Source organism: Lottia gigantea (assembly GCF_000327385.1).
Source record: "Lottia gigantea unplaced genomic scaffold LOTGIsca_71, whole genome shotgun sequence".
Lineage (NCBI taxonomy): Eukaryota > Metazoa > Mollusca > Gastropoda > Lottiidae > Lottia > Lottia gigantea.
The window spans coordinates 348,891-420,979 of NW_008710397.1; the positions used below are offsets into that span (position 1 = coordinate 348,891).

The following is a 72,089-nucleotide window of genomic DNA, read 5'->3' on the forward strand; positions in this document are numbered from 1 at the left end:
ATTTATTTTATCTGAATGAAAATCAGGCTTTTCCAAGAATTCCAACATAGATGAGATTTCAGTTTTCATGAACTTACCACGAATATTGTAGGTTTGCTTTCATGGCAAGATAATGTACGCCCACTGCAGTACTTAAGAAATGATAAGTTTTCAATAGTAAACACTGATTGCATCAAATTTCATGACAGATCGCAGCATTTAAAAAGCATTTAAAAATTATTTCAAACTTACCAAATTAGCATACCAATTCTTCACAAAATTGTCCAGACTGAAGTTATCTAGAAACAACCCTAAAAATGTAATTAAAAAAAGGAATCAAAATTGTTAAATATTTGTTGTCCTGTTGCCTTTTCAGGCCATTTTTGAAAAGTGTTTTAGCTGGGTCAAGAGAAATAACTCAAAACCCATTCACTAATATATTCTTACTGGATACACTTCATTCATTCCATCAAAACACCAAGTTTTAACGCAATTTGATCAAAACTGTAGTTTAGTTCACATGGCTATTTCGGTGTTTCAAGTCAAGGGCAATAACTCAAAACCCATTCACTAATATATTCTTACTGGATACACTTCATTCATTCCATCAAAACACCAAGTTTTAACGCAATTTGATCAAAACTGTAGTTTAGTTCACATGGCTATTTCGGTGTTTCAAGTCAAGGGCAATAACTCAAAACCCATTCACTAATATATTCTTACTGGATACACTTCATTCATTCCATCAAAACACCAAGTTTTAACACAATTAATCAAAACTGTAGTTTAGTTCACGTGACATATATGGCTATTTCAAGTCAAGGGCAATAACTCAAAAGCAATTGAAAAACCCCGAAAATTTGTCTTATGCAAGCATAACCATTATTTATTTCTTTCTTGTGGTATAATAAGGGACAAGTGTGCATGGGTGATGACCTACCAGAAGCCATTATTGTTCTCTAAAATATCCTAAACCAGACATCTTTGTTATTTATAAGTTGCTGAAATACTCTCCAACCCAAAACCCTTACTCTCCAACCAATGTTACTTCTGATTTTGAATCTTCTGTCATTTCTGCAACTTCTAAAAAAAACAAAACAAGAAATTTAGATGCATTTTACTAGTCCCTTTAAAAATAGTTTGAAATTTAAACATTTGAAATAGAACCTTTTCAAAATCAATTTTTTCTTAGTAGTAATTGTTTCAGGTTGTGTTTCTGATAGAAAAAAAGTTTGGACATATGAAAATTTTCTGCACTTTGTCAGATGCAAAAGACAAATTACTAAGAAAATGTGTACATAGTTCCTTCATTCTAAATGTGGATTACATGACACGCGTAAACTATAGTAAATTTTCATATGGAATTAAAGGGACAGATGCACCATTTTGGAGGTTGATTTTAATCTTGAATATATGTAAATAGTCCTCAAAAGTACTAGAAATGTATGAAAATCTCATAATTCCTTCAAAAATATCACAAACTCTTATGTTTTTTTATATTGACAGTGTCTTAAGAAAAGACGACTAGTATTTTTAACTTTCAAATGTGGATAATTCTGGACACACATGGATTTGAAGGCTCAAATTTCGACAGTGAGCTGGCTGTGAACACTATTACTTACTAGCTTAGCCAAAAAATCAAAATTTCTAAGGTATGATTGGTTAAAAAAATGGCACATCTGTCCCTTTAAAAGGAATAATTAAGACTTCACTTCAAACAAATGACAAAGACAAAGAACTGTTATTTATAGAATGAAAAATTCCAAAATCAATCACTCAGTTCAAAGAAGAAAAATAAATACATTATTGAAAATTTTGCCACAAAAAAAAGGTTTTGTATAAAACATTACTTAAAAAGTATTTGACTTATTGCTTCCTGTTTCCTTATAAGGATTGTAAAAATGTATTCTAGACTTTTTATGTAAATCAGAGACACTGATATCATCAATTTGCTACATTCCAATTTTCAATCAGGCGTCTGTGTTTCTTGCATCCCATAAAAGTGAGTGTGATATGACATTACTGTGTTAAAGTGAAATGAGAATATTACTAATGAAAATCATGGAACTAAGTTTAAGAAGTAACTAATAATATACCAAGGTGTTGATTAGCTTAGTAAAGTCAAGATATTTTTTTAATCATAAGAAGAATCAGTGTTATATTGGACGTCAAAGCACTTTAAATATTTAACTTTTCAGAAGTCTTTTGATGTCAGATTAACTTTAATTGGAAAAAAAAATCAATGACGACAAATATCACACTTATTGTCTAAATTATTTATTAATTCTGTCTGATAACGCTTTTACAATTCAATTGAAAAACAACCTTGACATATACCTTGAAAGGTAATGAATTATTAAAGGAGCATTCTGCCTTTTTCACTTCCTTTTTTACTTCCTACTTTTTTGTAACTTGTAGGCTACTGAAGACAGGACATGTAGACGACATGTTTCTGGTAAGTTTTAACTTGAGATATGCAAGCGTTAAGTCACACGCAGCTACAAAGGTCTTGACTGGTTACGTAAGTATTTTGTCTCCCGGACTCTATTTATGAGAAATGAATTCTGATTGGACCACCAATTTTTAATAACAATCAGCAGCGATTTCACAAATGTACCTCCGAAAGTGAAGAGTTGCAGGTCCGCAGTTTGAAGTACTCTGTCCACGCAAAAATGTTTTTTTTATTTAATAGAGCAATTCTAAAATTTGATGTTTAAAATGGTTTCTCTTGTTGCCAAGGCAATGTAAAGAAATTATACAAAGGACATACATAATATTATAATATCTCACATGATAAGCCCAGTTGTACACATTGAAATATAATGCTAGAAAGTAGAACTGTCTACAATTATCAAAACTTTTTGTGCAGCCAGATATTCAAAGTTTTACTAATGGGGCTGAGCTCCACCAAACTGCAGAAAAAAGATTGCTTTGAATACTTCCATAATTTTAAGTCATTAACCAAAAATAGACAAGATAATGCAATAAAGATGCTCAATTTAGTCATAATTCAGATATGTTGGCAATTATCTTAAGCCTTGCGAATATTGACAAACACATGAAAACGTGTTGGTTTTACTATGTCATGGGCCGTTAAAAAGTTTCCTTTAATCACAAAAGTGTTTTAACACATTTGATGTCATTAGAGTTTTTGTTTTTTTAAATTTATATTGATAACTATGTTTTGCATTGTACTTTGTTTTTAATGTAATTTAATGCAAGATCCAATTTAATCAAAATTAGATTACATTTTCGTTATGTTTTTATTTTTCCTCTGTCCCTATTGTAATCTAAAAAGATTTATTCCAAGGTTGCATACTGTTGATATTCATTTCAACCAATCACAGCTAGTCATGCAGAAACTGTGTCAAAATATCGACCATGAGCTGTGGGATATTGAAACCCAAAGAAGATCAATAAGACCAATGAGATTTGCCGATACACGCTTGTAAATGTGATTTGATTGGCGGGGAAGCGCACCAAGTTTGTCTGCAATAAATAGCTTGGCAAGTTAACAGTACATGACTTTGATATAAATTTTGGTAGATTACAAAGGAAACTGACAAAATAATAACGAAGCGAAATTGTAAATTCTAAATAGAGATTGTATTAGATCAGATCATTTTCTAATACAACAATCAGTATAAATGATGTACTGTAAAAGTGTTCTATTTCATTTTGTCAAGCTAAATGTTAGTGAGAACTATATATATATATAAAGATAGCTTGTAAAATATAAAATAAATGTAAAATAAGGAGCTTCATAATGCATCTGGAAATCCTCAGCTGTTTCAGTAATGAATGGTGAATTCTGTTGTGTCTTCTTGGGTCCTACTGTTTACTTCTGATGTTTAGCAGTGGTTTGTCAAATGACAGTAATATTGCTAAATATAGTCCTTAAAATTCAATACTAACTCTTACATAATTATGTATATAATGCTATATTATGGCTATCTACAATAACTTATTTTCCATATCTTGTCAATGTTTTGTTTTTATGTAATTTGTTTACAACAAACACTTGTAGTCCTGAATGACCAGCCTCTAATGTTAGATCTACAAGAATCATGTGATCATGTGACTATATTGCCATTCATTACTGTGATATGTTGCAAAGTGCTAGCAAAACTTCATCTGTAGGCTGTTTATCGTTTGTAGTAAAAACTTTGATCATATCAATATCAAATATGTCTCTATTTATTCTGGATGACCTTCAGTAGGCCCTTGACCATTGGTCAAGCTTTGATCAACTACATGTAACTTATTGAAAAGATTCTTGAATCAAGCAGTTCTACTTATAATTATCACAATGTGTTAATCATTTTGTGATATTTACTGGTTTTATCGCCTGACTGAAGATTCACAATACATGAAACAATAAATCATTCCTATGGACTATTATTAAAGATATCAATATATACTTGTTTAATATCTGGTCTTGACTATTACTGAGAGCTTGATGCATTATATGCATTGCTAAATCTGATCTGACAACAACCAAGCAATCAATCTTGTGTTCGCTTATCACTACTGGTACAGTCTTAATCTCACTGTCAGGATTCAGCCAGATGTAGATTTATTTAGCATTGACAACTAGGAACCCCAATGACGTTACTGTAGGTTAAGACTAAATTTCCTCCAATCAATGTCAAGATAACAATAGTTTCAACCCGTTCCTTCGTTCTCAATGCAAATACGAAAACTTTGTATCACATGAAAGGTATATATATATATATGAAAAAGCCTGAATCCGTATTTCATACATGAAGGCTATGTATGAACCAACGACTACAATTCGACTACCAATCAACAAGAAATACCTTGATCAGAACGAGTTTGGAAGAATGAAGGAGATCGAGTAACTTACGCCACATCACCGAGTCTCACCGCCATGTCATTTGATCCGACCTCATAAAGTATCAACAACCAAACCAACAACACAGAATCATCCAATTTGAACCAATCCAACTACCAACTACTACGACTACCAACAACTACCTAGTTTGCGATATCAGCATCCACTAGAAGCGAATGTTAACTTGTCATCAACCAACAACTACCTAGTTTGTGATATCAGTATCCACTGGAAGCGAACGTTAACTTGTCATCTACCAAACAACCAACCAATATTTTTCACCTTAATGGTGACCTTTTCTGCCAGATCCTGATGGGCCAGCTGTAAATTGGTATATGGATAATCTGAGAAAGATCAATGCCAAAAGGTTTGAAATTCAAATATAAACATTACTTTTACTAATAAATAGCATCTTCAAAGAATTTTTCCATTTGATAGTAAAATCTATTATAATTACATAGTGAAGTTATTTAAAATTTCACATTTAACAATTCAATAACTCTTATCAAAAAAACTCTTTTTTTTTACCAGCTGTTCTGTGATTTTTGTATTTGCCCTAGAGCTTGCATGTATGTTACACATAATTTGAAATTGAAATGAAGTTCAGAGATGAGTAATCAGCTGAAGTAAGGTGATTGTCTTGTCAAGTAAATTGAAAGGATGACAGTCAAGAAATTGTAAAAAACGCTGAAACATGAATGCAAATATGTTACACAGAATTTTTTTCGAAAAAAAGTTTTTTTTAATCAGACGTTAGGCTACATGGTAAAAGCTACTTTCTTTTCATGTGATTTTTGCATTTATATGCCAAATACTCTAGATAACTAAAACAGATGAAAAGAATTGCCAACTGTAGCTGAATTCTGACCAAGTTTAAATACTTTACTACATCAAGTTACTAGTCAATAGATACAGCACCATAGTCAGGAATGAATTGATGCTCGGGCTCTGATTTTGTACGTGGAAAATTTGAGGAATTAAAGGCCCAGAGAACTCATTTCTGACAATTTTAAAGTGTCAAAAATATATCAAAATCTTTTTGCTTTTGTATAAAGACACTGTAAATAAATCAATCTCTCTGCTGAATTGAACAAGGTTTTGCTGGGGCTTAATTCTCACTTGCTGGGGGACAGCCACTCGGACCCCACTCAAAACAATGGTTCTGAATAGATAGGCAGTTTTAGCCAATCTAAAGGAAGCAAAAACTGCTTGCTCTAAGTCAAATAGAGTGCAGCTGGCTTTAGGGTCTTAGTTGGTTTTTTTTTAGGGTCTTGAACAGATCAGGAAAAAACAGTCTGCTGTGACAAAAAGATTTTTCTTTCAAATCACTTTAACTCTATCCACTGCCATACAGATAACTGGCATTTCATTCTAGCCAGTTCTTGTAGCCTACCAAAATAAATCAATTTATCACATGGTACGATCAGACTCAACAATTTGTCTAATCCACAGTATAAAGTTTAATGCCCATCATATTAATCAAATTTGGCCTTGGAACTGATCACAAAGCTGATAATGATTGGTAGTACAATCCATGTTAAGTTAGTTTAACACTGTCACATTAGATAACTTAGTTTTCAATTACAAGACATTCTGATTCTCCTTAACATTTATTTAACTTAAAGATGGGTTTCCGTATTTTTTAGTGTGAAATTAAGCAAACTATTTGATTAATTGGGGTTTAAACCAATCATAAATGTCCATGTATGTACAGTCTGGATAAGCATAAAAAGACTTTTTGACCTTTCTTGATTGGTCACTCAATGGAATTCTGCTGGTAATTCTCTTCTAATTTAGCTAATTATGAATTAATTATGGTCATGTGAGACGAACTGGTATTTTTCCAAGTCATTAGAACACCTCTACTTTCTATTCATATAAGTATTATCGTTTTCATTTTCGGGAACACATCTTTAAAGGGATTGTATATTTTGTATGTGTATCATGGATACATTCAATTTGTAGGGCTTACCATTTCAATTTTCAATCAAATGTCTGTGGTTCCTGCAATTCCACTAAAACTAAGTGTTTGATGATGTCACTAATCACAAAGGGCCTTATGTGATAAAGAATATTTTGCGATTAGTGACGTCATCAAATACTTAGTTTTAGTGGAATTGCAGGAATTACTGTTACACATACAAAGATAAAACCACTACAATCTCTTTAATCAACAGAAGTTATTATTGCAATGAACATAACAATATATAACAAAAAACCATAACCTCTCTTATTTGCCCACCTTTTTCAAGAACCATTTCATTTTGTCAACAGTTTTCAAAAAGGATTTACAATTTTTTTTCAAAAAGCCACAAAACTTTAAAAAGACAGACAAGTAAAAATGCTTTTAAGTTTTTAACTACATATAATATAGAATACTCAATATGGCATGTCAACAATATTATCAAAGAGTAGAGACACTGTATAATTTAAGGCTTCCTTCAATCTGTATCCTAAATCAATTTCTCATTAATGGCACACTCTTGGTGTTTTCTATGTTGATAAAAATAATAAAAAGATGATATAAATGTCTATTTGGGAACTCCAAAGTGTTTTGGCTAAAAGGAAAAAATTAAAAACAAACAAGATTGGTTACCTTGTATTATTTTAAGAAGAAATGAAATGAATGTAGTTTGACGTCCTCCTTTTCTGAACCTTATTTGGTTCATGAAGATGGGCAATGCCATGCAGTGTGTAATGAGGGAAATTTTCTTAAGCAAAAGTCTTGTGTTTGTGGATTTCCAACTGTCGTGGACACAGCCTCGGTTTATTGTCCCTTCCGGAAAACTAGACACTTTTACCTGTATCACTGACAGGGGGAAACTGGGTTGAAAAATCTGAAGGCATCATCACCCATGCGAGGATTAAACCCTGGACCTTCAGGTAAGAGAGCAAGTGTCTAACTTACTGAGCCGCAGCAGCTCCCTATTCTCAGAAGAGGGAATATGAATTAGGTTGAAGGGAATAATTGAATGCAAAATGCGATGGGGAAATTATATTTTTTTTGTAGTTCGATATTTTTTTTCCTCAAATTTATGAAGAATACATACCAAAATCTAGAGAAATGTGTATCTTAATGTATCAACTAAAAAAAATCTGAATTAGGTGACTAAAAATCTACGTAAAATCTATGTTGCACAGTTTTTTTTTTCTACATAAAAGTTTGGAACAGGGAATGGAAAAGGAGTATCAACAATAAGAATGGTTAACAGGTCTGATAAAAAATGTATTCTAAGAAATATAGGCCTATGTGATGTAAAAAAAAAAAAAACTCTCTTTAATTCCATTATAGACAAATCATGTATTTAAAAAAAAAAACAATTTATAAAAAGTTTAAAAAAAAATGAGCACCAATAGACATTATATAAGCCGAGTTACAAGGTGCTTCTACACTACTGCCAGACAAAATTGTCCCATTGGACCAGTTTTTTTAACACAATTACTTATCCAGACTAACTTAATTGATACTGCTTACATTAAAAACGTCTGTCTTGCTACATTTTATTGATATAAAACTCTTTTATGCCTTCACCAAGGAATTATCAAGCACGAAAGAAAAGAAATAAAATAAGATAATACTTATGGTCTTATATCTTGAGTAACCTAAGAGTGGCAAGGGAAATCTTCAGTTGGCTGTGATCAATTTATTTCAATAGTTCTTTTGGAGGGTACCAAAGTACTGAATACTGCATGCAACAGGCTGGGCACCTTAAAGATTCCAGGCCACATATTCGCGAAATGATCTTAGTGCTGGGATGTCCTAGAAGCAGTTAGAAGTTAAGACCCCACATTTATATGTGTGTATCTCGATTCAAAGGATACAACAAATCCGGGATCCTAAAACGAGAATGATTCTGTTAAGTGAACACATTGATGTCTGTGCAAGGGGAATATCCCCAAATTTTATGGTATTTCCATTTTACAAAATGTCTAGCCAAGACAACCTACAAATGGGAATCAAGAAGAAATATTTTATTGAGAAACTAAAGCCTAAATTAAAGGGATTAGTTTGATCTTTATGTATATTTTGTTTATTTTTCTTTTTCCATTAGTGTAAATCCATCATATTAATATTATATCTCCTAAAGGCAATATCATGACGTCATATCGTTGTTTATTGTATTGTTAGTATACCTTGGAAATATGAAATTGAAACATGTTGGCAGTAAAAATTAACTATCTTTATCTCGTTATTGATCTCATCTAACTATATTCTTCTTTTGTCAGACTTTTTGGATTTTTATGTATATATATAATTGCCCAGTACAGTAAATTAATAGTTCATCTTTAAGTGTAAGATGTTTTCTGAACCTTTTATGTGTATCTGTGGTACTTTTAGTATTGTTTAGTACCAGTTCGATATTCAGTCAGAGTCTGTTGATCTTACAAAGTGTTTTGTGAGATAACTATCTCAAAGGTTCCTAAGAATAATTAGCAGCTTTTTGTCATATATTGTTAAACATTTCTATAATTACTGGTCCAATACACTGACAGAAAATTGGCATGATGCAAATAATATCTCTTCACAATTCCTGTAAGGTCATTATCAACAATCAAACCAACAACACAGAATCATCCAATTCAACCAATCCAATTACTACGACTACCAACAACTACCTAGTTTGTGATATCAGTATCCACTGGAAGCGAACGTTAACTTGTCATCTACCAACAACTACCTATTTTGTGATATCAGTATCCACTGGAAGAGAATGTTAACTTGTCATCAACCAACAACTAACTAGTCTGATATCAGCATCTGCAGGAAGCGAACGTTGACTTGTCATCAACCAACAACTACCTAGTTTGTGATATCAGCATCCGCTGGAAGAGAACGTTAACTTGTCATCAACCAACAACTAACTAGTCTGATATCAGCATCTGCAGGAAGCGAACGTTAACCTGTCATCTACCAACAACTACCTAGTTTGTGATATCAGCATCCACTGGAAGAGAACGTTAACTTGTCATCAACCAATAACTAACTAGTCTGATATCAGCATTCACTGGAATAGAACGTTAACCTGTCATCAACCAACAACTACCTAGTCTGATATCAGCATCTGCAGGAAGCGAACATTAACCTGTCATCTACCAAAAACTACCTAGTTTGTGATATCAGCATCCACTAGAACAAACGTTAACTTGTCATCTACCAACAACTACCTGGTCTACGATATCAGCTTCTCTTGGAATCGAACGTTAACTTGTCATCTACCAACAACTACCTGGTCTATATCAGCTTCCGAACGTTAACTTGTCATCTACCAACAACTACCTGGTCTACGATATCAGCTTCTCTTGGAATCGAACGTTAACTTGTCATCTACCAACAACTACCTGGTCTATATCAGCTTACGAACGTTAACTTGTCATCTACCAACAACTACCTGGTCTACGATATCAGCTTCTCTTGGAATCGAACGTTAACTTGTCATCTACCAACAACTACCTAGTTTGTGATATCAGTATTCACTAGAACGAACGTTAACTTGTCAACAACTACCTAGTTTGTGATACCAGTATTCACTAGAACGAACGTTAACTTGTCAACAACTACCTAGTTTGTGATACCAGTATTCACTAGAAACGAACGTTAACTTGTCATCTACCAACAACCACATAGTTTGTGATATCAGTATTCACTAGAAACGAACGTTAACTTGTCATCTACCAACAACTACCTAGTTTGTGATATCAGCATCCACTAGAACGAACATTAACTTGTCATCTACCAACAACTACCTAGTTTGTGATATCAGTATTCACTAGAACGAACGTTAACTTGTCAACAACTACCTAGTTTGTGATACCAGTATTCACTAGAAACGAACGTTAACTTGTCATCTACCAACAACCACATAGTTTGTGATATCAGTATTCACTAGAAACGAACGTTAACTTGTCATCTACCAACAACTACCTAGTTTGTGATATCAGTATTCACTAGAACGAACGTTAACTTGTCATCTACCAACAACTACCTAGTTTGTGATATCAGTATTCACTAGAACGAACATTAACTTGTCATCTACCAACAACTACCTAGTTTGTGATATCAGTATTCACTAGAACGAACGTTAACTTGTCAACAACTACCTAGTTTGTGATACCAGTATTCACTAGAAACGAACGTTAACTTGTCATCTACCAACAACCACATAGTTTGTGATATCAGTATTCACTAGAAACGAACGTTAACTTGTCATCTACCAACAACTACCTAGTTTGAAATATCAGCATCCGTTAGAAACGAACGTTAACTTGAAGCTTTAAGGTCATCAATATGGAGAATGGCCTATTTATAGAGAAAAACAATTGTTTTCTGTGATAATTTAATCTAGTTTGTATTTTATATTCTCACATCAAAGGGAAGTCACAAACAAAATGATTAATGTTGCTTTTAGCTTCAGGTAAATATATGATAAAAACAATATTTCTAGATCACAAGTAATTATCATTATAAAGTAAATATACACATCATTACAAACTTCAATGAAAAGTAATTGGGGTTTTTGTTCAGTAATTACTACTATATATAGTGATATCATTGCATTTATCATAGACTTGTCAGGTATCAATTCAATTGCAAAGCCTGATAGCTAAATGTCTATTATAGAATTCTAAATAGAAAATTGCCTTGTAATAAGCTATTAACCAGAAAGTGAAATGAATTTCGAAATTGCTGTTAAATTAAGTGATAAGGGCAATACAGCATTTTTCAAACAGAAATTTCATTACCTTTCAGTACATTGTGCTGCAGTGGCAGCACCAGCCTTCCAAGACTAGGGGTACACTACAAATAGGGGGCAGACTGACTCAATGGGGGACAACTGCTGAGGCTACTCTGTGGTGGTGTCATAGTCGCAAGTCTCTCATAGAGCGTCTTAGAGGGTTCTCTCATGAAAATTTTAGAAACAATGGATTGATTTTGCATTCTGACACATATTTTGGAGAAAAAAGGTAGACATTCGTTGAAAATAAAGTGGGGAGCAAACCACATTTCTAGGGGGGCAAATGCCTCCCTGTACCCCGACCGGTGCTGCCACTGTGATACTGCACTTTTAGTTTTTGTACAATAAAACTAACTTCAGTAATGACATTAATCCAAATTTGGTGATAGACAGATATATGATAAGGATTGAAGTTGATGAAGAATCTTGGTGGGTATACATGAAAATATTTTAAATCTTTGTGAAATTTACTCCACAAAACTATGAAACCATACCAAACAACTTAGTAACAAACGAAAATAGAAGATATGAACACATGAGATACAGGGCAGGACACTGTGGCAGTACTATCTTAAACTTTAAGCCATGATTATCACCAGGGTAGGTGAAGCTTTAGCCAAAATTACTTCATCTTAAAGGGACAGGTAAGTAATTTTTTCAGCATTCTTTAGTCTCAGAAACGGGAATTTTTTAGCTAAGCTAATCAGTGATAGTGTTCAAAGCTCACAGTCTTCAAATCCAAGTGTGTCCAGAATTATATGCGTTTTTATATTATAACAACTCGTTAATTTAAGATACTCTGTGATATATAGAAAAAACATATAGAGAAATAGTGAGTAAAATTCCTAATTTGAAGTAGTTTTAAAGAAATTATACGATTTTTTTGTACATTTCTAGTACTTCTAAAGACTATTTACATATATACAAGACTAAAATCAACTCCCCAAAATGGTGCATCTGTCCCTTTAACAAAGATTGTCGAAACTCTTTGAACCCTGAGTGTAAATGAATTATAACATCATATACCCTGAACTCTAAGTAATAAAAGTAAAAGTGTATGACGTCACTTAGCAACGGGCAGTATACAGGCTGCTCAGGTATATATTGTGTTAATGTGCCCCTAGTGTTGAAAGGGTTAACTCAAAGATTAAACATCAATTATGTTTTTAGGTAATGCATTTAGCGATAATGTCAACAGCGAACCAATGGGAATATCATGAACACATAACAGACAAAAGAAAATATGAAATCTATAAACAGGTAAATGAAATGACTAATAATAAAGATGAAAGTTTATGAAATGAAATAATGATATTTAACATTGAAACTAACAGATCAATAAAGCAATTAATTAATGTTAGCCATGTCAACTCTCTAAAGGGATTCAGAGTACATAATCTAATCGCAGATATTTGACTGGGAATGCAGTTTTGTAGAGCTGAGCGATATTGGTATCATGATATTAAGCATTAATGTATCACAATATTTTTTAACTATGGTTTTTACTAGTTTTTGATACAAAAGTATTTGATTAATTTTTGTTTCTAATGAATTATCATGTATTTTTAATCATTATGTTTTAACCAATCATAAGTGTCCATGTATGTACAGTCTGGATAAACAAAAAAAGACTTTTAACCTTTCTTGATTGGTCACTCATTGAAATTCTGCTGGTAATTGTCTTCTAATTTAGCTAATTATGAATTAATTATGGACATGTGAGATAAACTTATTCAAATTCATTAGAACACCTCTACTTTCTATTCATATAAGTATTAGCATTTTCATTTTCATAAATGAAAATAAGGGAACCCATCTTTAATTAAAATCTGGATTTTATCTTATGAAAGATTGCCTAAAGCCCTTGTAATGATACAATGTTCTTAACTAATGTATTATAAATCGTTTAAGTGTATCATATCAGTTTTAACTCATTTTATTCAGATGATCTTGATGAGTCTATAACTAGATATCAATGTAATAATCACTTATTACGTCTCTTTTACATATACCAAATCAACCAAGCTAGCATATTGAAATATACACTTTTAGCTTTATGACTTTTTTGGACTTTTTCTCATGTCGCCTGGACACAAATCAAATAGAAAGAAAGAAACAACTATATTTTACAACGATAACAAGTTAGATTCACAGTTAATGATCCTTTCTACCAGCTAATCCTTGGTCAAACCTCTTGGCATTGATCTTTCCAGATTATCTGTATCCCTTACAGCTGGATCAATTATGAGTGAAGACGACTTATTCAAGATCATCGGACTATCACACAACATTCAAGATTAGAATCCACAGCCGCCATTTTTTCAACGTAACCAATCAAATGACATCATATAAAGAACCAATGCTCTAACCGACCATGCTATAGAACCTCACAAACATACTAGACAGAACAAAAAAAAAATGTTTGCTTTAAAACCAACTTATTCTTTGGCTGTCTGTTTGATAATAAATCAAGCTGTTTACTGAGTTTTTATGAAAAAAGCTCTCTAGTAGTTTAAAGCCATTTATCTTTATGACAAGCCTGCAAGTAGAGCTCTTGACACTAATGACAATGTAAATTATGCAGAACAAATAAACTGTAGCAGGAAAAAATTAGGTAGACATTATAAATTATTATCTCACTTCAGAGGACATCAATCCTTGGCTAGCTTTTAATTTGAAATCAACAATGTAGCAGCTATATCCACTGCCATCCCCTTTAGTTCCCCAAACCAAACTTTTTACTTTTTGTTCCACTCCAGACAACAAACACCAAGCCAAACATTTTACCCTTCTGTTCCACTCCAGACACCTAACCAAACTTTTTACTTTTTGTTCCCCTCCAGACACCAAACCAAACTTTTAACCTTCTGTTACCCTCCCAGACACCAAACCAAACTTTTACCCTTCTGTTACCCTCCCAGACACCAAACCAAACTTTTTATTTTTTGTTCCACTCCAGACACCAAACCAAACTTTGTACCTTTCTGCTTCCCACTCAGACACCAAACCAAACTTTGATCTTTAATTATTGGTAAGACCTCATGTTTTGTTATATTTTCACTAAATTGACCCAAAAAACCAGAAGAGACAAAAATGCAGGTTCATGGGCTAGAAGCTCTGATATAAAACATTAATTCAATTATCAAAACAACTAGTCAATGACCAAATCCATCCAAATTTCTGTCAAAACAAAAGAAGGAAAATGCTTTTAATTTTACTTCCACTCCATGAAATTTTTTCAGAGTCTCATTTCTAAAAGTTATATCTGAAAAAAAAAAAAACAGATTTTAAGTACAGTAGACTGGTTGCTTATTGGGTCTATTTTGGAACGAAAGTTGTAAGTGATCTACCAAAAGCAGAACATTACAAACATGCTTTTTAGAAGTTGGCCCCAGGATATTCTAAAATGACTTGATGTAATACTAGCCTAAAATGTTAGCCATAAAAATAATTTCAATTCTTAAAATATTATATATCGTGTGCATTGTCTCTGTATAGAATCATCATCATTATATTCATTATCATAAGATATCTGAATTAGTCAATTCTTTGTAGACCTACCTGTTATTTACCTATTCAACAGTCCTGAAGTGGGGCATGGTTTCATGGGCATGGTTTCATGGCCCCATCCTCGGGAAAGAAAAATTTATTCTACTTTCACCGCCAAAATCGCTAGATGCATTCTCCGCCTTTCCAGATTAGAAAATGTTTTTCCGAGGTAATCGGATTAAAACCCTCCTTCCTCCCTCTGTCACAGCACGAGTGGTCACATAATTCCTTGATCTATTAGTTAAGCAGCCAGTGAAGGTTATTGTAACATAGGAGTGTAAACTCTGCATCCAAAGGGTTAAACAACCTCCGCAGGTGTTAATTTAAACAATTTACAAAGCAATTTTCTAGTAATATTGATAAAACCCACAGACAATTTCCACATTATTCTTCAAAATGAACAATCAACATAAATCATAGCAGTTATGTGATTTCTATGCCTAAATGTGCTTCTATCCAATTCTGGTGCCAGCAGTTGTAATCATTCTGAACGGAATTAAACGCCAGGAAGCCTTAGAAACAACGTGAATCTTGATGAGATTCTCAATAAAGTTATAGCTTCTTAAATGTATTAATAGGAAATTGTTGACTAACTTATCATGATGGAGAAATCAACTTTTGTTTCGTTTTTTTATTAAGTATAGCCACATCAGAGTAGGGTCTAATGACCGGAGTCTTAAACATTCGTCATAATAACCTTTTGATCTAAGCAATCAAATTTAATCCTTCTCGAGTCTTGACCGATTGTGACACGATCAAAAGGTGTATTTTCAGGAACAAAAGCAAACGTTGTCTGGTTACTGATTGGACAAAAGTTTAATTTGAGGAACGTTCAAGACTTCAATCGTCAAACCAAACTGTCAAGTGGCTATACTAAATATAAAAATTAATAAAAAACGAAACGAAACGAAAGTTGGGTCTAAATTTAATTAGACTCTCAACTTTCACAATTCAGATAAGATTATCTCATTGTAGCATTTATGAGTATAACACTTTCTTGTTTAGTTTAATTTTATAAAAGAAGAAGTGATTTAGAGATAAAGCCATTTTGTAATCTGATCAACGACCATTTTCATGTATCATAGTATTAAACTATCAACTGCTTATTTTTCTTTACTATGAATGTAGCCTTTACATCTTGTGGTTATGTACAATCATTATGTTAGCATGTACTTATGTATATGTATTTTTCTGTATATATATATATATATTGTTAAACTGTGCGAGTTTGTACATCTCTCGTGGTTATGTACTTGATTACAGCAAAGTAGTCTGTACATTTAATACACATGTACTTATGTATATGTATTTTTCTGTATATATATATATATATTGTTAAACTGTGCGAGTCTGTACATTTCATACACATGTACTTATGTATTTGTATTTTTCGGTATATAAGATCATGTTCTTTTGGAGTGGTGGGGTGCTAGAAAATAAAATAATAGAAAAAAATTCAAGAAACATTTTTTTTACTTTGCTCAGACAATAGGTCCAAAGAAGCATTTCATTTCAATGGACATTGAAGACCTTCTTAGAGCAACATCACACATTTTCAACCTGTCATTTCTCTATGAGATGATGGAAAAAATTCAAGAGAGACATGACAGTAGTCTGAAAATAGCAGCGTATTTACTTCATAGATGATTTATGACCTGATCTTTAACAGACCAATATTTCAAACTCATTAAGGGTTAGGCTTCTTTTGGCTTCTTCTAACGTGGACCTTAATTACTTTTGAAGGTATTTACTGGGCTGGTTTCAGATAATTTAACAAGAATTACACACTTACTTGACTTCACTGAAACGAGTTGTAAACACATGGTTTGTTGGGCATTTCCCTTTTGAACCACTTTCTGTGAATTCTGTACCGTTGATGGGAAAGGTTACCATAAAAAGGCTTGCTTGAAATTTTAATTATTTGGACTGACAGAAATAAAGATGACTAATTAATTAACAATACCAACAAACAGGTAAAATTCAAGAGAAAGTAACTATTTGTTTTGGCGAGTATATCAGGAATGGTAAATCTGCATGTGTTGTTGATATCAGACCACAATATTTAATAAGGTGAGGGTACGTCTCCCCATGAGACTTCAGAGGTTCCCTTCAGCAGAAGACTGGGTGGTCGGATCAGCGTTAGTGGTCCGAGGGTCAATATGGTTCAGGGGCCCTACGTCTTATATTACAAAATTGTTTTTGAACGAATATATTTTGGGGTAAGCAAAATACGTCTCCCCATGAGACTTCAGAAGTTCCCTTCAGAGCAAGACAGGGTGGTCGGATCAGCGTTAGTGGTCCGAGGGTCAATATGGTTCAGGGGCCCTACGTCTTATATTACAAAATTGTTTTTAAACGAATATATTTTGAGGTAAGCAAAATACGTCTCCCCATGAGACTTCAGAGGAAGACTGGGTGGTCGGATCAGTGTAAGTGGTCCGAGGGTCAATATGGGTCAGAGGCCCCACGTCTTATATTACAAAATTGTTTTTTAGTGAATATATTTTCGATTATTTAAAAAAATAGCTTCAACCCAAAGAGCAAATTGATTATGGGCCTAAGTAGGTTGAGGAAGGTTTTGGTAGTGAAGATTTTGGCAGGTGCCTAAGAAATCCCAAAGCGGTTCAGTCCATTGAAGTTTCTTATTTACAATTTAAAATTCATTTGAGGCCAAAAGACATAGACATTTCCTTCTTTGCGTTTAGTAAAAGGATATTCGCTTTTTTCCAGCTGATATAGATCAATTTCAGTAATTTGTAACATAATTCAGTGCGGTTCATTCTATACACAATTCAACGACAAGTATTTGCTCAGATATCTCAATATTTGGTGTCCATATTTTGTGCAAGAGTGATGCTTTTTTACATTAACCGTTACAGATATCATTATCGTGATGTTTTCAACCGATTATTATTGATGGGTTGATTTGTGTTGAAAATCCTTTTTTTTCGCATTTAAAGTATTATCCCCTATTTCAAAACAATTTTACATCAATAGAAAATCTTACAAAAGAAGATCAGTTTACCCAAATGAATGCGCGCTAATGCATACGATCAATTAAAAAAAGTGTTATTTTCGATCTTAGCAGTTAAAATCGACACGTATTATTGCTTGCTTGACGTCTGGTTATTTAAACTGTCAACAATTTACAAATTTGCTGATGTATTTAGCGCATCTCTTGGGAAGCATTGTGTGGAATCTCCTTTATCACAGATCGCATTAGACTTTACACTATGTGTATAGCTACACAGGTTTGGGAATATGGATAATTACAAATATAACAGCCTGTACTGTCAACTCTTTGGATGCAGACCGCATTTAAAGTTAACCGAGAACGTATTCTGGTTATCAATGTTCTTGAAGATCTTTGAGAATGTTGACAATAGACCTGTAATATAAAGGTTTCTCCAGAGTCAAAATATCAGCTATACTGGCTTGAGGTCTTTTTGAAAGCAAGGGTCTTGGTGAAAGAGGACATGTCCAATACCACTATTACTCTCATTCTACATAAACCTATACCTACTTAGAGAGAGACTCATACAGAAACTAACAAGATAGAGACCACAGATTTCAGCAAATAGAGGCTCTAGAGAGTAGAGACCATGGATTTCAGCATACAGAAGCATTAGCAAGGTACAGACACTGGATTTCAGCATAAGAACTAGCAAGGGACAGACAGAAGATTTCAGCATACAGAAGCACTAGCAAGGAACAGATCATGGATTTCAGCACACAGAAAAACTAGCAAGGTAGAGCCATATTTCAGCATAAGATCTAGCAAGGAACAGACCAAAAACTGCAGAAAAACTAACACTAACACGACAGAAGATTTCAGCAAACAGAAGAACTACCATGGATTTCAAAAATCACATGGGAAAGGTAGAGACTATGAATTTCAGCATGCAGAACAACTGACAGATTGTTGAAAGATGATCCAATCTCGGACGTAAACCTGGCTCCGCCACTGATATTCCTTGAGTACACGAAGGTCAATGATGCCATAAACAAGTTACTATTCGATCATACCCACTTATTATGTATTTATTGGTAACGTTGTTATGAGTAAAGTTAATTATTTGTATTACTAATATTGTAATGCTGTGAGGTATTATTATGCTTCAAATGAACTTTAATCTCTGTATTTCCAATCCATCGGTCAATCACTGATGTTGTAATTGTAGTACAACTAGATTGTGATTACCACTAAGGTCGTTGTCTTCAGGAAATACAGAGTTTGTATAATATCTTATAAAGCGCTATTCAAAACCTACCATTTCTCGTCATTTCTATATGAGAGTTGTCGTGTTCTCCTCTTTACATTTTGAAATTCTTATCTGTCTATAAACTGAGTTAAGACTGAAATTTTTGGCGTTGAATAAGGTATTGGGAACGGACGTTTTCGTGTTTCAGATTAAAGAAGATGTTGGCGTCTATACCAACATTTGGACAGAAAACCCGGCGGTCGTTTCACTAGAATTTGAAGTGACGCAAGTCTTAACTTACATGGAAGATTTATTTTATTGTCATACAGTTATTACATTTCGGGGAATAATACTTAAAAATCATCTTCTTTTGGAAGATTTGACGCTACTTTAGGCATAAACTTCTGTTTTGATGGTAGTCTGAATGTACGCGATTTACTTGTTTATTTGTAAGTGAGCCACTTCTTCACATGTCAAGGGAAGTAACTAGCTCAAGAATAAAATAAATGAAACAGCTTGGATTCTAAATAACAAAAAGTGGTTTTATCTTGTTACGCAACAAAGGGAACAAAAAGTTGCAAATGTTTCGTTCCTCTAACGTGGTGATGATACTGACTAAAGAGTTGACGAACATAGGAGACACATTTAAATGGGTAGGTAATGAACCAAGGTGGTTTCTCTGGATGTACGTCCACGTGGAAACAATACCACCCACGTTTTCATGGAAACATTACCACTAACGTTCACGTGAAAACATTCCCAACACTACCACTAACGTTCACGTGAAAACATTACCACCAACGTTCACGTGAAAACATTGCCAACACTACCACTAATGTCCACGTGTAAACATTACCATTAAAGTCTACCTGGACAAATAACCACTAAAGTTCGAGCGGAATCATTACCATTAACATCCACCTTTAAACATTACCATTAATATTCTCGTGGACAAAGTACCATTAACGTCTACATGGAAACATTACCATTAGCAACAGTAAATGACACCATAGTCGTGATTTTCTTGTCTTTTTGTTGGAGAGGAAACCATTCAATAACAGACCGACAAATCTCGTTTCTAATCATTTAATAGATAATTTTAATGTTCGTTAAGGTATCTTGAGACCTCAAGGGTTGCTGAACCGAAACCGACTCGTAAGTCTTCAGATAGCCATAAGATCATTAGTTATCAAAAGTACGTTTCAGTGCATTTGGTTCATTTTTTTTTGTTATCCTTTGCACGTAAATTAATGAATATAGTTAATTTGTGATGTCTTGAACATAATGGTAATCAATTTATCAAAGATCGATCCACTTATCGTGGCCGTGTTTCGAGAAATTAGTTTAGTTAATAGTCACCGTAAATTTTCATTCGCATATAAATTAGGCACATAATGTCCAATTTGGCCACCAATAACTGCAACCTAAGTGTTCTTTCTGCTAAAAAGTAATCACGTAACTCAGTAGGTTTTTTTTTCATTTGTATAATGAATTAAAATTTTGATGTATCCATTGCAGAATCAATTTCTTTGTTACCTTTTAAAGAGGTCATCATAGAGATCACCAAATAAACAAAGGCATTGGATCTCAAAAACAAAAAATGGGAGCAAAGTATATACAAAAACTACAAACTTGTAGAGATTGCCTTTGGCAAGAAGATATTTACAGACATTAATAAGGAAAAAATGTCAAGGAACACCATGAGCTCCATCGTCCGAAAATTTGATCCCAAACGCCGAAATAAACACATTGACTACAGTTATGAATAAAATGAGACCAGTTACTCCATTATTCATGGCATTTCTTTTAGACATGTCTTCTTCAGTTTTGGCTTCTCGAGATCCAAGCAGTAATAACAATACTCCGACTGTAACCTGAAATGGAAAGATAGCTGATCACGTCCAAAAACGACAACTTCGGCATATTGTTAGTGAAAGTAGAACTCTCTTGCTTGATTGTCATTTTTGGTGAAATATCTCTATACGGAGCTCAGTTGAAGATGATTTGATTATTTTCATTATCAAATTTCACTCAAGGTGCCCTCACACCAAAGCGATTACCAGTTGCTAATGGTTGAAAGTAATGAAAGTGGTCAGCTCATAACTCAGTTGATAGCTACGGTGCGAGAACCACTTCAGACATATGATACTCACTTGCATAAACACCGACAGTGCGATTAAAACCAGCATGGGTATAAACAACATGTCACGATTTTCTGGTCTAACATCTAACAAAGCTTTTAGTTGAGATGCATTGGCCATCAATAAGGCGAAATCCAGCAAACCTTGGGCAATCGTCTTTCTAACAGCATATGTTCGAAACGTGACCTAAAATACATAGTTGTAAAAAGTGAGATAGCTTCACCATCACTACCACAAACCTTTCAACGGCGGCTACCCCCTGATATTAAATGGCACAATCTGGCCAATCACTGAATTTAAAAATTTGAAATTGGGAGACAGTTGCTTGGGTTATACTGCTTTTGATAGAAAACTGAATCTGGAAGTAGACCACAGCGTTCTTGACCTGCAAACTTCTTATCGATCATAGTTGATGAAAGTCGGCCAATTTCTCGATAATGCGTTTCGAAGTTGACTGCGACGGATCTGATGCGATTCAAATCGACCTATTATTCAGATCAATGTTTTGATGTTTATTTGACACTAACTCATTGAAATAAATACATTTCCAAACGTTTGAAATGTTATGTGAGAATCTGTAAAAGTATTGGAATGGTGTTAGATTTGGCCTTGTGCTGAATTTGAATAATCGATCTGGAGTGTTGTAATGTAAATGTGTCGATGGTGTGTGCGGATATGCAACTCTGTTGTTATTTCATGGTTTAATCGTGTTTTTCATGAGCAGAATGCGAGGTAAAACCGGGTTATGTCCACATTCTTTGCCGATTAGCGGAGATTGGTTTGTAACTGTTGAAATACAGAGTGTTTAAAATACACATGTAAACAAACGACAAATGTTTAATCTGACCACAAAACATTCTATCAATACATGTGTTGATTTCTACACACGATGTTTTGGTTTACTTTTTTTTAATACTACAGAGTAGGCTAGCACTAAATCGGTACCATGGCCCGTATAACTTCCATCGAAAGTTCGTTTTTGTGCAATAAAATTACCAATGGTACAATTGGTTTCCCCATTCACAAGTTACTGTTTGACGGACCTTGTTCCAGCATTTCCAAAGTATGTTTTTCGACGTGTTTCCCATTCATAAATATCATTGATCGTTTGCTTTGGTCAAAAGTTTTGAAGTGTCAAAATGCTAGAAGAAACTGTCATGATTTCTCATTTCGTCATTGAAGGGAAACCATATAAAATCATGTTAATCTTTGGGAATTCCATTCGAAGAGATCACATATTCAAAATCATATTTGTTAAAAATCTCTTAAACAAAAATGTACGGATCAAAAGTTAAAAACTAACTAAGTCAGCAGATCAATACAGTGCGCTAGTTCTTATTTTTTGACAATAAGTTTGGACAAAACCGGAACAAATATTAAAACACGAGAGCAATGATTGACATTCTGTGCTAGATGGTAACTAACATAACTAGTCTGATAGGGGTAAAAACACATTTGAATTGATTTTTGAAAACACAAACTATCCAGTTTCCAAGATTTCAAGAATGATTTCTAAAATCGCATTTTTTCCGTATTTTGTTGGATGTGAGTGTTTTCGATACGAGTGTCAATCGCCATCAGTCAATCTGAGCCCACATTAAGAACTACTGTGATGATCGATCGACTTAATGCTTTACTCAATTATTTTCAACTCTCGATATATTTGATACCATACTGTCCTAAATTAGCCACCGTAAAATACAGACATTAAATAATGTAAATATATTCAATGAAGTAACAGTAATATTGATACGACTTATGATAACTGTCATTACTGTAAATGTCAAAGATATTTATCCAGTACTGATTACAGTGTAATTTAATGTTCATGGAATTCGCTTACTTAGTCATTTATGTAACATTTAAATTTCTAATCCAAATTTCCAAATGAATCTATGTAACCAAAACTTATCTACCATTGCGTGTGACACATTCCACAGTTGTTGGAAATCGGATGAAACAATGTTAAAAAAAAATGTTTCCCATCACTTTAAAGCATTTGTTCGTGCATAACATAAATAAGAATTGTTATTCAATTATTCCTATGGTATGTATTTGGATACATTTATTTCTTAAAAATATTTTGTACACGTCAATAGCAAATACTTTATCAAAACACAAAACAGCCAATAGAAAAAGTACGGTCTGAAGCGAAGTGGTTATTTTTTTTAAATTTGACTATGAAAGTTATTATGACACTAGCATCAATAGAACAATAGAAAAACAAAGCTTACCGTTTCTATCGAAGCTGGGGCCCTTTGTATGGGCATTTCGCTATCCTTTGGTTCAACTGTGGTCGAGCTCATTGTATCAAAATTTGTACTACTTCTATTACTTCAATATTAGCTTTTATCAACGTTTGTAAACCTATCTCAAATATTGTTCCTTGATCATTTCACGTTACCAGAACTATAGTCCATAACAACTTGGTCGGCCACAACTCTCACTTCTAACGTCCAGAGAACAACTGAAAATTGCAACACATTTGAAAATTAAACACAGACTCGTTCGACGATCAGATTTATTTGAGGAAGGAGTTGTTATGCATCCTTGAGATGGTTCATACGACAACAAGACGAATGTCAAGTTCAGGTTAAATTGCCAGGTCATCACAATACCGAGAGAGAATTTAAAAGGATAAATACATGTGTATGGTCGTCTTCACCTCGAAGAATTGATTTCTATTATTTGCTAATCAGCCTTGAAAGGTGTAAATTGACTTTCATGAATTTAACAAACATATCTTAAAGGAATTCGACTCCAGCATTTCATTGCATTAAGTGTGAGGAGTGAATTTTTAGAAAATTCTTTTCCGTGGGAGTCTGCATACCTTTTCTTTCTCATAAAACGTCTCGTATATCTCAGACACAAGTATTTTGGTCTTTGCAAAAGGTAAAGCCAATGTGAAAATGATTAATTTTTGTCTTATTCGAAACCTTGATGTTGGTGATTCTAGAACGATTTACGAGTGCTTAGTGCGAATGTTCACGATTGTCGCCAATATGACAAGATATTACGTGATAGTATATAAACGTTATTTCTGTTGTACCAGAAGACTGTCCTCAAATATGAACATAATAAACTTATTACTTACCAGTTTATTGGTATGTGCCTTCGAAATTGGTGACAGTAGATGCTTAAGCTGAATGCTTAACTGTCTTTGTCATTCCAGATTAACTATGTCATCACTGACATCACCGACCAAAATAGTTGCTTTATTTATATACGTAAACAAAGGTTTATGGCGTGTTCGATATCTAGCAACTATCTTATTCCCCATTTGACTAAATTTATGGTTTTTTATCTTTGACAGGTTTGGTCCGTATTTATTACATGTACGTTTCCCTTATCGCAACACTTTTTTTTCATTTTTCACTTGATATTTGTTGATAAAACACGATCCGTTTTGTAGAAAACACAAAACTCTTTGCTAACAGAACGCAGGATTGATTTCGGTATCTTTCACCAAGAAATCTATTGGGCAAAAAGGTTCTTTCTTTGTTTTTGTTATTTTGTCATAGTTTGTTAGAATTGAACGATGATATTAAACAGTGATATTATGTTAAACAATTTTTTATTGAAAAACAAAATAAACAATATTAAATTAAATAAATTTCATGAAAGAGCGGTAGACATAAAACAATTTTCAATCGTTTGGAACTGAACTCGAGCCTTTTAAGCTTAGCAGATGAAAGTTCGCTTGCAAGAACGGTCAGTAAGAACGGTCAGTAAGAACGGTCAGTAAGGACGGTCAGCAAGAACGGTCAGTAAGAACGGTCAGTAAGAACTATATGTTCATACTTCAATTATTACGGTTACTGACGTAGCAGCACGACTCCAAATGGAAAGTTCGGACGTGCTTGGATGAGAGAGCACCATGTCTACCTCTCTGCGGGTGAACTAGTTTTCCTTGTGCAGGTATGGACGTGGCTTAATGAAAGACCGAAGTGGCACAAAACATGATTTTTCATATGACTTCTTGAAAGACATAAATAAGTTTTGTAATTAAAACTAATGGTACATCGGTAGAACAATGAGCAATATAACGCGAAATATCACATAGAACGTACCACAAACCAGATTTTGTCGGTGTCAATATTGAAAGCACTCAAATATAGTGTTGAAATTATGAAGTCATCTTTTGGAGAAAAATTATGAAATTTGTCTTCCCAGACGTGTATATTATGCAGTTCGCAGTCATTGACTGAAGCGACAGTAGTGTTTCTATTAATCAATATTTGAAAGGAACGAGTAGGGTCCACAAATTTGTCAATGGGTGCAAACAGTACCAAATTCGGAGGGGCAAGTAATATATCTAGAGGGGAAATGGTGTATGATGTTTAGAAGCAGTATTGGAATGAGCAGTACCAGGTATTTAAGAACTCGATGATAGAAACCCCACGCTGAAGCGAAGGTCATTAATAATATTCTGGAAAAGCCGAATGATATCATCAGGATCAGAAAAGAGATCGGCACCCAAAAGCAGTCACTGAGCAAAAAAGCATATCACTTATAAGTGTGAGGTTATCTTTTCCAACACAAAATACTGCTGCGTTTCAACTGTCCGTGGACTGAGCGATTCATAGTAATTATAACAGTCTGGAATAGTCACTAGTGTTGGAGGATTAGGAACCTGTTTTCCAAATGTATCCGTGGTGAAACCATGAGATGACGTCTCATATTCGTGTAAAATATCATTTAACTGACCAGTGACTTCAGTGAAGTCTGGTCTAGCCTCTATATCTTTATTCCAACAGGCTAGCATTAAGGAATATCTGAAGAGATGAAACGAAAAAAGAAATTTTGATGATATCAATCCGAACGAAAGATCCATAGATGATGTTTATGCGCCAAATTCATCCGTGTAGTACGAGCTAGCTTCAATATAACGAGCGCCAATTTTCAATCAGACGTCTGTAATTCTAAGAAAACTAAGCGTTTGATTACATCACCATCGCAATATCTGCTTATATTATGAAGTCCGATAGTTTTAATGGAATTGCAGGAACCACAGACCTCTGATTAAAAATTGGTATGGTACAAATTGATGATATCAGTGTCTCCGATACAAATAAAATGTTAAAAAAAAAACTCTTTACAATCCCTATAATCCACAAAAGAAAATGATTGTCCGTTTGAATATAAATACTATTAATGTAACGTTACTTACAGCGTGTCGTCGCTAAACCATGGTTTTCGTAGTCTTCTTCCACTCCTCAAGTATGCAATAACATCCCAACCTTCCACTCCGGGATACGGAGTTACTCCCCTTGTTAATAACTCCCAAATTACCACAGCGAGCGACCACTAAAATTTAAATTTATCAACTTCAGGCATATTTTATCTTCTGCCATTACAAAAACTGGTAACGTAGAAAAATCGAGTTGAACCATGCCCCGCCCCTTGAAAAGAGCTTTACCCCCGCTCCTTTTCAATTTTTGTCCCATCAATGTACATAGTGAAAGAAATTCAGGTGAGAAAGCTGGAAAATTCGGTTACTCGTATCCCCCCTTTCAACTAATATATCGCCACTGATGGGTGCATAAAATTATCATTTCAAAATTAGTTTATAAACAGCAATTTTTAGCGATTGTCAAGACGCAATCACTACCTAATCGAATATCAATATATTAATATATGGTAATAAACTTATTATACAGCGTAATTCAGATTTTACAGATATCACTTAACTTTCAGAGAAAACTGTACAATACCCAGTATAATTTTAACAAGAAACGCATGCTCTTAGTTCAATAAACCGAAACTGTGCATTTTGAACAGTTTAAAATGAAAAAAAAAACGATTCATATCATTGTCTCTTCAAATCGTAGACGTAAAAGTTGAACACTTACGACATCGGACTTGGAGCTGTACGTCCCTCTTTCTATACTCTCAATAGCCATCCAACGTATTGGTAATTTGGTCTTTTTATTCTCACTATGATAATAACCTTTTTCATAGATATCTCTTGTTAAACCAAAATCGGCCACTTTCACATGGAAATGATCATCTAACCTAAAAAATATTTAAAAAACTAATGAAGTCTTTGGGGCCTTGGTTGGTGGTCGTGGTTCTCGAGGGTAGGGACATCAGGAAGTATTCAATTCTGGAACATCAGAATTTAAATATCCCTGTCTAGAATAAAAGAAAATATAATATAAATTGACTTAAAAATATCAATATTGCGATGATGTAGGTCGACCCTCAGAATATTATCATATTTTGAAAAAAGGTTTACGAAGCGAATACTTACATACAGTTTCTAGCCGCTAGATCTCTATGTACAAATTTTAAACTTCCCAAATATTCCATACCGCGACTTATATCAATAGCAAACATTATCATCTGATTTAAAGATATTTCCTGAAATTATGACATCAAAACCAGATTTCAGAACTTCATTTGGATACAACTTTTTTTTTTAAATGTCTGATTTTCAATTTTTTCCACAGCTAGTACTGACCTTACATAAGATATATCTTTTGTTTTTATTCTGTTCGACCGAGCTGTAAATGGGTAAGGATTATCTTGGAAAGTCCAATGGTCAAAGCCAGAGGGACCAGATCGTAAGAGGCCTAAGAATTTCTGAATCTTGCCTTCTTTAACTAAGCATTAACTTTGTATCGTCATATAACTTATTTCATCCAGACTCCCTTTGTCTATGCACAGCTTCGACAGCCTCGTCGTAGACAGGAGAAGTCGTGGCGACAGAGACTAATTATGATTATGAAATTTCATACTTTTTCCTCGTCCGAAACATATTTCAGCAAGTCTCCATTGCCCATAAATGGTAATATGACCAAGGGCGAACTATCCTTGGATAATGTTATGCCTATTAGCTTCAAAACATTGGGATGCTCAAAATCTTTCATCAGCAAAGCTTCTTCTACGAATTCTTTCAGATTAATTTCTCCAGCATCGGTATCTAGAAAACAGAATCATTACATGTGAATAAAAGTTCACATGGTGTAAATTTGGATAGGATGTCGAGCTGGTCATGCATTATCGATACGATCTTAGTCTTCTACACCTAATTGCGCAAATGAAGACGGTCTGTTGAAATCAAGACAACATGCTCTCATGTTAAATATAAGGCCGTGGTTCGCCATTTTCGGGGGCTACTGATTAGCTTATCTTAAAAGTTTCTGAGAGTAAAGGACGATTGGTCAAACGGGTGGTGAACTTGTCTTAACTGTTTTGGTGTCCCTTTTTGTTATTTGTATACCATACGCTTTCTCACCTTGTAGCGTTTTTACAGCTACTTTCAGTTCTATGTCATCTTCCTCCAGCAAAGTCCCTTCACAAACACAACCAAAGTTGCCTGAAAATATAAACCATTAATTTTGATTAGCGAAAAGATAACCACTTTTAAGAGAATTTTGATTAGTTAGTATATGGATTCTATTGAACATGCTTAAAGAAAATTTCGTCAGATCGTGGATGGCACGTGTCTTAATCTGCTGAAAAACATGACAAAAAATATTCAGACCTTGATTTTTTATCTTATTTTTTGACAACGATTGTTGAGCAGACTTGCAGACACTGTCAAGAAATCTAGGTCCCATGGGCAGGGTAACCGTTTTCACTCTCTTGGCAAGAGATATGTCACCGCGGCTTCCATTTTTTCTACGCCTACGTGGCCAATTTATGTATCATTCTCTTATTCTGAATAAAATTGCCTCTACCTGCACCAATAACTTCTCCAATAATAAGTTTTTCTCTATTTATGAACAAATTTGCCTTTTCAATATTCATAATTGTTGATGCATCCATCAGACGTTTAACTTGTTGCACTCCGCTAATAATCAAATGGCTGTCTGCAGCACCTAAATAAGCAAAAAGTAATACTTGTTAAGCAAAAACACCAAAAGAAAGGAATATTATTCAAATGACCATTATCTGGTATTTCAATATATTAAACCGAACATTTATATATTTATTTCTCTCGAAAACCAAACATTAAAAGAATTGTAAAAACGTTTAAATTTTTGTGTATCGTGGACACTGTTAGTATCGATTTGCACCATGACCATTTCAATCAGACGTCTGTGGTGTTTGCAATTCCACTAAAACTCATCGTTTTACAACGTCAAGTTATATACTATAGATATCGCAATTTAGACGAAATTGACGTCAACAACCACTTAATTTTAGTGAAACTACAAGACCCGAGGACGTCTGACTTAAGATTGGAAAGGGGATGATTTTTAGAAAACCTCTTTAAAATCATTTTTAATACTAGGAAGGTAGACATCTATTAATCATTGCATATTCTGGGTCATATGTTTTCAGACATATTTCATATCTAGAATTTTACACATTATGTACTTACTTTCAGACATTTCAATAAACATATGTCGCATCTTGTCGTCCTTTTTCTGTCTACAGACACACCATATCAAGCAAGCTATCAGAATGATACAGACAACCACAGACGTGGCTACTCCAACTACTATAGCATATTGTGTTATTTTTTTAGGTATGTCTGGTACTTCCGGTGATATTTTGCCTTTCGGATTTACAAATATATTACCAACTTTATAATAACGATTACCCACTTTCACCTAATAAAATAATAGTGAAAATAATGGTTATATGACAATTTTTGATGTGGCTCTCGGGGATAGCATATACTATAGGCGGACATCGTCCCCATTCATTTGTAAATCAACAATGGTGCTTGCTATGCGAGGTATTATCACAAAATCATCTTGGCTAGTTGAAAATACTAACGAGAAGACAAAATAAAATACACATAGTCAAGAACAAAAATAGAAAGAATGGGATTTAAACAAACAGATATAAGGCGCTGATGCGGATCTAAATCATCATTCTCTGTCCCTGGTTCCCAACCTTGGTGTAGGACTGGTGTCGGGGGTGTGGACAACTGTTGAAGGAGAAGTTTATTATATTATTATATTATATGGTTCCAAAGAGAACCGTAACAGCCTCCCACTGAGCATCATATTGCGGCCGTATGATTATATATCCATTATTATGTGTGATTATTATGATTATTATGATTTACAATGTTTTGAATGGCAATTGTTTTGGGGGTGTGAAGGCTGAAAAAGGTTGGGAACCGCTGCTTTATGTAATCACCAGTAGATCAACTACCATAGGAACTGGTTGAGTCCACGGGCCCCCACCTCCAGAAAAATAAAATACATAAATGAGTGAAAGCATTTTCAAACCAAAAATCTTTTAATCTTTCATTTACAGGCATTAAATTGACTTATCTAGAGGTCTCAGAATGCAAGAGAACATCTATAATAAAACAGATTTACAGATAGCTGATCCACTGGTAAACTCTTTGTAAAGACGTAACTGTATATAAACGCAAACCAAACCATCTGTGGTGCCGATCCACCACAGTCTATAACACGTGGACTTACCTGGACCACAAATTGAGTCTCATTGACCGCTGAAGTAAGATTTGGTCTACATGATACTGCTTCCTCGCCCAATTTGATAACAGGACATGTGATGTTTGTACCGGCACTGCTAGTGATAGTAACTTGAATTTCCTTAGTTTCAACTTCAGATTCTTTAATATTGGTACCCTGAAACATATTTATGTCTGAAGTCAGATAAATCCCTTGTTAAATCTTGCTGACCTGATGAGGATTTATGTCAGAAACACACACCAGCAGCAAGAGATGAATATTTGTCAGTTAGATTTGAGCCAGATTCTTGGTATAACCATTGCCACATGTTTAGATTTGTTGACGAAGGAACTACGACCAGCTGGGTTCCTCTGGTCATACCAGCAAATGGGAAATAGGCACCATGCAAATTACCTTCCATTTCAGCTATACAATATATTTTTAGAATTCTTACTGATGTGGAATTAACACCAACTATAATCTGTTTCACCAACAGATCGTTGACTGTAAGGAAACAAATTTTATGTTTAGATGCGATGGATTCATACCTTAATGCTAAGATCATTTTCTAGGCTATCCACCAGTCCGTCCTTTGGAACAGATGAAAATTCTGGATCTGGATTAACTTTAATCTGACTTAAATTAGGATGGGTTTTAGCAAAGTCCTGAAGTTCCTTGACACCATCCATTATAAAGTAAATATCACCGCTGACAGATGTGTCATTAGGAACGACTGATGTCAACCCGGGTGTTTTACAGATCATCGTTGTGGATGTCCTTGCTTTACAATCCTGAAAATTCAAATTAAATTTAGGAAATGACGAATAAGTAAATGAAAAAATAAGAAATAAATAAATGAAGTAAATGAAGAATTGATTAGTAATTAATGAAGAATAAGAATTGGAACATTTCGAGTAAGAAAATAAAGAATTTAAGGATAAAAGAAAAAACCTTTTTTATGAAGCTGATACACTCTTCCTACTGGAAGGTTATACAATGTTTTACCTCTGCCTCTGGTTGAATCTCACTATTGTCTAGAGTAATACCGAGCCTTGGATTAGCTATTACATTCAAATTTGTTCCTTCAACATTGACATCCAAACCACCACTATAAAAATTAAAAGATCCATTTGTAAAAGGATGGATTCAGAATTTGGATCATGATATTGATAGATATGGAAACAACTGCTATGAATGAGTACTGGTGCACAATTACCAATATTCCTGAGGACAGTCTCAAGTGATCCATTATAAATCACAAAACACTGCAAAGATCTGACATAATGTGAAATGTACGGACCAATGCCATGGTCTTTTGTCTCGCTTTGCCATCTCTGGAACCCCTTGAAGGTCAATACGTCGATCCAGAGCGGAACCAAGCAAATGACGTCAGGTAAAGAACCAATGATTGTGCTATAGAACCTCACGAAAACTATCCATTATACCTCTTAATGCTTCTCCGAGGATGTACATTTGTTATCTGTGGGTCTTTCCAATAACAAAATGTTCCAGTGGTCTCAGCTAAGACGGCATTCTCCATCATCAATGCTAATGTACCACATCCGATTGATTCATTAGTGTTTCTGTTCTGTTGATTTTGCTTAAGTGGTTTGGTCGTGCACAGTAAAACTGTATCATTTATACTAGAACAGAGACAACATCTTATTATATACAATAAAGACCAACGGAGTAAACGACCAGGGAACAAAACAAAAAAGAGAGAAAACAGAAAGATAACAACCATAATCATTATAAACTCAAAATTCGGTAAGGTGCCAATACACTAGTTCATATCATGAAATGACTTAGGCTTGTTCACCAGCTGGTCCTTGTTCATTTATCCTCGCCAGATTATCGGTACCCATTTGCAGCTTGGTCGTTTTTTTAAATTTGCTTCGACTTTAAATCCATTTAGTTTCTCTATGTGTTTTTCTTTACAATTAATTTAAAAATCCGTTACCTTCTTATTTGACACTGCAAACTTAAATCTTTGATTTTAATATCAACTCTTTTAGTTAAATCAAGGTTCTTCCCTATTACTGTAATGTTGGTACCACCAGATTCTGGACCAAGTTCTGGATTAAAACTAGTTATACTGGCAGACTGTAATATATCACAATAATAATAAGTAATAATTCTCACGCTCTAACTGACGGACCTCCAGTTTCAAATAACATGATTTTGATATCAGTCGGCAGTGCCTACAGCTGACAACTTTTAGTCGCAGTATTCACGAGTTCCACTTTGTTTCCTGCTATCAAGGGTGTAAAGGAACGTTTCAACCTGGTACCTTATGGGTGCGAATAGTCTGAATGTATGGATTGGAAATAAAACTGAATACCTTAAAATAGAAATAAAGCTTGGAATTATTACCACTATTCACCGAACCTTTCATATGAGGACTGCTCTCTGTATCATTTATATCAACTGTTACAGCACATTTTTCTTCTTTGGACGCACTTTCAGTCTTACAGACTATCCTATAAAATACATGTACATGTAATATGAATAGACAAACGAAAATGAGTCTCTTATGTGGACGTTTACTTGCCATCTTCCAACAACTACCTAGTCGAGTTGTCTAGTCATCATTACGAGTATACAAAAGATAGGGAAGGAACTTACGTTGAAGAGGTTGAAAGTGCATTGTTGACAATACATGGTACTGAACACAATTTGACAGATCTGTAAGCTCTCACGCTATTCCCTAAATAATTACCATGTATTTTAATACGATTGTTTCCTGATTTAACGCCATGGTTGGGATCTATCTATAATAACGAGTAAAACAACATTTTACAGGGGGTGTTGGTATCAATTTTAAACATTTTTTTTTACTAAATACTGTCTCTATATGAGTTTTTTTTTTTTTTTAAAAAATACTTTCAAGGGAATTTTGTTAGTTACATGCGATCTTCAGACAACTGATAACTTATAATAAAGTACGCTTTTGAAAATGAATTTTAGCTTTCTTCTTTCTATGAAGCGATGATGTGGCATAGAGCTAGTAAAGAGCAGCTCTTGTAACCACAACAGCAACAACGTCAATGATAGATTAAAAAATGTCTACCATTCGTTCCGATATAAATCTCACTTACAGAAGTTATTTCTGGTGGACATGTGTTTTCTAAACCTCCAGTATTTCTGTCTGTGGCAAAGCATTGACCCTTAAACCAAACACACATAAACTTGCTATCCTGGACACAAGTACTACAATTCAAGTTTTTTTGACAATAATCCAATGATATCTTCACGACCTATAAAATGAATTAATCACATACAAATATTTTACAATCGATTGGTGGGTGATACTTGGTCCAAAGATGGCGTCTGATTTTGCTATGTAACTTTAAGGAACAGATGCGCCGTTTTTATGACCAATCGTTCTGTAGACTCAGAGACGGGAATTTTTTTTAGCTAAGCCATTCAGTGTTCATACTTGACCGTCGAAATTTTAGCATTCAAATCCATGTGTGACCAGAATTATCCGCGTTTGAATGTTAAAATGGCGAGTCGTCATCTTAAGATATTCTGTGACATAGAAAAGACATATATAGAAATAATGCGTAAAATTCCTGGTTTGAAGTATTCTTAAAGAGATTATGCGATTTTCGAACAAACCATGCCGCGTCTGTCCCTTTAACAAACCTTAGCAAGACATAGTATTGTCTTGATTTCTTTATAGATAATTTGACCTAGAGGACGAAAATATTCTCCTTTCTGGAACACCCGACGACACTATGGCTGGCTTTTTTAGACTCTGGATTCATTCAGTTCATCTAGTCCAAACAGCTTGTTAGTTCATTTCACTCCAATAATCCGATGAATGTTTATATCAATGGACAACATTTTTATACGAGGTGTGTCAAAAGATTAAATACTATATAGTACCTTGTTCTCTGTTATTGTATAAGCTGTCTTGGTTTTTGTATTTATTTCAACATCTGCTAGGAATCCATTCTTCTCATTGGGAATTTCAAACCAATATTTTTCATCCTAAAACATTAATCGGGTTTAACGATTCATTAAATTTTGAGAAAAGACAACCAATATTAATTAATATGGCCAGATTTATTTGTGGTCGCCATGGAGCAGTCATCCACAGATTACTGAGGAAGTTGGTTACACAATGGAGTCAGAAAGAAGGTACAAACACATACAATACAGTCATGTTTAATGAAGAAAAATTATCTGGCCGATGCTTCTTGCACCTGCTTTCAGCTATTAAAAACCATTATTTACCAATTGTATTTTCATTATAGGAGACTGACGAACATTTTCAATATTTTTTTAAGCTTATAGCAAAGCCAAAGACTTTCATCGCTTGAAGTCGCAGTCCAACAAAAATCAAAATTCTGATTTTCCCAACAATATGCTCATTTCAAATTGTAACATGCTTTTTAAATGGTTATTGATACCTTTGTTTTGTAGTAATAATATAGTTGACCAGGGTTCGTTGATATTATAATATGTAACTGACCATCAACAGGAAATGGTATAACTGATGTTATAAGTTGATTCTTTACTACCTTAACTGGATTGAAATCTCTGCCTTCTTCAATTGCTTCAAGTGCATTATTATAGCCTTGCTTACATGAGGAGTTAGTCTGGAAAAGATATTTTGGAATACACATTTCATATGTTTTCTTAACTATTATTGATATACTATCTTGTTATGGCGCAGTGTTTTTTGTGTTCTTTGTGTCATACAATGTACTTTCATTACCTTTTGAGAAAGGAAGAATTTCACATCCTCAAATTCTATACAACTATGGGGAAAGAATATCTATTTTTTTACTACCAATTATAAAGCTTAAAGGGACAGCTGCGCCATAGGTTTGACCAACCGTACCTAGGACTCAGAAACGGAAATATTTTTATTTTTAGCTGAGACAATCAGCTCACCGTCGATATTGGAGTCTTCAAATCCATGTGTCTCCAGAATTATTCTGTATACATGTATATATAAATAATTCCTAGTTGAGTTATCTTTGAAGCGATCACGCGATATTCATGCAGTTGTATTACTCCTGGGGACTATTTACATACATTCAAGACTCAAGTCAACCCCAGAAAATGGCGAACCTGTCCCTGTAATTTCAGCTACTGTCAATTCCTGAGCCGATAATTTTACTGGATACTGGCTTGTTCATATGGGAGAATCTTACCATCCCTTCCTTCGAAACCTAACTCGAACAGTTTCCATGCCTTCATATAAGAATGATAACAATAAAAACAAACTTACCATATCATTATAACCAACTGTTCCGTGTCCTATGACCCATTCAGATGCAGTAACAAAGGTTTCGAGTCCACATTTTGATGAAAGAAAGTTCATGTCTTTTGTAATTTCCTCCATTCTGAACATACATACACTCGATCCGAACTTTTCATCGGGGATATGAGTTCCCTTGTCTCTATTGTAACCAAAACTAACAACAAGGCTTTCATGTGAGGGATGCTCGTACAATTTCCCTGCGATTGCCAAATTATACTTTTTTTCATGTGTTTTACTATTGCCTTCTGATCTTTTCTCTGTACATGAGATAGGGATAGCAGTAAATGGATAAACAGATGTCTCGTTATACCAAATACGAAACAGCCAACTTGAAGTACCATTTTTACCCCTTTTATTAACGAGGAAGTACAATCCATCTTTAAATTGGAATCCGTATACAAAATGCACTTTAACGTCTTTTCTAAACTCGTCCGAAATCCGAAGCTTTCCATTGGATCCAGCTTGCAAATAAGTTAAATGTCCAGAAGCAATCTTTCGGAAGGACAAAAGGTCGATTTGATTTTCAAGTGGTTGAGATATTCCCATGACAAGCTCGCTATGCTTTCTTTGTGATGGAGGTAAAAATAATGCCACAACACTTCCATTTGAACCAACAGTATCACCCTTGTTATTTCGAGAAGTTAACATAGTAAAATTTGATATATTGTTTAAATTATGGTATGTACACGATCCCTTGTCTGAAACTCCACAAACTAGGAGTTTACGAGTTCTATAATCTATTTCTAAGACTCTACTTTTACAAGTTTTACAAATTTTAATCTGATTGAGTTGCTTTAAATTGGAGTTCAGACGAGCTAAATAAAAAGATCCTGCCGCGTATACATTCCCTGTTATATTGTCTACAGCAATCGAAGTCGGTTTAAATGATAGTTTTGTTTCGTTTATTATTAAGCCATTTGTAAATGTAGTCCATTGAGTTTCTACAAGGAATACCAGTAAGAAATGGTGAACCACGTACATTTCGTCAAGTTATAGAGATTTTGATATCTTCCTCTGTCATATTCCTTCTACAAAAACAAAAAGATCTGATTAAAATCTAATCTAATGAATAATACCATTATTATTTATGATCTTAATAATGTTCAAGTCAACTGCAGTTATTACTTACGACAACATAATATCGATAATAATAAACTTATGATTGTTTTATCGTTTTTGCTGCATTGTAGGCGAACCGGACACCTGGTTGTTGTTCCGAAAAAAGTAATATGGATAGCTGGAATTCATGATGAATAAAGAAAGGACATATCTTGACTAAAGATATCTTATTTTTTCTAATGAATTTAGCATGTATTCTTAATCATATCATTCTGTTCTTATTGTATATAATTAAGAGTTTTAACCAAACATAAATGTCCATGTATGTAAAGTCTGGATAAACAAAAGAAGAATGTTGGACCTGTCTTGATCGGTCGCTCATTGTAATTCTGGTGGCAATCCTCTTCTAATTTAGCTAATTATGAATTAATTATAGATATGTGGGACAAACTGGTATTTTCAAGTCATTAGAACACCTTTACTTTCTATTCATATAAGTATTAGCATTTTCATTTTCATAAATGAAAACAAAGGAACCCATCTTTAAGAAGAGTTAAAGTCAAAAAAACATCATTTTCTAACTATTTTCACGCGTTGAGATCCTTGAATGGGGCATTTCCAAAGTGATATATTAAATTGTGAAGTAAAGTACTTGTAATCGTTATTTTCAGCAAAATTTGGGATATTGGACATCCTCTATAAATGTGTACCATTGTTTTTTTTAAAAATAAACCAAAATTCACTCATTTTTTTACATGCAGATGGTTAAATTAACAAAATGAATTATTTTTAGATTAAAAAAAATTTGTGTGTGAAATTCTAGAATTTGATGAAGATTGCATTTGACATGATGTCACGATGTAAGATATTTCTAACAGCCGTCGGAAAAAACAGACTAGTTTAATAAGAATAAGATTCAGTTACTTCCAATATTGAAGCATCCAGGTGTTATGTTATTAATAATACATCTGTTTTCCACAATATTTTATCAGAGGAGCAAACTATTAAACTCAAATACGCTCAAGAGTATATGTGTATTAGGCATAATTACATCTGTGTTCTGAATCAGTTTTTCTATAAATCATTATATGGAAGAGCCGAATAGTTGCCACAGAATTATTGAGGACAGTTGAGCCATTATTTCTACCAATCATACTTTAGTCTGCCAATAAGTAATGGTGTTCACATCACACCGTCAAAATCTGAGCCTTCAAGTCCATATGTGTCCAGAATTATCAGCGTTTGAATGGTCAAATGACGAGTCGTAATTTTATGATATTCTGTTATACATAGAAAAGACATATATAGACTTCTGAAGACTATGTACATATATTCAAGACACAAATCAAGCCCCCCCCCCCCTCCAAAAAAAGGCGCGTGTAGAGGGTAGAGGGCACAAACATCAAACAGATATCTAAGAACTCATTGCTAAGAAATTTGACACTGGGGGACGACCGCCGGCCAGCCAAATTTCCGGGGTGAGATCACATTCCAGAACCTCTTTTCCCTGCTCTCTCAGTTTTAAGTCCTGCTTTTCTGTTACAATTTGACTATATAAAACTAGAAACTCCTTACAATATGCAATAACAATATTTAGCCAGGGCTATGGCATTATCCATTGCTGATACGATTTCTTTATACACGACCTACTATACCAGAAGTTATTTACACTTAATAACTTATAACCTTTCTTAGATTTCATCGTTTGATTTTCTATTGTAATGTGTTGATATAAAAGATATTTGAAAATAGAAAATATAGTGTCAAACTAACCTCAACACATCCCCAGTAAATAACATCCGTGTTATAATGAGATTTGGTTTTCAGTTCAGTTTAAAATGATTACTTCTTTTCGAATGGACATAATATTCAAAATCTCAAACTTAGTAGTAGCCAATAGTAGTATATATTCATCAATGGACTTACCTGGTATCATAACTAGACAACAGAATCCATCTATAGATAGCAAACTTCAATTTTTAATAGAAATTTGCCTTATTAGATGACAAATCGGTAATTCTCGTGGTTTCATTTTTATACAGTACATTGTTACATACAAATTGAAATCATTGATAGTTTCCGGTACAGAAGGATAAGAACCTAGATATTACGATTATTTAAATATTCACCAAGTTAAGAAATACATCTTCATCGAATATAGAAAGCGGCATTGTGTACCAATTTACAGATTACAAATTACTTACAGCATGTCGTAATGCAGTGTCAGAAATATAGATAAACCATACTTTACACCAATATTAACTAAAACACACATTTGGTTAGATCTTGGGAGAAATTCATGTCTTCACGTTAATGGATTTTCACGTCGTTGATGTGTTCTGGTCGATGCTAGTGAAACCTAACTGCTCTAAGATTTAACTGGTCCGCCATTCCATCTAAAGGTATGCTATAAGCGAACACACCAGGGGTGCAGCCGAGGTCCCCAGTATATTTTGACAGTAAGACTGGCACGGGCACACGTTTTCAACCATGACGATAATCACGTGCGGAGCATGCAATTGAAAGGAAAAGGAATCTGTTTGATAATGACCGTCTGTCTTGCAGTTGCAGACTATAAAAATATCGGAGACAATTATCAAACTTGATTGATATTATAAATCCCGTCGGCGACACGATAATCTTGTCGTGGAAGCACGGGCACACGCGAGATTCTACTCAAGATTCGGGTCGGAGACAAAAATCTCTGACCAAGACCGCTCGTGTGCCGCATCTTAAAGGAACGTGATATCTATACAGACTATCACCTTAAATCTTATTGAACATGCTTTCACTAGGCGTGAATAAAATATTGTTCTCAAGTACGCTAAAATATTCCGGTATAACCATAAAGTACTTCCGCCCTTCATGGACTTTAACTAGATCATATTTAACAGGTCCATACCACATATCCTCTATAGTTAAGTGCGTTATTCCTAGCGACCGATCCCGTTAAAAAAGTCCAATTTAGATAGACAGATAGAGCAAACGTTTTTGTTAGATTTTTCCATTCATGAACGTAAAATGTACACAGATCTGATCCCACCCTGAATTAATGTAGTTCTTGTTTATATAGCAGATAATTTATTCCCTTAAGTTTTAAGGACAATAAACAAAGACAAACATTTTTACGAAGCCGTTTTTACATACAAGCATTGTGTAATCATACAAGAACAGTCGAACTTCTTTACTGCGTTATTTGTAGTGCCGTCCACTTTACTTTGGTGGTTCCGATTATCAGTATTTTGTGTACCCGTACTTCAGGATATGTGTTTAACACTCAAATTTCGGCTTTCATTCACGATTTAAAATCAGTCTGGTCATTTAATACTGAATGATGAAAATTGTAAGCGTGTGTATCGATATAACAGTCTACATATGAATCGCTTTGCAGTCGTGACGTTCCCCATATCGTTGTAGTGCAAAAGGGGAGGCCAATGTCTCTTTCCAGTTAAAATTTCCTTCTTGCATACTGCATAATTTCGTGAGCAGAAAAGTAGGACATAAAATTTACTCCATTGATGTGAATAATGGTGGTTGTAAGATATGGCTATAAATACTATAGAATCGTGAAGATAACAAGCCGAGCTAACAGTGGCATGTGTAATTATTTAATGTCAGAAGTCAAAGACTTATCTTTCAGATTATTATTCTACTGCCTTTCATTTGTTTCTAGACTGCAACTAGTCTGAAAAGCTCTAAAACAGGCACATGCGACTAGATGCCATTATAATCAGTCCAAGCCTGAGGATTGCGTCCTAGCTTTTCAGAATTGTGAAAAGTTAAACGATACTCGGACAATCGCTTATTTATGCCCCCCCCCCCTCCCCCCCTCCCCCCCTTCCGCCTGAGAAAGGTTATATTTTGAAGAGAAAACGATTCATCTTAGGTCATTAAGAATCCGTTGAATTGGGGGGATGGGCGGCTCTGGCAGCCCCAAGACCCCCGGCTCACTATGGATAAGCACCTCCAACGCACTCACGCGTTAGACATGTTTCTCTCTAACTTAACGTTTACCACGCTATAATTTACATTAAATGTTAGCACATACTAAAATCGTACAGTTACCTTATAACGGCAACGGCAATGCGTAAAACCTTAACGTGTAAAATACAAATAGCATAAAGTGTTTTAAAGATATCTTCTCGCAACAAGAGATCTCAATGTTATTTCTCATTTAGAAACACTACATTATAACGAAAGTACTTACAATATAACCTTTCTTGTCAACGTTAACGTTGGACGCAGTAACAATTTTGAAATATAATACATGCATGAATACTGAATAAAAGCTTCCTCAGAGTGTTCTAATACTTCTCAGAGAAAAAGAGGCGTAAAATCTAACCTTATAACTAAAAATAATTCCGCTTAGCAACTGATATATTATAATGAATCCTAAGTTTCAATGATGTTCTGATAAACTCTGTTTAACAAAGAAATACACCAATGTTATATTGATAATTAGTCACCATCCGTTATAAATTCTACATATCCTGAGAAGTTTATATTATATCCTCTTTTAACTTCCATCGTGTTCAACACTGTACTGTTGTAATAAGATCCTTTTACTTCCCCGTTCTTGTTTATTTAATCAATGAGAACAAATCGTCCCAAATCTCTCGATGGTCGACAATTTATTAAGTTGAAATATGTTTTCATACCTCTAATTTAAATACTCTAAGAGAATTTGTTTAATTGTTAAGTTCTGTACCAGAAATAGTTTGAGTTCTACACCAGACATCGTCTGTCTGATTTCTTTACCAGACATAGAATTGTACAAGACATAATCTGATTTCGGGGTACCAGTCATGGTTCTGTAGCAGACGTAATCTGAGTTCTGTACCAGACATAGCTGCATCTGTAGCAGACATAGTCTGAGTTGTGTAGCAGACATAGTCTGAGTTCTATAGGCCTACACACTGCATGTGATCTGTGACATAGTTCTGTAGAAGACATCTTTCTGTGGCAAAGAACTGTTCAGAGTTTTGTACTAGGCATAGTTCTGTACAAGACAAAGTTTTGTGAGATGTTTTGTGGACAAGATATAGTTCTGTACCAGACATAGCCCGAGTTCTGTACCAGACATAGTTCTGTACCATAGTCATAGCTTTGTTCCAAGTATACTCCGAGGTCTATACCACACTGGTACTAACAGACATAGTTTGGTACCAGATATCGTTTGAGTTTTGTGCCAGACATCGTCTTGGTTTATCGGAAATCGTCTTGGTTGTGTATCAGATATTGGCCTAGTTACCAGACATAGTTCTGTGAGAGGTTTTCGCCAGCCATCGTTTGTATTAGGTATGGGACATATATGAATGTCAAATTTGATATTTTCGATACTTTTCATTTCACAGGTTTAATAAAAAAAAAAACTTGAATGTGGCCTTCATAATTTTCAGTTTCAATTTCCACATTTGGTTCATCCTTGGTTGAAATCAACATAATTTCAGTTGAAATGACTCACCTTTTCTGATTATATATATTTCAATATATGAAGACTTACCAGTAAAGGTGGACAGACAGATGGATGGACAAATGGATCCACAGATGGGACATTTTTTGTGCCAATTTATAATCCAAGAGTGTTACAGGGTTACCAAAACATGACACATAGCTTTATGATAGTTTGGGGATTTTTTGGATGTTTTGTTTTGTTTCCGGTTTCGTTTTACGGGATTGTTAGTTCATGGTTTATTTAATTGTCTGCTGGGGACCAACTATGTGGAGGTCATCCAACTATGTGGAGCTCTCGTGTTGATGAAAAAGAAGAAGGTGTTTTTTGTTTACATTTTATTCCGCCATAAGTAACTATCTTACCCCTTCACACAATCTTATATTCATTTGCATAGAATCTAATGAATATGCATTAGGCATGTCCAAATAAGGTCTATCACGACAGGGTACTCAAAGAGGATATAGTTTTGTGATGGTTCTTAATCAAATATAGTTTGAAGAGACAAGGTAGGCGTTGGCGATCTCTATTTGACTGTTCTTATATAACTGAGACAATTTTGACGATTTTGAAAATATAACTTTTAATGTAAATTTTGAGGTTAGAACGGATAAAATTTGGGCTTATCAATCTCAAAGTTCTTGTAAAAATCAACTAAAATCCTCAATAGAAATGATTTGAAGTTTTACGTCTTATCTTCTGCACCTGATTCGGCAAATAAAAATTTTGCTAGAAATAAGACTCAAGAATTTTAAAGGTAAGGGATTTTTACGTGTACAGTCTGAAGGACACAGGGCTCCAGTTCATTGTTCCATTGTCACAAAACATATTTTTTTCATTTCAGCCCCTCATACCTACATCATTTACAAGGGGTAACAAAGTTCATCTAGATATTATCTCGATTTAAGCCAGTATCCAACCCTAGATCTTCAGATTAGAGAATTGGCATGTAACTCACTGAACCATTGCTTCATCCACCAACCTTCTCCTATTTATCAATTTTAGGGTATTTGACCACAACTTGACTGTCCTTAACATCAGCTTCTACTCCAAATTCATCTAAAACTACAGCGTTATTGGCCACCCCTTGTAACTGTAAACTGGAGATCACTGCCTTATTTTCTGTGTTATTTTCACATAAATTTCTAATGGCTAGCACCACCCACTGTGTTATATCTATTCTATGGTTAAGGATTAGGGACAGATTTCAAATTATCAAACAACTTTGAAAATATAGCACTTATATTGATGTTATACATCAATTCCATGTAATATAAACATACCCATATATAAATATTCCTATTTTCTTACAAATATGAGGCTCTTTGGGGTTTTTATGACCAGTATTCAGTCAGAAGGTTTGAACTTATATCTTACTATTTTGTTTAACATGTGTAACTGTTTGAACTGAAATAATGAGGAAAGATGACTTATTCAAGGTTACCAGATATTTTGAAAATTTCTATTATATTCAGAATGAAATATTGATGAAATAATTTGGACAATATATTTTGTGAAATTCAATTCCTTATTTTAAAAACAATTTTCAATATTAGCTTCATCTCTACTTATTTATTACACCTTTTAATATAAATATAACATGTAACTTTCACTGCAGATTCAGAAGCTAAGGATACAAGGGTTTTTACCATCCATATTAGACTGGTCCAATAACAATGGTATACCATCAAGCGTTCGAACCTGGAAATATGGATGAGAATTTCAAAAAAAGTTATCATTACCTTCATAGTTATTTTTAATATTGCTTTAACCAAGTGTCATTTTATCTATTGCATACTGTTGAAAGTTTTTGTAACAAATTTTTTTTCAACTACCACAACTTCTAATCCAGACAATGCTAGGTTTTTTCCAAAATCTTGAGCATCAAGTATTTGCTGATCTGCAAATTTGTAACATATAATTTTACCATCAATAAAAGTCAATTTTGACATACTTTTGAAAATTCGAAGGAAATAACTCAACAAGCAAGATAGACCTGATAGAATTTAAAAATTTTGACTCTTCTGACTGTTGCCACTTTTAACATATTTTCAGTGTATCAATATTTGTCGAAGCATATCAAAATATAAACCTTCACACCAAATTTTCTAATCCTGGCCTCTATCGTGTTCACAAGCCAAAATTGTGCACAGAGGGATGGACAGGCGAATGGACAGAAAGAGGGACAGGTGAACGACTTTGCACACCCTTTCTTAATCTGTATACTTACAGTGTCTTGATTATCTCTGTGTTTGATAACCATGTTGGCTATAAGCCTGACAACATCTCTCTTTAATCCATAAACAGGATGGTCTGTATCCACCTGGTTGATTTCAGATAACTTCTCTACAGAACTAAACACACCGCCACCTGCTTTACCAACTTCATCTATTCCTTTTAATAGATCTGAAATAATGGAATAATAAAATACTGTCAAACATCATGAGATAAATCTGTCATCTGATGAAAAGTTTCATCTAAAAAGGCATCCAGATATTTCTGTTCATGAAAATTTTTATTCTTCAAACGTTAAAACTTTGCTGCATCTATTGCTGATTTTGCTGTTTTCCCTGTTGGGGTTCTCTACATGTCTTCAATTGCATGGATACATCGAACAAATGGTGGTTATGGGTTCTAATCTAGGTTAGTGCATGGAAGTCTGATGACCCTGAATAAGCCATCCTCACTCATTATTCCAGTCGTCCCAGTTGTTAATAGGTACTGATAATCTGGGAAAGATCAATGCCAAGAGGTTTGGTGATGGACCACCTAGTAAAAGGATCCTTTGAGGAAGAATTGAACTCACTAATAACCGTAGTTAGTAATTCTGTATTATGCTGTATGGTAGGATACACATCAGGTAAAGAAGATGTAGCTATACCTAATGCTTCTATCATTTTACATAACAACAAACTCTTCTGAAATAAGAAAAAAGACAATTTGATTGGTTAAAAATATTGTAATTATAACAGGACTGTGGTAAAAAACTTGTTAGATTGCTATGGAGACGAAAAGAAAATTTCTATCTGATTTTAATTCGATTGATATACAGAGGACTTCTCACTAACCTGTTGAATTGAGTCTGTATAGTCTGTATTAACTGATAATATTCTGTAACTATTATTTATAATTTCTGAACATAAACACTCAATATTGCTCATATGTACTGGTTCTTTCTTGTTGAGTTCAGTGGCTTTTAGTGCATTTATCATTACTTCAACCAAAAATATCCTAAAAATTTGATGAAATTATGACTAAGATTGGATGGATACATATTCTGTATCAAACATTAAAGCAGGGTATTAGGAAACAGATCACAAAAAAGTGTTACAATATTTGATCATATGTTTCATTGAGGATGAAAAGTAAAAATAAATGAAATGATACACCCAGCCCTGCATTGTCTTTAAAGGGTTATCTTCGCCATTTTGGGGGAGGGTTGATTTGCATATTGAAGTACAAGAAATGTATGTATATCACCAAATTCCTTCCAAAATACCTCAAACTAAAAATTTCTATATTTTTTCTTGTCTACATGAAGATAAAATATATCTTCTATGATCTCAAGAAAAGATGAGTCGTCATTTTAACTTTCAAACGCAGGTAATTCTGGACACACATGGATTTGAAGGTTCAAATTTCGACAGTGAGCTGTGAACAGCATTACTGATAAGCTCAGCTTAAATATTCCCGTTTCTGAGACTAAAGTACGATTGGTCAAACGGATAATGAACCAATCTCTTTGACCAAAGTAAAGAAAGTTCTTACCATTCCTTGTTTTCTAGTTGATGGCTGATGTTCTTAAAATAATCAGGTACTAAGAATATATCTTCTATCACAAATAATCTTTAAAACAGGATATGGGAATGATATTTAACCTAATGAAATCTTTTTCAGTCGGATTAAGATTATTGAGCTAAGTATATGATAATCCAATCCAGTTTATTCTTCCGGGAGGGCAGCGTATTTCAAAGAATTAACCTTGAGTTTTACATCCTACTTTTTTGCTCTAGTATTGATCTAATGAACAGGAACACCGTGCAGTGTACATTGAGAGAAATTCATGTTAAATGGATCTTTAATAGCCTCCATACATGCTATATGTCAAAATTTCTCTAATTAACGAAAACTTACCCCCATTCTATATCTGTCTGAGTTAACTTGTTCAATATACATGTTATTATGATGTAAAACTCTGTACTCTCTGTAGATATTGTGGAATCTAATCTTGTTAAGAGACACGTATGCAAAAACATACAAGAGTAATTTGTTAATGGTACATCTTCCACTTTATTGACCATTACACTGGAAATACAAAATACAGACTTCTAGAGTTTGCACGAGCTTTTTCAAGTGTAAATGTCCAACCTTTGTAATAGGTATCATTACTATTTTTAAGCTTCTGAAAAACCTTACTGAACTTAAATTACACTTAATGATGGGTTTCCTTACATTTTATTGTCAAATTAAGCAAAACTATTTGATTAATTTGTGGTTCAAATGAAATATCATGTATTCTTAACCATATCTTTTTGTTCTTATTGCATATAATGTTTTAACCAATCATAAATGCCCATGTCTGGATAAACAAAAAAAGACTTTTTGACCTTTCTTGACTGGTCATTCATTGGAATTCTGCTGGTAAATCTCTTCTAATTTAGCTAATTATGAATTAATTATGGACATGTGACACAAACTGGTATTTCCAAATCATCAGAACTTCTCTACTTTCTATTGATATAAGTATTAGCATTTTCATTTTCATAAATGAAAATAAGGGAACCTATCTTTAAGTAAGCTTACTGTCGTTAGCAAGGCAGGTCAAGCTTGAGCTTTCCACTGGATTTGTCATCTGATTATTCCTTATTGAGAGTTTACATAGCTAATATTGTTCATTTGCTGTGTCAAATCTTTATAATGGGAATCTGTAATCTGTACTCACCTTATACAAGGTAGAAATTGTCTCCAAACTACAGACTGCGTCTTTATATTACCAACACATAAATTACCCAGAAACTGTACAGCACATCTTAACAATTCAACCACCCCAGTCTTGTTCGGTATCACAGTCAACTCTTGAAAGAGTTTTTGAAGCTCAGTTAATATGTCTGGATGTTCAAATATCAAGTCCTGATTATCATGTGAACCAGCACAAGAATTTCTCAAGGCACGAAAACATCCTAATAAAATTTTCTGGTTTTTCACAAAGTCAATTTCGCAATGATGTCTTTTGGTTATTTCTGATAACTTTGGACATAAGCTTTTGATAGTTGTATCAGCACATTTAAACACATCTTTTCCATGATTCAACCTAAAAAATAATGGGTTCTTAAAACCTAGTGTATTTGAAAAATCAAAAGTGGTTGCCTAGCAAGATACACCCACTTTTCTGATACATTTTCAGTATATCAAGGGCAGTCACCTATCTGTGTCAAATCATAACAAAAATCTAATTTGTGCAAGATATTGTTGATTTAAACAAACATACATTATTTAATAAAATTCTGACATAAACTGTCACCTCTGTCGCGTTAACAAGCCAACAAATTTTGATGCGTTTTTAGTAAGTCAAGGGCAATAACTCAAATTAGGTTCATCGAAAGATCGTCCCTTTCAAACTTCAAAGATCTCATTATTATAATTGATCCCACCAAATTTCCTTTTAATTCGAATGAAGATTCATATAGATTCACACATCGTTTTGATGGCTCAAATTTTTTATTGTCTGAGCATGTTAAAATGTTTATTGAATTTTTTCGATATTTTTGAAGAGAATTGGACTATCAGTCTCAAAATAGTAGCCTACTGTTGCCTTGATAAAAATATAGTCTTTTGTAAGATTACAGTGAAAAGAAACACATTTCTCTCCAAAAGTCACAAAATTTGGCTGAAAATTTGAAGACACAATGTGCTTATGTTTATATTTTCATCAACGACAAGAAATTCTAAGACTATCAGTACTATTTTGAGGTTGATATTCTTTTTTAAAAACATTTTTACTTTGCTCAGACAATAGGTTCTGGTTAGGTAGTAACCCTCACCCCTGAAAGAAGTGTTTTCTGCACATGCTCAAAAAGTCATGTCATAGACTTAGTGTGGTGCCTGAAGTTCATGTCGGCCATGGCAAGAGTGAAAGAGAATATCACCTTCATAAACAGAAGCCTTTTAGGGCTTTCTGATTTGATGGGCTTTCTGATTTGATAGGCTTTAGGCATTGAATGACTTTGTGTTCATAACAATATACTTATTACAGGCTATATACAGTAGGTTCATATACTCTAAACTCAAGACACAACAAAAGTAGAATAGTAAAAATCCCCATTCACAATTTCCTGTGTTAGACCTTCTATTAGTTATGCAACATTCAATTAATCGTATTTAGTAATAGTGTCAGTGAGTCATTTTATCTTGTTCGTAAACTTGTAACATATCGTAATACATTTTGGCAATTTGTCAGACCTTGTATTCTATAAATTTCACATGATACAATACCTAAACGTTTCATCTTGCAGCTTCTTCGTCAAAATACTAAAATTTTCACCAGCATCCGACCAATTCTGACATTCTAGGTTTGATTTTATCTGTGTAAAAATGTCCATGTTGTTATGTTATTTTTAGCTCTTTGTAAACATCCGGTTTTCATAGAGCTAGTTTGTTTTGTTGATCAATTAATTTTCACAAATAAATTTCGAGAAATACCTAAAAAAATCTCTTGAATTCACATTTTAGACCTATTCCACTTCGAATTCAACGACCAATATCTTTGTTGTAGTCAACATAAAAAACTGAAGAGTCGAATCCTCAGTTTCATGGTCAAAGGGAAGCAACCCAATTTAACGAGCCTCACAAGACTACAGACTACACTTATTTCGTCTCATTTCGTTGCTATGTACTACAATTGGAAATGCCTGCAAGTTTGGCCACGAATACAATGTAGAAATCAAGGAACACCTTACCACATCCGATTTTAGGTTTTAAGAGAAGTAAAAGGCCAAATAATCTAGATCTTTCGTTGCATTGCTTGGGTTAACCTTTATCAATAGGCTCAAAACAGACAACTGATAAAGCGTTCAGGTTTAATGTCAAAAATAAAAAGTGTAGTTTTTTGTCCTACTTTTCTGCACCATATAGCCTAGGCTAATGAAGACGGACCACGGCATGTAGGGTGCAACGAGGGAAATTTGCCTGCCCTTTTTCGATTTTCAACTGTCGAGGGATCTTTAATGTTCACTCCCTGTAGCACACGGGGCCTCGTTTTATTGTCCCACCCGAACGAATAGACGTTTTTTTTCCATGACAACCCCTCCTACCTGCATCACTGACAGGGGGAAACCTGGTTAAAAAATCCGAAGGTATTATCTCGACATATTGTCGGGATTGTATGCCTAATAAAGAGCTACGTCTAGTAGCCTACAGAACTATATCTAATACAGAACTATGCCCAATACAAAACTATGCCTAATACAGACCTATGTCTAATACAGAACCATCTCTTCTACAAAACTATGTTTAATACAGAACTATGCCTAATACAAGAACCATCTCTAATACAAAACTATGTCTAATACAAAACCATCTCTAATACAAAACTATGTCTAATAAAGAACTATATCTAGGACAGAACTATGTCTAATACAAAACTATGTCTAATAAAGAACTATATCTAGGATAGAACTATGTCTAATACAAAACCATCTCTAATACAAAACTATGTCTAATAAAGAACCATGTCTAATACAAGACTATGTCTAATACAGAACTATGTCTAATACAAAACCATCTCTAATACAAAACTATGTCTAATAAAGAACTATATCTAGGATAGAACTATGTCTAATACAAAACTATGTCTAATATAGAACTATGTCTAATAGAGAACTATGTCTAATAGAGAACTATGTCTAATACAAGATTATGTCTAATACAGAACTATGTCTAATACAAAACTATGTCTAATATATAACTATATCTAGAACAGAACTATGTCTAATACAAAACTATGTCTAATATAGAACTATGTCTAATACAAGACTATGTCTAATACAGAACTATGTCTAATACAAAACTATGTCTCATACAAAACCATCTCTAATACAAAACTATGTCTAATATAGAACTATCTCTAGTACATGATTGTACCCATTTACCAACAGTATAGACCACTCAGGCATTTGAGAAAATCCGTCCTCGATGATAAAAGAATTCGGATGTGAAACGATCTGATTACAACACGACGGATGTTGAAAGAGGAAGATGTATCATACTTTTGTAATATCTATAATTTACATAAGATACGCCCACTTTGAACATTTCCCGGTTTAAAGGGACAGGGCATCATTTTAAGAGGTTAAGGGGTTGATTTGAGTCTTAAAAATATGTAAATAGTCTTTAGAAGTACTAGAAATTTACAAACATCGCTTAATTCCGTCAAAAATATATTCGCCTTCGGGTATTCTACGACACGCCTTTCTCTTCCTCGGTCATTAATCTGTTTTATTATGGACTTACATGATCCCACGCAAGGACTGTGGACGATAAGGACCGCGCGGATGGACGATAGGTAGGTTAGTAGATGACAAGTTAACGTTCGCTTCCAGCGGATGCTGATATCGCAAACTAGGTAGTTGTTGATAGTCGTGGTAGTTGGTAGTTCGATTGGTTCAAATTGGATGATTCTGTGTATTGTTGGTTTGGTTGTTGATTCTTCGTTAGATCTGGTCGGGGCGACTGACATGGCGATGAAACTCGCCGGCCCTGGATGGTGTGGCGTGAGTTACTCAATCTCCTTCATCTTCCACTCGTTCTGATCATGGTATTTCTTGTTGATTGGTAGTCGTTGGTTTGGTTTGGTTAGACTATCTCTGTTGGAAAACTAGAAGACCTGAAAAAAAGGATGGAGGCAATATACATTCACTTTACAATGTGGGCGTATAAAAATAAATGGTGACTAATTATCAATATAATATTGGTGTATTTAGTTGTTAAACAGAGTTTATCAGAAAATCATTGAAACTTAGGATTCATTATAATATATTAGTTGCTAAGCGGAAATATTTTTAGTTATAAGGTTAGATTTAATTTTTGTTTGTTTGGGAGGTATAAGAACACATTGAGAGAATCTGAATGAAGCTTTGGTTCAATATATTTCCAAAAGAAATGTGTTGCATTGCGTTTCAGATGATGGTAACCGTTGATAAGTTCTAAAGAAAGTAATTTGGTTTCGGGGTAGGGAGGGTTTGATCCTTCAAAATGTAACAGATACTTCATTTATATAATGGAATTAACGGTCAGGAACTGCTGGGGATTTTCTTCTGTTATGATCTGAAATTAGATAAAATATAACCCCAATGGACGGTTATATACTAACAAGGTTATCATTTAAGATCTGTTTTTGTGAATATGAAACAATCATCTTCTGTTTATGGACACGGGGGAATTTCTCTTGTAGGCTCTCATATAGCGCAGCCCCAAGAATTTAGAATTCAACCCTGGGGATACATTTTGACTTTTGACATGCACTGGTATAGTGTTTTTAAATATGAAAATAACGCTATATTATTGTCCTGTTATGATAATATTTCTTTTTAAATAACAGGACAATAATATAGTTTTAATTGGTTTCCCCTTTTTGGGAATTTGTGATATAAGAAAATAACGTTTAGGTGTCGTATCTCCATTTGCCAATAGACATCTTAATAAAGCAATTGATGCCGTTGTACGTTTATATCTAGATTTTAATCAGATGTGTTGTATTTCAGAAAGAGAGATAAGATATATCAGAATCTCTATAACTTGACGAAATGTACGTGGTTCACCATTTCTTACTGGTATTCCTTGTAGGAACTCAATGGACTACATTTACAAATGGCTTAATAATAAACGTAACAAAAATATCATTTAAACCGACTTCGATTGCTGTAGACAATATAACAGGGAATGTATACGCGGCAGGATCTTTTTATTTAGCTCGTCTGAACTCCAATTTAAAGCAACTCAATCAGATTAAAATTTGTAAAACTTGTAAAAGTAGAATCTTAGAAATAGATTATAGAACTCGTAAACTCCTAGTTTGTGGAGTTTCAGACAAGGGATCGTGTACATACCATAATTTAAACAATATATCAAATTTTACTATGTTAACTTCTCAAAATAACAAGGGTGATAGTGTTGGTTCAAATGGAAGTGTTGTGGCACTATTTTTACCCCCATCACAAAGAAAGCATAGCGAGCTTGTCATGGGAATATCTCAACCACTTGAAAATCAGATCGACCTTCTGTCCTTCAGAAAGATTGCTTCTGGACATTTAACTTATTTGCCATCTGGATCCCATGGAAAGCTTCGGATTTCGGACGAGTTTAGAAAAGACGTTAAAGTGCATTTTGTATACGGATTCCAATTTAAAGATGGATTGTACTTCCTCGTTAATAAAAGGGGTAAAAATGGTACTTCAAGTTGGCTGTTTCGTATTTGGTATAACGAGACATCTGTTTATCCATTCACTGCTATCCCTATCTCATGTACAGAGAAAAGATCAGAAGGCAATATTAAAACACCTGAAAAAAAGTATAATTTGGCAATCGCAGGGAAATTGTACGAGCATCCTTCACATGAAAGCCTTGTTGTTAGTTTTGGTTACAATAGAGACAAGGGAACTCATATCCCCGATGAAAAGTTCGGATCGAGTGTATGTATGTTCAGAATGGAGGAAATTACAAAAGACATGAACATTGTTTCATCAAAATGTGGACTCGAAACCTTTGTTACTGCATCTGGATGGATCATAGGACACGGAACAGTTGGTTATAATGATATGGTAAGTTTGTTTTTATTGTTATCATTCTTAAATGACTGCATGAAAAAAAAGCATAACCACTGTTTGTCCGTCATCAGTTCTTATCCGATGAACTTGGTGCATATATTACGTAACTTGATGAGATCTTATCGAAGCTCGAATTGAATAATCTGTCGATGAATGAGTATAAGTTACTGTCCTTGACTGAAATTGAGTTCCATTCGACGGTATAAGATAATAATACGTCTTGGGAGAATGATGTCTTCCTTTCCTCGTAATTGTAAGATAATCTAGAAATTTTTATTATTCAAAATACATCGTATGGCATCAGAAATACAACATGAAATAGTAATCCTTGAAAATTGGATTTTTTTGTGAAAAATTTTAAGGGCGAAAATTGGCCAAATCAGAACATTTTATCAAAATTACGCAAGTTTTCATGTATTTGTCTATGTTCGAAAACTAAGTAAGTAAATCACGTGTACTACTTATGTGGACAAATCGTTAGTAGATTTTAAAATTAATATCTACTTTCCACCAAATTTGCACATAAACATTGAATATCATGAAAGTGAAATTTAGACCAAAACATATCGCCCTTACATAGTACAGTGTATAAAAAAATGATACTACTAATAATAAAAATATATATACAATTGTGTATTCCAAAATATCTTTTCTAGACTAACTCCTCATGTAAGCCAGGCTACAATAATGCACTTGAAGGTATTGAAGAAGGCAGAGATTTCAATCCAGTTAAGGTAGTAAAGAATCAACTTATAACATCAGTTATACCATTTCCTGTTGATGGTCGGTTACATATTATAATATCAACAAACTATGGTCAACTATATTACTACCACAGAACAAGGGTATTATCAACAAGGATTTCTTTTGTTCAAACTTCGCTTCGACAATTTATGGCCAAATTCAACACAGCCTTTTGGGCTATAAATAATATAGAAGATTTTTTATTAATGGACTGCAACTTCAAACGATGGATAATTTTCAAAGAACCCCTTAGAGATAGAAATTCAATGTAATGAACAGGAATTTACGACCCCCTAAGGCCCATCAGCACTTGCTAAACGGAGGAAGGTGGTCGCCCAAAATAGGCCAAGGAAGTCAGAAACATCATCCAGATTACTTAAATTTTACTTGAACTACCACTGTATCCCTATACATCATCAACGGCAATGTTTTTTACCTTCTTTCTGACTCCATTGAGTAACCAACCTCCTCAGTGATCAAGGAGACTGTTCCACGTCAACCACAAGGAAATCTGGTCATTTCAATAAACAATTTATTTTTGAGAGATGTATTGATTGTCTTTTTTCAAAATTTAATGAATCGTTAAACCCGATTAATGTTTTAGGATGAAAAATATTGGTTTCAAATTCCCAATGAGAAGAATATAAGGGGATTCCTAGCAGATGTTGAAATAAATACAAAAACCAAGACAGCTTATACAATAACAGAGAACAAGGTACTGTATAGTATAAAATATTTGTATTGCTAAATCACCACACTTTGTGGCTTCAAAGATTTATATATTAAGGATTGAGGTACGGTGGCTCACATACGACATATTCACTTTTAATTTCACCTAGGTGAAAATTAATTTTGAATTAAAAACTTTTAGGTGAAAATTAGGTGATAATTCCTGTAATTTTGAATTAATAACTTTAATTTTCACCCATTTGACCTATTCTGGACACACGTGAATTTAAAGACTGAAATTTAGACAGTGAGCTGTGTACACTATAACTGATTAGCTCAGCTAAAAAATTCCAATTTCTGAGACTAAAATGTGATTGGTCAAAAAATGGCCTGGCTGTCCTTTTAAATACCATGTTGACAATTCTTGTACATGTGACAGCTTAAAATTTTTAACGAAGTTACTTTATCAGGTTTATTAAGTTTCATAGCAGAGAAATTACCTTTGGACCCAGTTGTATGCCAACCAGAAAACATCGCCAATCGATTGGAAATTATTATTACGTATTTGATTTTTATAGGTCGTGAAGATATCATTGGATTATTGTCAAAAAAACTTGAATTGTAGTGCTTGTGTCCAGGATAGCAAGTTTATGTGTGTTTGGTTTAAGGGTCAATGCTTTGCCACAGACAGAAATACTGGAGGTTTAGAAAATACATGTTTACCAGAAATAACTTCTGTAAGTGAGATTTATATCGGAACGAATGGTAGACATTTTTTAATCTATCATTGACGTTGTTGCTGTTGTGGTTACAAGAGCTGCGCTTTACTAGCTCTATGCCACATCATCGCTTCATAGAAAGAAGAAAGCTAAAATTCATTTTCAAAAGCGTACTTTATTATAAGTTATCAGTTGTCTGAAGATCGCATGTAACTAACAAAATTTCCCTGAAAGTATTTTTTTTTAAAAAGAAGAGACAGTATTTAGTGAAATTTTTCTAAAAAAAATTGATACCAACACCCCCTGTAAAATGTTGTTTTACTCGTTATTATAGATAGATCCCAACCATGGCGTTAAATCGGGAAACAATCTTATTACAATACATGGTAATTATTTAGGGGAAAGCAAGAGAGCTTACAGATCTGTCAAATTGTGTTCAGTACCATGTATTGTCAACAATGCACTTTCAACCTTTAAAGTAAGTTCCTTCCCTATCTTTTGTATACTCGTAATGATGACTAGACAACTCGACTAGGTAGTTGTTGGAAGATGGCAAGTAAACGTCCACATAAGAGACTCATTTTCGTTTGTCTATTCATACTACATGTACATGTATTTTATAGGATAGTCTGTAAGACTGAAAGTGCGTCCAAAGAAGAAAAATGTGCTGTAACAGTTAGTATAAATGATACAGAGAGCAGTCCTTATATGAAAGGTTCGGTGAATAGTGGTAATAATTCCAAGCTACATTTCTATTTCAAGGTATTCTATTTTATTACCAAACCAATCATTTTGGTCGTACCGTTATCCTGTGGTTACCATCCTATGAGACTCTTCAAACTCTTGAAGTGTAGGTTACAAAGACCCTGTACTCTTTCGGCTCCAAAGGTGGAATTGATGGATACTTTGTCTGAAAGTGATCAGCTATTGGCAAAGAAGACAGACTGATCCACATTCATTGCTATTACAAAACGAATGTAAGAACGGGCTGAGAGGTAGTCAAAATAATGGTGGTATGCCCTAATCTTGGTCGGTGCGTGGAAATCTGGTGATCTTAAATGAATCAATATTAGTTATTATTCAGATCGACTCAGCTGTAAATCAGGACTTAGCCCTGAATCAGGTAGAACTAATATTACTATAATTGTGATATATTACAGTCTGCCAGTATAACTAGTTTTAATCCAGAACTTGGTCCAGAATCTGGTGGTACCAACATTACAGTAATAGGAGAGAACCTTGATTTAACTAAAAGAGTTGATATTAAAATCAAAGATTTAAGTTTGCAGTGTCAAATAAGAAGGTAACGTATTTATTTAAGTTTGCTGTTTAAGCAGTATAACAGATATCAAATGGAAATGTAGCTACTTTTTTGAAGCTTCAACGTTAATTTGGTTGCTTTGCTACTTTGGCGGTTATGCTGCATGATTTCAGTATGTGCCTATCCCAAAATATTCTTCCATTTATTGGAAATATTATTATGATTTTCCACCTTTGAATTGATACATAATATTGTATATAACAAGGTGTTGTCTTGCTGTTCTAGTTTAAATGATACAGTTTTACTGTGCACGACCAAACTGTTTAAGCAAAGTCAACAGAACAGAAACACTAATGAATCAATCGGATGTGGTACATTAGCATTGATGATGAAGAATACTGTCTTAGCTGAGACAAATGGAACATTTTGTTTTTGGAAAGACCCACAGATAACAAATGTACATCCTCGGAGAAGCATTAAGAGGTATAATGGACAGATTTCAAGTTTACTCCAGGTAGAAGGACAGTCATTGCCTCAGTGGGTACCTAATAGCAAGGGTTGATTCAGACAGACATGTTGACCCTGAAACAATTATTGGAACGATTCGTGGCCTGACCCACCAAGAGGTTCCAAAAACGGAAAACCATGGAATGTCCGAACCATAAGACCCATGTTTTGGATGAAGGAAAATCGGAATAACCGTTACCTTACTACTTTAAACGATGTTGATTAAAACTTATCATTCTGTCAACTGGTCTGTCTTTAGCTTGAGGTGTCTTGAGACTGTACTAAGGTATCCTGGCAATTGTGCATCTGTTCTCATTCATACGAGTTGCATCCATGTCTATCAATATCATGATCCAAATTATAAATCCATTCTTTAATAAATGGATCTGTTAATTTTTTACAGTGGTGGTTTGGATGTCAATGTTGAAGGAACAAATTTGAATGTAATAGCTAATCCGAGGCTCGTTATAACTTTAGATAATGGTGAGATTGAATCTGAGGCAGAGGTAAGTCTCTTTATAACCTTCCAGTAAGAAGAGTGTGTCAACTTCATAAAAAAAGAAATTGGGAATAAATCCTTTAGTTCAATATTCCATAATAATATCTGTTTTACGAGTTCAAAATTTTTAAACTATTTTTTTAAGGATTGTATAGTAAGATCTTCCACAACGATGATCTGTAAAACACCCAAGCTGACATCAGTCGTTCCCGATGACACATTTATCAGCGGTGATATTTACTTTATAATGGATGGTGTCAGGGAACTTCGGGACTTTGCTAAAACTCATCCTAATTTAAGTCAGATTAAAGTTAATCCGGATCCAGAATTTTCATCTGTTTCCAAGGACGGACTGGTGGATAGCCTAGAAAATGCTCTTAGCATTAAGGTATGAACCCATCGCATCTAAACATAAAATTTGTTTCCTTACAGTTACGAAACTGCTGGGGACTTGTAGGTATTTTTATCCATATGAATAAGTAGGTTCATGTAGGAAATGCGTTCGAATTTGTGATTATTTCCCCTTAACCGGTATGACCAAAATATACCTTGGCAAGGCTTACTGAAGATCGATTGCTGATGATGATAGTCCAGCTGATGGCTGGACAACTGTTCGTGGTATTTTTCTTCAACAAAAGTCGAAGATAAAAGTGAAAAAAGGTCACCAGGACAGCAAGATTAGTAACGAGGGTTAACTTGACATTATTCGAAGTGAATATGTTTCAGGGTACCAATATTAAAGAATCTGAAGTTGATAGTGAAGACATTCAAGTTACTCTCACTAGCAATGCCGGTACAAACATCACATGTCCTGTTATCAAATTGGGCGAGGAAGCAGTATCATGTAGACCAAAACTTACTTCAGCTGTCAATGAGATTCAACTTGTAGTTCGGGTAAGTCCACGTGTTATAGAGTGTGGTGGATTTGCAGTTTGGTTTGCAGGGCGCATAACTTGGTCTTGGCCGCTAAACAGCAATTTAGGAATCAATATTGAAATCATTCAATTAGTGAGGTATTTTCACTCTATAATTTTGTGATAACATCTTGGATTACGGAGCATAAGTTTTGATGTACAAATGAATGGGGCCAAATTCCGCCTATAGTATATGCTATCCCCGGAGCGATTGAAAATTGTCATTTAACTATTATTTTTATTAGGTGAAAGTGGGTAATCGTTACTATAAAGTTGGTAATATATTTGTAAATGCGAAAGGTAAAATACCACCGGGAGTACCAGATTTAACTCAAAACACGAAACAGTATGCTATAATAGTTGGAGTGGTATCTGCTGTGGTAGTCTGTATCATTCTTATAATACTAGTTATTCCTGTTTTATATAATAAATTTCTACAGGTAAGTATAAAATGTAACAAAAAACTGTGTAAAAATTTATTTGCTAGTACGTCTTAAATCAAATGACCCAATTTTATTTTCGTCATGGTAATTGATCTGCAACCCAACCAAACCAGTGTATCTGGTGTATCTTGATAATAACGAAATTATTGTGAATTGGACGAGGGTCCTTAGGAAATAATACACTTTAATATTCGCTTTAGTGGCCATAATGCCCATCAATTTTCGCGTTCGTGGCTACAATACGCATCAATATTCGCGTACGTGGCTAAAATACACACCAAAATTCGTTACGTGGCTAAAATTTGCATGGATATTCGCTACATATCTATAATACGCATCAATATTCGTTACGTGGCTACAATACGCATCAATATTCGCGTACATGACTATAATACGCATCAATATACGCGTACGTGGCAGTGTAACCGAAGAGTATACATGTAAATAACATGGATTTTTAACATAGAAATATTGTTCATTACAATATTTGATATTTAAGAAAATATATTTTGATTCCCTTTTCATTACAGAACTTTAATGTACCACAAAACCAAGGTTTCAACTTCTTAATGAGGAACACGTAAAATGAATAAAATGTACTTCTCTCCCTTTTTGACCTTTCTGGCGTGAATTAAAAGCATTCTATGAGTCTCAAACGGTGCCTTGGTTATTTGCACCTTAAGACTTCATTATCTTTCAAATATGAAAAGATCTGCATCATGACTGGCGTGAAAATCTGCGTCAAGATTGGCGGGAAGTTCTGTTCGCTGTTTTGTATAATTATGTATAATGTACAAATAGGGTGAACAAACTTTCAATGTTATGAAAATATTAATATATTTTGCTACTGAAAATATGATATCCATGTATCACATACACAAGCGACTATATAATTCTTATAACTATCTACTTGTGTTCCCATCGCTGTGTTATATTCGCTGTTTGCTATTATGTATAATTATGTGTTATTATATATAATGATGTATTCTGCCCAAAATAGGGCGAGCAAATTTTCAATGTAATTAAAATTTTAATATATTTTGCTACTGAAATTATGATATCCATGTATCACATACACAAGCGACTATATAATTCTTATAACGATCTACTTGTGTTCCCATCGCTGTGTTATATTCGCTGTTTGCTATTATGTATAATTATGTAGTATTATGTATAATGCTCAAAATACAAAACAACAAATTTTCAATGTATCAAAGATATCCATTTATTTTATATTTTAAATTTTTTGTAAACAATATTTTATTCTTATAAAATGAAAGCGATTAGGGAACAGGTTTTCGCCTATATTACCCCTTTCCCGTTTATAATATACGCACTATATTCCTAACATATGTATCAATTGGTGTTCTCATTATTGTGTTCTATTTGTATAATGTGTAATTATGTGTATTATGTATAATTGTTTGTTGTATGCAGCCCAAAATAGGGCGAACAAATTTCAATGTTATTAACATTTTATTTTATTTTGCTATTTTGATATTTTATACACTGGCGACTATATAATTTTATACTAATTGGTATTCTCACTGTTGAGTTATATTTGCTATTATGTATAATTATATATTATTATGTATAATGCAATATATTATGATGCATGCTGCCCAAAATAGGGCGAAAAAACAACAGTAAACAAATCCTAAACTTAAATCATAGATGATGAGTTTTCAAATTATTGGAGCTTGGAAGAATCAGTAGACTTGTTCGACCTACTTATTTCAAAGTAATAACATGATACACCCCTATTTTTTATTATTATTTTTTAGAAAGGGGGAGGGGGGTTTTATCAATCAAGACTCCATTATCGTAAAATATCAGCCATATTCTCAAAATATCGACTTAAAAGTTTTTACTCTTTACTTCAAAGAAGGAAATCTATTGTAGTTTGTATATTAATTGGCTTAGTTCACTCATAAATTTCACAAGACCTCCTTTCAACACAGTGTGTATAATTGCATAATTGTGATTCGCAAGAAAACAAATCTCCCGTACTGATATTAAAAACTAGTTCAGTATGCATGTGTGATTTTTATAAATACATAGTTAAATATTTGGTTTTGATGTAATACAATTTATGGGTTTTTTGTGTGTTTTATTAAGCCGCCTTTGGGTAGACTGACTACACAGGATATAAAGTTGCCCAAGGTGGCGATGTGTTAAACCACAGGAGATAGTCGTATAATTGTCGAAATATTATTTAAAAAATGTAAATAATATTTTCATTATATAAAAATAGTTTTTATAGCGCACGGTAGGAATATTCCCTCAAAATCTTCGAAATGTAAAAAAAAATTGCCAAAATAAATGCTTTGACTTAAATCAAAATTTAAAAAATGTAAATAATATTTGTAAACAAACTTAAATCAACGAACAATAAATTATGAACGTAAATAATATTTTCATTATGAAAATTCATAGTCTGAAGTGTCTATGATTTTGTACACAAACTTAAAACAACGAATACTAAGTTATGAATTGTAAATAATATTTTTTCATTATGAAAATTCATGAGCTGAAGCGTCTATGATTTTGTAAACAAACTTAAATCAACGAATAATAAATTATGAAATGTAAATAAGATTTCATTATAAAAATTCATAACCTGAAGTGTCTATGATTTTGTAAACAAACTTAAAACAACGAATAATAAGTTATGAAGTGTAAATAATATTTTTTCATTATGAAAATTCATGAGCTGAAGCGTCTATGATTTTGTAAACAAACTTAAATCAACGAATAATAAGTTATGAAATGTAAATAAGATTTTCATTATAAAAATTCATAACCTGAAGTGACTATGATTTTGTAAACAAACTTAAATCAACGAATAATAAGTTATGAATGTAAATAATATTTTCTTTGTAAAAATTCATAACCTGAAGTGTCTATGATTTTGTAAACAAACTTAAAACAAAGAATAATAAGTTATGAATTGTAAATAATATTTTTTTCTAAAAATTCATAACCTGAAGTGTCTATGATTTTGTAAACAAACTTAAATCAACGAATAATTAGTTATGAATGTAAATAATATTTTCTTTGTAAAAATTCATAACCTGAAGTGTCTATGATTTTGTAAACAAACTTAAAACAAAGAATAATTAGTCATGAAAGAACATTCTAGAACTTACTGACTGAATTATATTTTCCGTGTATTTATTTACATTTGCAAATATGCGTGTATTTATTTATTTATATGTAAAAAAAGAGTACAGTAGGAATATACACTAAAAATTTTCTAAATGTAAAGAAAAATTTAGAATAAAACTAATGATTTGACTTAGATCAAAATATCAACCAAATTAAAAAAAAATAATTCGTCTAGATAACAAAAACTAGAAAATTTGAATTTGTATGAATGTAATAAACCAGCATAATTCACAAGAATAACTGATATAGTTATAGTTATATAAAATTGGTAATGCCCAATACACCATCTTAGTCGATCTAACATCCAGTAATGATGATAACAACTTTCATCATACTGTTGCTTTGGACACTACAAAAATGTGCACCACATAAAATGCAAAACTATTTATATGCTTGCCAAGAAAAGGACTTCGTCACATGCATTGAATATTTCCAGATGGACGTGATTCACAGCATCTCATTGAATCTGTCGCAGTCGACCAGAGCTCACGTTAGCGTCATGGTGCCGTGTCCAATGCTTCATACAGTGCAGTTATCGACACAGTAGAACATAAAAGAAGCCAATAGCATACAATCTGTCCGAAACCGTGCCTTGGTTATTTGCACCTTAACACTTAATTATCTTTCAAAATAATATGACAAGATCTGCATCATGACTGGCGGGAAAATCTGCATCATGACTAGCGGGAAAATCTGCATCATGACTGCAGACGCCCTACATAAATGTATAATTGTCGTGCCTGGATACTACCTTTTTACATAGTGTCAAATGTTGCGCCTAATTAATGCAGGTGGGTACAGTCCTAGATTCATATTGCATCAGTCGTTCAGAAAAAAAAATACAAGTCTGTCTGGTCACAAAATACATTTCCCTCCAATATTAATGCACTATAAGACACCGTATATAAAAGAAAGAATGTGTAAGTTTAAAGTAAGAAAAAAATGGTTCTGCTATTCACAAAGTCATTTTGTTGATCCACTCATTGTATCACCTTTATTGGCGAATTCGTTTGATGTTCGACAATTTATTTAGAAGCTAGGTGCGAGAATGTCGAGAACGGCTCACGTTATTGTTAAATTATTGAAAGTTAGAAACACCAAGAGGTGAACATCGTTTGAAGGTTTTGAATTGTTTTGTTATTTAGTAGAATAGAATGAAGGATCTTCGTTTTCTTTTTATGTGTGTTGTAAGCTTACGACCCTATTTTAAGCGGTAATGAAGTTTTTTTTTCAAACGGGCCACCATGCCTAAGAGACGTATGCTAGAGAAGTTACACGGGGATTTTACTTACAATACACCAGGATGTTTTCATGTCTTGCTGTTGGCTTAACATCTCGTGAACTACATACAAAATAATGTTCTTGAATTGTTTTAACAGTAAAGTTTAGATTAAGAAATCTGCAAAAAAAAAAATGGTCTGGGCACCAACGTAAGTTTTTTTTTCTCGAAAATTTTAATGTAGGCCGATGTAAAACTTAATTTCGTAACTGCAGTTCAGCTCTTGTTACCATTACAACATTTTCTAGCCAATCAATCGACCTTCAAAGACCGAGAAGACTTCCTAACTAAATCCATTAAAATATAAACATTCGTCTTTTGCCTAGGATCTTGTATGCAATATGAACAAAGAAAATCATTGTTCTCTATTTCTACTTAGGTATTTTCTAATTTACACGCTAAATGCATTTTTGACTCAATGATGACTACACATGATAGAAATGACGATGGTTTTAGGAGACAGGGCGTTTATTTCTCGATGACAATGTTATACAAACGTGTTCGGAATAAGAAATATTCTCTCAGTAGATTTATCATTAGGTTTCAAATGGGACGGCTAATACATTAACAATAGGCCCAATAATAACAATAAATGCAGCTAAGTTAGTCAGGAATGGCCAATATGACGTGTTTTAATGGAAATAGTTCAAGTAATAACTTACGCTTGCCAATATGACGTGTTTTAATAGATATAGTTCTAGTAATAACTTACGCTTGCCATTATGACGTGTTTTAATAGAAAAAGTTCCACTTATAACTTACACTTGCCAATATGACGTGTTTAAATGGATATAGTTCTAGTAATAACTTACGCTTGCCAATATGACGTGTTTAAATGGAAATAGTTCAAATAATAACTTACACTTGCCAATATGACGTGTTTTAATAGAAATAGTTCTACTAATTACTTATACTTGCCAACATGACGTGTTTTATTGGATATAGTTCTAGTAATAACTTACACTTGCCAATATGACGTGTTTTAATGGAAATAGTTCTAGTAATAACTTACGCTTGCCAAAATGAAGTGTTTTAATAGAAATAGTTCTACTAATAACTTACACTTGCCAATATGACGTGTTTTAATGGATATAGTTCTAGTAATAACTTACGCTTGCCAATATGACGTGTTATAATGGAAATAGTTCCACTTATAACTAACACTTGCCAATATGACGTGTTTTAATGGAAATAGTTCTACTAATTACTTATACTTGCCAACATGACGTGTTTTATTGGATATAGTTCTAGTAATAACTTACACTTGCCAATATGACATGTTTTAATGGAAATAGTTCTACTAATTACTTATACTTGCCAACATGACGTGTTTTATTGGATATAGTTCTAGTAATAACATACACTTGCCAATATGACGCGTTTTAATGGAAATAGTTCTAGTAATAACTTACGCTTGCCAAAATGAAATGTTTTAATGGAAATAGTTCTAGTAATAACTTACACTTGCCAATATGACGTGTTTTAATAGAAATAGCTCTACTAATAACTTACACTTGCCAATATGACGTGTTTTAATAGATATAGTTCTAGTAATAACGTACATTGTCGTGGAGTAAAGAGTAGGTGGTCGATCCAGCAGGCTGAGATTATACCTTTGATTCAATACATTTCTCTCTGTCGGTGGTGCAGGTCGGAAGCTGAATGTGTCTAGTCAATCGAATGGAACAATAAACTAGGCCACCAATAAAAACAATGTTGCCAGCCCAACAGGATTTAATTCCACTTCATTTAAAATCCGAATTGCGCCGAATTCTGTAATATTTTCAGACTACCACCATAAGCAAATTGGTACAAAATTAGATACGCACATTTTCTAAACGTTAGTGTTCCATATAATTTATTACGTTGGTATTTAACATCGAAGATTTTGAAATTATCACGAGATTTGAAAATATGTATTGTCTTCTTGCAGAAAGGTATACCAAAATTGTACAAGAAGCAATCCCTTTAACACCTACGATAAAGGCGACGACAATGTCAATATTTTCCTAGCTAACATCTTAACTTATTGTATTCACATTGAAAATTTGTTGATGGAGATTACAAAAACTAGAAAATGAATAATGAAAGTTGAATCTAATTAACAAGCGAGTGTGAAAAATCTGTATATAGCTTTTCTTATGTTATTCCAACACTATAAAATTAAACTACACAAATTTGATTTATTTTCAAAACAAAAATAGTTTTGTTCCCTAAATTTGCATTACGGGCATTATGAATATCGCCTTTGTTGGATTGTTTTCGAAATTTACCAATCTAATGCTGAAAATTTTAATATGTCGTACGACCACCTTTGATCGTGTTCTCCCTTTAGTCATTTGTTAAGAAAATAAACATAAAAGTTGTATATCTGGTTCAGCCTTAGTACTAGTTTTCACGAATTTTTTTATTGTGACTAAACAGCGCAGATTCTGGTTTCTTATCGAAAAACAGTGTAAAGGTGCGGATAGGCGAGGGCTAGTGTCCGATACGACGTATAGTCTAAGATTATCATAAATATTACTATGCAATATTACATATAACAATGGTCAACTTTAGACATGAGGAAAAAATATGCAGATGAGCCCCATCCTAATAAAACAAAATGGCAAACCACAATACTTTCACCAGTTAAAGAAAGACCCGCCAGCAATGTACAAGTCCTATTTTTTGTTTAATCCAATACAATGGCACAATATAACAACAATTTGCAACCAATTTCAGAAAATAGAGTATTTTGATAAAACTTGAAATTAGTTTTATAAACAATCCTTATCATAAAAGTTTTTAAGGATCGAGATCAAGGGCCGTTCCACTCGAGTACGTGTGCTCTAATAGAATTCTTTCAGATTTAAAGCTTATCTTGCCTCGCCTATTAGCAGTGATTTGAAATTCCAAATCAAACATTTTAGTGTATTTAAGAGGCAATGGTCATTGGTCTTGATACGAAACACTAACAAATTGAAAAGAATAGAAAACGGGTAGATTCGAGTTTTAAATACCGCATTTAATTGATCGGCCATTGTCTATCTTATCTAAATAGCTTGTCTTCAGAATCACTAATGTTGAAACTGTCTCCTCTGCAAATAATTTCAATTGTTAAGTTGTTTTCCAATAGAGTATGACAGACGTCAGTTGGTTGATTGTGGACAAACTTTAACGCGGTCAGTACGTCGAGCAGTCAGACGAGAAGCAACATTTGACGTCAGGGTAGTCACGCGCTAAAGTTTGAACAGAGATTCTTGCAGCTCTTCTGGATTAGAGGGAAGATTATCATGGGTATGTTTGGCCAGATAAGAACAGATGTTTGTCTGGTATACCTGGAAAAGATGACCACAAAATCTTGAACCAATCCAACTACCTACTAGAAGCGAGCGTTAACTTGTCATCATCCAACAACTACCTAGTTTGTGATATCAGCATCCGCTGGAAGCGAGCGTTAACTTGTCATCATCCAACAACTACCTCGTCTACGATATCAGCATCCGCTGGAAGCGAGCGTTAACTTGTCATCATCCAACAACTACCTAGTCCACGATATCAGCATCCAAAAAATACTCAAGACATTAAAATGACAGATTTTGCCAGCAACTCTGAGAACAATTTGGATATAAACCTACACACAAATGTTTTTAAAAATCGGACAAAAAAGCACTAGTCTTTATCACGTTCACTAGTCAAATGACAGGGGCGAAGGCAATATACGTGAACATTAGAGTGTAGCTTTAGGCAGCATAGCAAAAGAAGCAAATATATTAAAACTGTGGCATTTGTTCGACAAATAGAACGTGTATTATATATACAAAATACCTCAAAAAATGAAGTAACACAAATTTTTCCTACATAAATATTTGCACAAATGGATATGATTTTCAAATGTTAAGAAATGCTTGTAAAATAATACGATATGTTATTTTGAAGAGAGCCGGGGAACGTTTGTCTAAACTTATTGTGAAAACAACGATTACAAAGAACGAGAAGAAGAAGAGATTGTTGAATAGTTGATCTTTATACTCTTAGAAAAATAATAAGAAAGAATGACACAGCATTGAAGCAAGCCTAAAATTATCGGCGTATTTACGCTTCTCACTTTACAAACCTTGGTTGAAGAATATAATTTTCACATTAGTACGGTCGCAGATGAATTTGGCATGCCTGATTTAATCTTCCTTTATAGATCTTTTGTGTGGCAGGATTCGACCGTCCTCATTAGCTATTTTGATGTTAAGTGACTCAGACAAGTGTAAACGTTCAGTATATAATATATCACGCTATACGATATTGCATTGAGCTGTTTTCCGTCAATTTTTTTTCTTTCATGAAATTTATGACAAAATTTTTTTTTTTGTACTAAAATACCACACTAGTCGATAAGCTACCTCCCAAATCTCTTGTCAGTGTTTCGTATAAAATGGTTTCCTGGTCGATGTGTTAAACATAAGTACAAGACCAACTATGCAGCTATGTTGCTTTTGAGGTTCACAATTACAATGGACTTATTTTCGATATATGTCTTTTCAATTTTCGATATTTTTGTTGTTGAAAATTTAAAAAATAAATGCATCATAAAATCATAAAGTTCATGACAGTAACTGATGTCTGCATTTCTTTTTGTCACATCAAAATTTTTAACAAAGCATGGTTTATCATGACGAATATTACTGTAGAATACTTATGTACACCCGTTATGTCCCTTGCCCTCCCCTCCTACTAAAAAAAGGAGAATAAAAAAAAGGAAAGATGTTCCTTCAAGGTCAACAAAATGAGTCAATTTGGGAAATGTTAATACGTTTTGCTTCTTATGCAGTGCAAATATGAATTAAATTTGTGCAGGTAAAACTACTTTGTTATATGGCCATTTATCACATTACAGCTACAGTTAAATTTCATATCCGAATAATCGAGACAACTTACTGATAGAGGTTATACGATTGATGATAACGTGAAAAATAACAAAAAAACGTATGGCAGATAGTGACACTCGCGAATAGTGCAGAAGGAAAATATTTGACCATGTAAAATATTTGTCGTCGACATGCTTCAGAAGGAAAATGTCATTTTTACGCGTGTCGGACAATTTGGGCGTTTCAAAACATGGCAAATTCATGTTATATTGTAGCCTTTTAACGTGACTTTTTCTTAAAAATGACGAAAATTGTTAATTTAGTATCCTAAATAGATTGTCTTGAATAAAAGGTCTTGACTCTTCGAACTTTTCAACTCAGTTTTAATCCAGTTAAGCCTTTCACTATGTGTTTTTCAAAGTAAATTACTATTTCCATATTGTCAATAACTATGTATTTTTAACGGGATTCGATACATCATTGTATACAATAATGACAGACAGAACATAACTAAACTACTAATGAATACCTTTTGATCTTAAATTTTCCATTATTGACATTATACAAAGCTATTCATGTTTCATGATTTTTTAGTTGTAAATTTTCATTTTGTTTTACCATTTTTCCACCTTGCGACTAGGACATATGGTCCAGTTATGCTACCCCTAATATGTGTATATAATATATATATATAATAGTGTAATATGTGCTCATAATCAAAAACAAACAAAAAATATTTTCACTGTTAAAATAGTGTTCAATGCATCAATTGTAGAGCGATATAAAAATATCACTATCAAAATAGTGCTCAATACATCAATTGTAGAGCGATATAGAAATACCACTGTTAAAATAGTGTTCAATACATCAATTGTAGAGCGATATAGAAATACCACTGTTAAAATAGTGCTCAATACATCAATTGTAGAGTGATATAGAAATACCACTGTTAAAATAGTGCTCAATAATCAATTGTAGAGTGATATAGAAATACCAGTGTTAAAATAGTAGCTCAATACATCAATTGTAGAGCGATATAGAAATACCACTGTTAAAATAGTGCTCAATACATCAATTGTAGAGTGATATAGAAATACCACTGTTAAAATAGTGCTCAATAATCAATTGTAGAGTGATATAGAAATACCACTGTTAAAATAGTGCTCAATACATCAATTGTAGAGCAATATAGAAATACTACTGTTAAAATAGTGCTCAATACATCAATTGTAGAGAGAAGTAGAAATTTTAAAACAGAACCTAAAAAATAACATGTTGTTACTCACTCGCTGTGTGATCCTCAGACACATGACCTATTTTCAGCGTGCGTCCCAACTGAATTTGGACAAATTACGGATTTAGTAGCTTTCGGTATGACCGAGGATTGCCGAGTCACAAACCAAATCGCAAAGTGACCTAAGGTGTTCGAAATTTGCTATTTAATCAAAAGCATTCTCTGAATTATTTCTTTTTACTTTTTAATCAACTGTAGGCGCAGACAGTCTTAAGTTTTTAGTTGTAGATTATTACTTTAGGCAAAAAAAAAAACAACAAAGGAATTTGAGATATTTACCTTCAAGAGACCAACAATCAGTACTAGAAATCTGAAATTTGAATGACAAAAATAAATCTACATCATAATATTCTATCTCTTTTTAATAGAAGATCCATTAAAAACTAATAAACCCCGTACTGGAAATCATATGGTCTTCGACTCGGGTTATACAAATTTCGTCTTTCAATTGGACCCTTGAAACTTTCAAGTTTTTTGTAATTGAACGATGTAGCTAAAATGTACCCCTTTAAAAAAACAAAAGATTATCCATATAAAGCAAGTACCACTTTCTCGATTGTGTTCACTGCTTAGATATTAAGGTTCTATTCTTCGCATTTATGCTAAAATTCATATATGCAATAGAGTAAGTAATGTTTTATGATCTTTCGAGCTGCAAATGGCTACAGTATCAGTCATATTTTCTTATTATATTTACATGGTATATATTTCGATATGATTCTGCAATGGATAATACATCGAATGGTATTTTTCATGTTAGTGCTGAAATCGAACATGGTATGACAGACGGTCTTCTCGCTATCTACCCCGTCCTATAATAAAAGATAATAAAATTCAAATCTCATATTGGAATATTTTATAACATGATTGGATGACAATATACATTTCTTTTTGGACATAACAACAATAAATAATTACATGATTTATAACCACTATAAAATAAACAACACAAGAACGGTTCATATCAGAGTTAAAATAAACAACACAATAATGGTTCTTGTTTATTAATCCAAATTAACGTCATAAAGACAGTTGTTGTCAAAGCTTAAATAAACAACACAAAACGGTTCATTTCTGTGTCATTTCCAGCTCCATAACAAGGAAGTATTCACAGCAATAAGAGTCAGTCCATAATTACAATGGTTACAAGAATGGACCTTATCGAAACTCTTATGAACCTCACGAGAATGGTTTGTAACCAATCCCAATACTGGCCTTTTCCTGGCATCTAATGTTTCTAATATGACATTCTTGTGGCATTCGGGTCGACCTTGCGTCTGGCAGAATCTAGATGCAGTTACATTAAGACCCAACGTCACCGTCGACTGAAAAATTGGTCGAAATCTGCGAGCAACCACACTTGCTGGTAGTCGGGACGTTATATACAGGCTCACAGCTCCTTTTTCTGTAAATTAAAGTTCTATAATGAAAAGGAAACTAAACTTACTTCTTTGCAAATATTCTAATGAACAATAATTATGTTTCTATATTAAAACTCTATTTTATTTACAAGTATACTCTTCCGTTCGTTCACTACACTTATTGCAATTAACATAACAACACCAGTGAAATTTACAGTTACACTGCCACGTACGCGTATATTGATGCGTATTATAGCCACGTCCACAACACATCAAGTCACAACCGTCCGTGTCTTTTGTTGTACGATTACACTTCCTACCAACTGTTCCTAAGGATCCAGTTTTTCCGTCAAAATCACAATAATTGGGGGATTTATCCAGATACACCAGATGACTTCTTCTGGGTTTTCTGTGTGGTCTTTTAGCACGTTTTAATATTAATGTCACCGCCGTTCGAGCACGTCGTCCTAAATATGGCACCACTATTTTTGATTTTTTATATCTCTTTTTCAAAGAGTCTCCTATCTTTCGAAAAGGAGGTAATGTTGTCCAACACGTTTTCATTGTACATGAACCGGAAACGCCGTGACACTTGCAATCTGTTCCCATATTATCTTTAACGGCCTGAAAAAAAATAAAAACACTATTATTTCAATAACATCCTAGCAGCAAGCTGAACATTTAAAATGCTTACCGCGTTCAATAATCTACATAACATTAACAGTATTAAATGGAATTCCCTTTCACAGTTCAAAATCTGTTAGTCAATGATTCTCAGCAGGTGAGGAATTTCTCCCAAGGGAGGAATTGGAAGACCATCGGGAGGAATTAATTCCAGTTATAGAAATGGGAGGAATCGTCGAACACGAGAGGAATTAGGAGGCAAGGTGATCTACGACTGACATCATTCACCCAGGACATACCAAAAATCG

General features: G+C 33.7%; 6 protein-coding genes across 6 annotated transcripts in view; 1 reads left to right on the forward strand and 5 right to left on the reverse strand.

Moving 5' to 3' along the window:
- Positions 1-21,007: 21,007 nt before the first annotated feature.
- Positions 21,008-21,631, reverse strand: LOTGIDRAFT_130846 (hypothetical protein; the record flags this gene model as incomplete). The annotated part of the gene is made up of 2 exons (XM_009065833.1): positions 21,008-21,193; positions 21,473-21,631. Coding segments are annotated over 2 exons (345 nt in total), but the record flags the coding sequence as incomplete, so codon positions are not given.
- A 4,339-nt stretch (positions 21,632-25,970) lies between these two features.
- Positions 25,971-28,779, reverse strand: LOTGIDRAFT_130764 (hypothetical protein; the record flags this gene model as incomplete). The annotated part of the gene is made up of 6 exons (XM_009065834.1): positions 25,971-26,235; positions 26,631-26,767; positions 27,313-27,475; positions 27,714-27,823; positions 28,201-28,385; positions 28,701-28,779. Coding segments are annotated over 6 exons (939 nt in total), but the record flags the coding sequence as incomplete, so codon positions are not given.
- On the reverse strand, positions 28,701-37,105 carry LOTGIDRAFT_167952 (hypothetical protein; the record flags this gene model as incomplete). Its single annotated transcript, XM_009065835.1, has 14 exons — positions 28,701-28,781; positions 29,146-29,286; positions 29,793-30,024; positions 30,856-31,023; positions 31,395-31,637; positions 31,852-31,954; positions 32,292-32,489; positions 32,807-32,949; positions 33,188-33,326; positions 33,472-33,617; positions 33,945-34,103; positions 34,738-34,842; positions 35,265-35,453; positions 36,092-37,105. Coding segments are annotated over 14 exons (3,061 nt in total), but the record flags the coding sequence as incomplete, so codon positions are not given.
- A 7,150-nt stretch (positions 37,106-44,255) lies between these two features.
- On the reverse strand, positions 44,256-49,234 carry LOTGIDRAFT_167953 (hypothetical protein; the record flags this gene model as incomplete). The annotated part of the gene is made up of 8 exons (XM_009065836.1): positions 44,256-44,336; positions 44,866-45,041; positions 45,442-45,553; positions 45,704-45,866; positions 46,404-46,481; positions 46,770-46,940; positions 47,578-47,946; positions 49,128-49,234. The coding sequence occupies 8 exons, from the start codon at positions 49,232-49,234 to the stop codon at positions 44,256-44,258; spliced, it is 1,257 nt and encodes a 418-aa protein (XP_009064084.1).
- A 3,201-nt stretch (positions 49,235-52,435) lies between these two features.
- LOTGIDRAFT_167954 (hypothetical protein) lies at positions 52,436-59,795 on the forward strand (the record flags this gene model as incomplete). The annotated part of the gene is made up of 12 exons (XM_009065837.1): positions 52,436-53,449; positions 54,112-54,300; positions 54,804-54,914; positions 55,447-55,605; positions 55,986-56,065; positions 56,211-56,349; positions 56,748-56,890; positions 57,759-57,861; positions 58,000-58,242; positions 58,581-58,748; positions 59,014-59,208; positions 59,742-59,795. 12 exons carry the CDS (start codon positions 52,436-52,438, stop codon positions 59,793-59,795), a joined length of 2,598 nt encoding a protein of 865 aa, XP_009064085.1.
- An 11,503-nt stretch (positions 59,796-71,298) lies between these two features.
- LOTGIDRAFT_179503 (hypothetical protein) overlaps positions 71,299-72,089 on the reverse strand; it is a gene marked incomplete at both ends in the record, with an annotated part of 14,773 nt that continues 13,982 nt past the window's right edge. Inside the window, one exon of the mRNA XM_009065838.1 lies at positions 71,299-71,781. Coding sequence (XP_009064086.1) covers positions 71,299-71,781 — 483 coding nt within the window. The remainder of the gene's footprint in view (positions 71,782-72,089) is intronic.